The sequence below is a fragment of the Prunus mume genome, linkage group LG3 (genome assembly GCF_029339155.1).
Source record: "Prunus mume cultivar Tortuosa linkage group LG3, ASM2933915v1, whole genome shotgun sequence".
Taxonomy (NCBI): Eukaryota; Viridiplantae; Streptophyta; class Magnoliopsida; order Rosales; family Rosaceae; genus Prunus; species Prunus mume.
In genome coordinates, this window is record NC_142700.1 from 6,784,446 (window position 1) to 6,837,693 (window position 53,248).

Below are 53,248 nucleotides of genomic sequence, written 5' to 3' on the forward strand. Positions count from 1 at the left end.
TTCGTTTCAAGAACTTTTCCATATTATGTCAATCTCTGTCTCTCTCTTTCTCTCTCTCTCTCTCTCTCTGTCTCTCTCTATTTTAAGTTTTTTGGGTTTATGCAGCAAAATCATTCAAATCAGCTAGTTTAGGTTGGTGAGTTATTGGTGTGAAACTCTCCAGTCCCAGTACACAAAGCAAGATAACTTCAGGGCACACGGAATCAAAAGGCACTCTTATGTTGTTTTCATGACAAAGCCTTCTTGAAGAGCCAACTCCCAACTTTAGTGGTCAAGCAGGCAGGTAACAAGCTGATGAAATTCCAAATGAACAAAAGCCAAAGTTTGGTACCTTATTCATCTTTTATTTGCTCTTCCCTCTAAATTTAGCATGGATTTTCTTGAAGATAATATACTCAAGACTGTAATTTTAAGAAAGTTCATTTCATTTAATTTCAAGAGCAAACACACACTCACACAGCACAAGCAATACATTAAAAAAAGAGAGCTATGGCATCAACATTGTCTATTTTGTTTTAAGTAGTTTGACAATGGACAACACTGTAATAACCAGCAGGAGGAGGAGCCCCACGTAGGAAGCAATGAGGGCACCGCCGCCTTGGTCGCAGAACTTGTGGAACTTGTCACATATTTTGTTCCACCTCGCATGCGAATTACCGTTCTTCCCTAGCTGTGCCATGAAGGTTGCTGCACCATCACCTGAAGATGCCAGGGAGACAGTCATCTGCATAATACAAATTAGTTTAGTATTCGGATTAAGCTCTTAATGTTGCTTTACATAAAAGTTTTAAGTGAAGAAAAGAAGTTCGGCTACTATTGAGATCATGAATGGAAATGAGGAGGTGCGAGTTTTATATAACACCATGTCTAAAATGGCCACCATCACAAGGCGAAGGGCTCTGTCCTTGAACTTGTCTCCAAAAAAGTGCACTAAGATCATGGAGAGGTTATGAAGGCTGGCCATCCCATTAGCTATCACAAAGAACCTGTATCATCGAATCAAATTTTTTTTACATTTCGGTTTGTTTTTAGTCAGATAAAATACAAACTCTCTCATAAACAATGACCAACATAGTTATAATTCATGAGGAGAAAGAAAATGAGAGAGTACTGCTGAGGCTTACACATTTGCTGGATTGTGTTGAAACTTGGCTGTGAGGGTGGCTCTAACTGGGGATGTCCCAATGGTGGCAACCACCAAGGACTTGGTCTCTTTGTTGAGTGCCATTACAACAGTTGCAGACGCTGTGGCCAAAAATGCCACCACCCTCAGTATGACAATGGTCCAATCCGTCGGCTTTGTCACCGCCACAAAAGCCAACCCATCCTCTGGCTTCTGTCCATTTTCTATAGCCATGGTCGAATGAGTGGCAGAGAGAAGTGAATATTTTGTTGCTGCTAGATAGAGGGTCTTCTTATAGTATTTAGAGGAAGGTGGATAGACCAACAAAATCAGTTGTTAAGTTTAAGAAGCCAAGTGAAGCATATATCTAGTTTCTTTGAGTTGTCTAACTATCCACTAACTTTTGGTATGTTGGTGTAGGTAGTTTGGAAACTCTTTTTTTTTTTTTTTTTTTTTGGGAAAACTTTTTAACCCCAAATGCCTTTTGGTAACATATGTGATTGTCTGAGGAAGATGCTTATGGTCTAAACTACAATAAGAAGCAAAGGCCCCTCTGCTCGTGAGATCGTGCTAAACTGCAGATCCATTGGGCCAACAAATTTACCAACCTTAGAATTATTATTGGTAGGGTGTTGTTAACTCTAAAATGAACTAAGTACATTGTATTATGAAATTATTTATTGAATTATTAATTTATTATCTTAATATAAAATGATCCAAAAAATATATTGAATTGTGAAACAAATGTAATTTTAATAAATACACCATACTCACTATATTTAATCCTAATTAAATCAATCCATCGGATCAATTAGCAATTCATAGGGTAAGAAAATTCATCTCAAGGACAATAGATGGGACGTTAATATTAACCTTAATTAAGCTCCTGGCTTTTGGTACTCCTCCTCAACGAATGAGGAAATACATCAACTAAATCGGCAGCTGTTAGATTGACACCATCTTCCGGACAACTACTGTAATGCATCAAGGCAACCATCAATGGACGAATCATGTTCTCCAGACCACATTAATGCCGGGAAGTTTGCAAAACCTATCTATATATGATATCTAGTACAGCACATCATGCCCATTACCAGGAGTTACACATCTAACTTTATTTCTCTTATGTTTCATGCATGATCATGAACTTGAAGCCCTTTTGAATACTACAGCCTGCACACTCTCCATCTATCAAAATTGTTATAAACTCAATTCTCGAATGAGTTTGGTGTTGTGTGAGTGTATTAGGGGTATACCAACGGTATTTTTCGTAGTAAAATGGGATGTACTTAGTTAATTTAAATAATAAGCGTACTTTAAATCATAAAGTGTACTCATTCAATTTTAGAGTTCATTTAACAACACCCTTATTGTTTTTATCGTTATAGTTTATAAATTGTTACTACTACTTGAGATTTAATACTTTAATCAATGCAAGATCAAAGCGTTCATCAACGCTCCAGTTCAGTAGTTTTGTAGTACGAAAAAATATATATAGGTCAGCTCATGAGCAACCAACCACCATGCGAACTCAATTTACTGCCGATCAACCGACTAGGTTTAAAATCAAATAGAAGAGATAGTCCGAGCACTGTAAACAACAACAATTAAACAAAATAAATTGTTTAAATACAAAACAAATGTTTGACAATTGGATTTGTAGTTTGAAAATATATATACTTTATGTGCAGTCACTCGACTCAACTTGAACACGCGGGTGATATGGCAATTACAAGAATGATATAGGAATGTCCTCTCCAATTCAAGTCTCTTTAATAGTACATGATACATTTATCTGACGCCTCATATTTGAAATCGTTTCTCGCACAGGTGTTTATGAACAACTCCAATAAAATATACACCAATTTTGATGTCTATCTTCCAAGTAATGTGTAATAAGGATTTGATTCGCTCCCTGCGAAATAAACCTAGCTGCAATCGATTGCAGAATCCTGCTGTATTATTTTTTCCCGGTTGTGACACCAACGACAACATTGCTCACCTGTGAGATTAAGAGTTTTATCATCAGCAGATGTTTGTTTGGTCAATAAGAGAAAAAGAGAAAGGAATTTACAGGGAAAATAAAGACATGTGAAAGGATGCATAATTGAACAAACTTACCAATTTGCCACTTTCATCAACAGACATAGGGTTCTCAACCACAACGGTCTGGCTCTGAGAATGGGGCATTGCCTGGAGAAAATAACGAGAGATATTCAACAGATTCACTAAGCATCAAATGTCACTACCACAAACGTGCTCTCATCTGGGAAATATAAATGGTATGCTTTTAAGAACTTACTGCGGAAGTAGAGGGCGCCATTCCTGAATTGGCTGTCCCATTAGGTCTGTGCACTGGAATTGGAACCCTCATATTGGTCATCTGTAAAATGTTCAAAAATCCAGAGAGAGATCAAGAGAGAGAGAGACACACACAGAGACAACGTCTATTAACATCGGTTATATTGCAACCAAAGTTATATTGACATAAATCATTGAGTAACAGTGATATGCCAAAGGTTCAAAAAAATCATCTATACTTACACCAACATTAGTTACATAGTGACAGACTGCACATTTGACTGAAGGAGCTCCATATGGATACATAAGTGTTGTCCGGCAGTTTCCACAGTTGACGTGTGCAACCTGACTGGATGCTTTTTCACAATAATAAAACCCACAGGAGAGGAGAAGTCAATAACAGGTTGATGAAGTAAAACAGTAATCCAACAAAGAAGAAACTTAAAGCTCTACATTTGCAATCATAAAATATTCTAATTACTATCAATTTCTAAGATCTTACTGAATAAAACCAAAGACAAGTTCAGTAATTGGTTTACAAAACAACAGAAATCTCAAGCTCTGTTGTTGACGGAAAAAGTTGCTGCCAAGTGTGCTTCTAAACCAAAAATGAAAGCAAAATTAACAGCAATGCTGTAGAAAGGGAATTCTCCCTCATGATCTTTCATTTAATAAAAAAGTTTATATGAAACCAATTATTCTTCACAAATGACTAGTCAGACAGTAGGTGGGATTTCCTTTCTTCAAAATTACGATCTTTAAATTTTTCTCTATCCATTGTGTTAAACTGTAAAGTTTCTAAAAGAGAGCTAGATATAATCCAGAACCTTCCAAACAGAAGTATACAACATTGCAGAAACGGATCCACAATCACACATGCATGGGCATGCAGAGACACAATGCTCAACTCCTCTGCAGTATCTATCATGTGAATGCCAGTCACTACCCTAAGATTGTTTACTATAGAAAACATTAAGGCTGCACGATCACCTTCTACTATGTTGCAGATTACAAGAGTGAACAATTTACCTTTTTTTTTTCTTTCCCTTTTTCATTTTGACTTGAGGGGGAGGGGGATCACAATGACCTGACTTAACAACTAAAAATTCATATTATATGCAAGAGAGCTTATGTAGTACCTGGAGCGAGATTTACAGTATGACAGCAGGAGCACCTCACACTTGTTGCCCCACGTGTATGCATTAACAACGTCCTACAACCCCCACAAATAAGTTGAGCCATTTCTGTACCTGCAAGGTCATTGCACAAATTTTTTGTAACCAAGCCTTATGACTTTCCAAATAAATACGTCTTAGGTTAAATAAGAGTCTAATGGTGATAAAACACAGCACAATTATCTTAGCCCTGACATGTATATTGACAGCCAAATGGAGGGTGCTCTCACAATTAATTTATATTGCTTACAACATCCACTCTGAAAACCACCATGCATGGTAGCTTCCTTTAATATAAAATGTTCAAAACAAATCCCAGTTCAGTAAGAGTTTTCAATGATATGACGGTTCCCTATTCATAGCAGTTATCCACGCATCAACCATTGTAGAATTTACACTGTTTAACGTACATAGAACATCAAATCTTGACAAATGCTGAAGGCAAAAATTAGCCACAATGCTGGATGCACTATGCATGAAAAGTGGCATGTACCAGTTAGGCTACTACCAGGACAAATGCAACTCCTAATCCAGATTAAAGTTTATCTTGAGCTTTTATGTTTACATAGTGTTTTTTATATTGACTTTATAAGCAAAGAACTACTACTTGGATGCATAAGTTTACTAGCCCTCTGACAATTCCAGTAAAAAAATTGCCCACATGTTAGGTACCCACCACACAGAATGACCATTGAAAGCACTTAAAATGATAACAGCAACTCAACAAGATTGCCCTCAGGATACTCCACAACTGAGGACCTGCTGCCTGAGGGCAAATTGATGAGACTGATTCTTATCTTAAAGTCTTCACTCCTTCACCCGTTTAATTCTTATTTCAACCCTTCATCTTCTAATTAAGAATCCTGATAACTTTCTCTTCAACTTCTACATTATTTCCACATAATTTCTATCTTCAGGCTGCATCTGGTTTGGCCATGCATCAACACTTTAACAACCCAACTGATCAAAGTTATTACGTAAAAAAAAAAAAAAAAAAAAAAAAATGATCATGTTTATTCTCCATTTTGGTTTACCTTGGATACAAAAACCAGGTGATTGACACCATTCACAAGCCAATTCGTTTTAATGTAACAAATGTCATGAATAATGAACATGAACAAGAAAGTATTCACTTAACCAGTACCCACTAAGAAAAAAGATAAGGAAAGAGATATTACCAGGAGGAGGGACTGGGGTAATTATATTGCATAATGCACAGCAAACATTTGTAGCTCCTCTAGGATATAGAAGAATGCTCCTACACCCACTACACACAAGCTGGCTCTGCATACCTGCAACATGTAGAAACACACGTACAAAATGAGGCTTTACCAACACAATCAGACATCAATATAGAAAACTATAGCACTCCACAACTTAAATGGCCAATATGCTAGGCAGTGACAGATTGCAGTCCATTAGAAATTCTGAAGAACTGAAATGAACTTTGGAAAAAAAGAACCTGAATACTTGAAAATATTTATTCCCAAGTAGAATAAAATAACAAAAGCAAAAGAAGTAATAAAGCTTATGGCAAAAATTCCTAAGCTTATCCAAACTACGTATTCTTTACTTCCAAAAAAGAAAATACATATTAATAGAGAAAATCACAGCAACAAGACAAAACTAACTGTCTTCATGAAACTCAGAAGACTAAACTAACTTTCTTTATGAAACACTAGACCTTATTTTCTGAACACACATCAACAATACTACTACTACGAGCCCAAACTAACTTTCTTCATGAAACTCTGGCTCCCTGAAGTCTTCCCACAATCCAACCAAACTTGATATCCTCATGTCTTCGCAAATCCTAACATTCACAATATCAACACTCATAGATATGCTAACACTTCTACTGGTGGAAAGGGCATGAACCCTTATACACAGAATAAGGCCCCCTTCCTCAATGCAAGACAATAACTTTAAAAAGTCAGGCCAAGGGGCTGAAGTAAGCCATTGTATCATTCATGGGAACAAGATATAGGTATAAAGAGAAAAAGCTAATAAGTCAAACAAGCCTAACCATAGGTGGGTAGATATATCAAGGAGAAAATACTTTGTGTTTCTGGACTACAATATACTGCTTCCAGAATTTCCTGATTTAAAACACAAGATTGTATTTCTTGAAGCACGTCATATATTGTGCTTCATTATGAAATTAAAGGAGACTACATACATTTAAATTTAAAAGTACAAAGCCAACACCATCTTTAGAAATAAGCTAAGACACTCACCGCCTCCGACAAGCATTAAGTTTAAAAGGTAAGTGCATTATATTTTTTTGGAAAAACAAATTCTGTAAGTTAAGGTAAAATTTAATTAAAGGTGAAAACAGGAAGCATAAAATAGAAACACCAAGAATCATGTCCAAATAAAAGCAAAATTTCTTCAAGGCCACACACTAATACAATGAATCGCATCATCTCTTCAGCCAAATAAAAGTCCACACTATAAGAAGATCAAAACTGAAAAAGTTCTGACAAGTAAAGTCTTAAAATTTATCAGGTTCACAGGAAGGGAAAAATGTACTAATTAATCAGAGATACAGGTTTCTCCATCATACTGTCCCAGTGACTCAGCCTCCTTGTTACTAGCAATGGACCTCAGCTCATCAGTTAACAAGCCATGACGTCCCAAAACTACAAGATCCAGAAGCTTTCTCCTTGCATGATAAACCGGATTTGGGTGAATCAAACAACCCCTCTCATAAGCTTCTCTCAGAAACACGGTGTGTCTCTTTCCCTTGGTCGACAAATAAAATATCCCAGGGTGATCCAAGAACAAATCCCTTATATTCAAATCAAAGCCAAACCATTTCCTGAAATGGCTGATTTTTTCCACTTCAACTGTCTTCTCTACTGTCAAATTCAAGAATTCATGAACAGTTGCAACTGCCCGTTTCTCCACAGCCATCATTCCTGCCTTAGATGACCTCTTCTTCTCAGACACCTCATCATATGGTCCCACATATGGCAACCTCTGCCATTCCTTAACCTTGGCCCTAAAATTCTTTCTTAACCTCATCCCTGGAGGATACCCATGTTTAAAACTAAACTGAATTTCAGCCCTATCAACATTGCAACCCTCCTTGCAATATTCCTCTACCCTCCAGTTCTCAACCGCTGCAGTAAACTTGTCAGGAATTACATCAAACAGTTTCAAGTTGTGAGTATTGGGCTCATGAGCATCACAAAGTTGAAAAAGATGGGAGTTTCTGGATATTACAGAATCCTCAAAATCATCAGGAAGCCCAAGTTCCCTGCCAACTTTCAAAATGGCACGGAGTGGCAACATCCTGGAACGAGACATTGATAGAAGTCGAACCAATCGATCAACAACAAGCGGCAACGAGGCATTGATGACCTCTGCTTCTTCTTTAGAAATTTGAATAGCAGCGTCGGTTAATCTGCAGAAGGTCTGGGACTTCATGGGATCATGGTAAATGTGGAAAATGTGAGGGTATTTGCGGAGGAAGGAGACTGCACCACGGTTGAGATGGAGCTTTTGAGAGAGCCTGGAGAGAAAATCAATGGACACTGCAGGGTTGGTGGGGTTTGCTAGGATGAGATCTTGGACAGCAATGACTTTGAGAAGGTTCTTGTACTTATCCATTAGTTTCTCAAACGTGGGATCTCTGGCTCTTGATGCTACATACTGGGATGAGGTTGTTTTCAACCGGACAGCCAAGAAATGTTGATGGGGGTGTTTCATTATCCATCTGGTAAATTGGGTTCCCATCTAAACTCAAACAGATATTTTCTATGTTTCAGACACAATCAGCCTCCTAGAATATAGGCATTAACTGAAGCAGAAGCATGTCAAGTCTTCAGCCAAACAAACGCAAACATCGATGAACAAGGCCGTTCTATAGAAGAAGATTAAAACCTGAATAAGTTCTGGCAGGTAAAACCTCAAAACCTAATACCGAGTCCCAATACAAAACATTGAGGAACTACAACCATAATGATACATTGAAAACACGCAAAATATGCAGCAAATCCCTACTAACCATTACAAGCAATCAGGTAGCAACAATTACATTAACAAACCAAATTCAAATTAACAATCTTTTTCATGAAAGAGGTTAAATTATTTTCCTACGATACCTGATTTTGTTCAAAAAATTCAAACTTCACGACCCCTCGCGCAACTGGAGCTGTATTCGACGCAATCGGATTGCTGTGTCCAACCAAGAGCTTCAATCAGACCAAGTCAACGACATATAGATTATGCAGCGAACAGGAAAGAAAATTCATAGAAATGAATACCTGAAGGCGCCCTAAGAACAGAAGCGAAGGCCGTGCAAAGGACCAAAAATCACAACTTTTGGGGGGTTTTTTGGAATTAGATCGAAAACGAGGAATTGGGTCTCAGAGCAAGAAACGGGGTTTGTCTGGTTTTTGAGGAAGATGATAAGGAAGCGTCGAAGGTTTTGGTCGTTGTTGTTGAAATTCCTTTCTTGGTTTGAGATTGTGTTGTAATGGGTTGGGAATATGGGAGATATCGAAATAATTTTCAACGGACAACCTTATTTTTTTAATTTGTAAACTCGACAGCTCGTTTCTTTCTTGCTAATCCTCTAGAGTGTGAAATAGGATCCGAAAACTCATACACCAGAGCCTCCTATGGCTAAAATAAAACCATCCGGCGATTTTTTTTATTTGTTTTATTTTGTCCCATAAATATTCCTACGTGTGCTTGACGATTTTATTTATTTAACAAAATTAAATGTGCAATGGGATCATGAGATGGGACATTGCCTAATCTAATGGATAGATAAAGTTTTTAATACAAATACAACTGATAGGGTAAATTACGAGACGGGAATTTATCACATACACTATTAGGATTGAAGTTTTTTTTAAAAAGCCAATTTCTTTTATTAAGTAGTTTTAATTGCATTGAATTTATTCTCTATAATTTACAAACTGTTTCAATCCCAGGGCAGCCATTTGTAAATTTTGGTTAATTTCTTCACACAACACATGGATTTGACTTAATGCAACGATAAAAATGTCATTTCCCTCCGTACCACACACCTAACCCTCATCATTTTCACAAACATGTTCGGTTTATTTGGTTGAACCTAATAAACAACTCCAACTAAAAAGGGAAAAAACTCCTAAGAGCATTCATAATAGGCTCTCTAAACCACATCCTTAGACAAATTTTAGAAAGGAATTAGAAAATACAACTCAACAATGCTCCCTATTCCCCTCCTAAAATAGGGAGATTTCTATGAGCTCCTAAATCTGAGGAGAGAGAAATGACTATTAATGACTCTTTATAAATTAATGCTGCTTTATTTCGTAAGGAGTAATGTTACACTTACCACATTTTTATCCCACATTTCTATACCACATGATGTGGCATGTCCATATTATATGCCACTTCAATTAAATCAACGAAGTGTATTTTAATTAAGACAATTAGAAAACAAATACTGGAATAAATCATAAAATAAAAGAAAATATTAAATAATTTTAATTGATGTGGCTGTCCACCTCAGTTGCCACATAAGATGATATAGAGATGTAGTATACAAATGTGGTAAGAGTAGCATTATTCTTTTGTAAGTATTTTAAATCTTTAATTAATGCTAGCTATTTTTTATATTATTTTTTAATAGAGATGGATCAATTAAAAAAATTATTTATGACTTCTTAAACTAGAGAGTACAATTAGAGTTAAAAGTTTTGAGTAATGCTACATTACCACATTTTTACCCCACATTTCTATACCACATGATGTGACATGTCCATATTATATGATCAATTAAAAAAGAGAAGTGTATAATTATGAAAACATTAAATAATTTTAATTCTTAAACTAGTATAGATGTGGTATACAAATTAAGAGTAGCATTATTCAAATTTTATATAGAGCTCTTAAAATAGCTTTTATACGTTTTTTTAATTAAATTTTTAACTACAAAAATAGTGAGCATGATTGTAGATGACACAATTGGGCCTCGTTGGGTTGGCTTCTTCAATGGCTAAGAGTTCTCGTGTAGTCCAAATCAACCAACAATTGGGCCATAATTCAACATTTCCATAAAACTCAATTAGAGCCAAATGGACATTTCACTCAACTCATTTTATGTGATAAATAGAATAATATAAATTTAGTTTTTTCTTTTTTCTTTTTATGTTACAGAAATTTAGTTAAATTGAATCAAATAATTACAAGCAAAGCAATTTTTTCTTTTTCTGTTATAGAAATTTAGTTATATTGAATTAAAGAATTACAAGCAAAGAAAATGTGACAGATTGCAGTGTGGTCATGCGTTTTTAGTCACAAGATATTTGATTCATTATTTAGGTAAATGTTGTTTGATTCATACCTTGTAGTTTTGCATGATTGTTAAAATAAAATTAATGTGACTTTGTCGGTCTCTAATTATATGTGATAGTGGATTATATAGACATAAACACAGACATGCAAAGACATGCAAAAACACATATAAGATGTTGGAGGAAATTAAAAAAATTGGAAAATTTTCTCCGTGACTGCAATGTAAGCTACCAATACAGTATGTGCCTAATTAACTTCCAATGGAGAGGGCTACCCACCAATTGTAGTGTGAAAGCCACTGTACAAAGTTTGAATAAGATCAAATAGGAGATGAATGTAATTGATTTGTTGAGAATGTGTCACATGGCACAATTTTTATTCACTGAAACTAGCCTATACCATACTAGTGACAATTATAACTCTTATTAGCTTGTTGATTTCATGAGTTATATATTACTTATGTTAGTTTTATTTTTTGTTGTCATTGATCCATTCATATTTAAGTATGGTTCATGGTCAAAATTGGAATCAATGAGCTTAAGCTATATTCAGTATAACTAGTTTGGTCATAGGCTTGTGAATACAAACATCAAGTATGAGAGGTGTATTTTAGGATATTGAATGAAAGAGAGCTTGCGTTTTATTTATTCATGAGAAAGTGAGTTTGTTTTGTAACCATGTAAATCAACAATTGCTGAATTAAACATATCTTAATTAGTGTAAGTGTTTACCTTTTATATTCATGATGTGAAAGAAGCATAAAAATGGTACAACAATTGCTCCCCAATAAGTAGAAGTTTTCTCACAGAAAGTTCTTGTGCATTACATAGAAATTTTTCTCATTAGCGGATTTGACTAGAATCGTGTGTAGTGCAAAACATCTCAACTGACCTAGACAGTCGGTCTCAGATTCGAGTTTGTTTTCAAGTCAAAACTCAAATTGTGGGCCTAGAAGAAAAAGATGAGAGAGTGTGCTAAACCCAAATTCAAGTTTCAACCCAACCATCTCCAAGGGGAATTTAGACTCAAACCCCAAAAATGTGCATTGGGAGAATTTGGGCCACCATTTTTGGACCCAAATATGTGAATTGGTGTCTTTGTATTGAAAACAAATCATCTTGATTTTTTGACCAAAAAAGAAGGATTAACTACACTTTAGTCCCTAGAGGTTTGTGGTCAGTATTGAAATGGGCCCCGATATTTCAGTTTCATCAATTTCATACCCAACGTATCCAAATATGACTAATTCACCCCGTCCATTAGATTGACCATCTGGTCAAACGGTAAATGTTGATGTGTCAACTGTGGGACCCACCACAGACCTAACAACCCTATTCGAACTAGTCCACGTGAATGGCATTTCAGAAATAAAATTAAAGAATAATTTTTATTTATTTTATAAATATATATTTTTTCAAAACCAAAAAACAAAAAACAAAAAATCCCGGCATGTCTCCTTCCCCAAAACACCCTTCGTTGACCTCCACAGGCCCTCCCTTCTCTCCAACTGGCTCCCCAACTAAAACCCAGAAACTCCTAGCTACACTCGTGAATCATATCTTGGCTGTTAAAACCCGCCTTTCCATTTCATTCAAATAGCTTCCCAAAATGACAACGACACAACAAAAAAAAGCTAACGCACCATTGGATTCGACGAAGAGGCATCGATCGTCGACATTGAGGGTGAGGTTGAAGACCTCATCCTACCAAAAAGTTTCAGAAAAACTCAAGAACACAATTACCATTATTCTCAAGAATTTTAGATCAAAACAGGAAACTTTCCCAGTAAATTAGAGAGAAAAAAAAAAGAAAAAAACATCAAATAAATCACACAGTCCACCACTTCACTTACTACAAATCCCAAACCCACCTCCAAAAAACTCAGAATTACCCAAAAAAAAAAAAACCAAAAGAAAAAAACAAACAAGCAATCAAAAACAATAACCCTCACCTATAAATTTTAGGTAAATTTCGGAGGGACTGTGAGGAGATTAGGGTTTTTCTTCTCTCTGCAAGAGCAAAACAAAAAGAAGAAGAAAGAAGCATAAGCAACAATGGAAGGTGTCACAGAGGGGGTCAACAACTTGCAAATCACGGACTCATCATACAACTAGAAGAAGAGTCACGTCCAGGTCTCAAATACCAAAAAGCCCTTCTTCTTCTATGTCAATCTTGCCAAGAGGTACATGGAGCAGAACAATGAGGTGGAGCTTTTTGCCCTTGGAATGGTTATTGCTATTGTTGTTACCATTGCTGAGATTCTGAAGAACAATGGATTGACTTTCGAGAAGAAGATCAGGACTTCTACAATTGACATGAGGGAGGACTAAATGAATTTCAATTTCCTGGACTTTCAATTTCTCATCCTCATCCCCCTAATCCACTAGGGCCATACCCGACTCACTCTCTATTTCTCCATTTCTTTTCCTCCCTCTCCCCCTGTCTTCATCATCCTCATCCTCCTCCCTCTATTTCTCTCATTTTGTGGCTCAGTTTGATTGGATTGGACAAATTAGATTTTTTAGGTTCGGGTAATTATAGATTTGGAGCAACAACTTATAGGGCTAGTGAGTTATTTGGTTCTGATTGTGAGGTTGATCTTGTTTGGATGTTTGATCATGTTTTGGGTTGGGAAGGGCCTGGGATTGATTGGGGAGGGGGGGGTCTGTGAAGGGTCGACCAAGGATGGATGAGAGATGGAGAGAGAGGGTTGCTAGAGTTGGGTTTTTTTTGGATAAACATCAAAAGAGCCCCTCAAGGTTTGGGGTCATTCTTAATATGGGTCACCGAGTTTTAATCTCATCATTTTACACCCCCATAGTTTTCAAATTCGACCAATTTACACCATTTCCGTCAAGTTCATCGTTAGATTTTCTGTTAAATTGGTGACATAACAATTGTGGTACCCACTTTGATGCTGATGTGTAAATAAAAGTAATAAAAAATTCTTTAAAAATATTATTAAATTAGATTTTTAAAAACAGAAAAGAAAAAAGAATTCCTTACTTTCTCTCTCTTGCTCTCTCTCCCCTCCTATCTCCAACCCATCCCTACCACCTCCCCACCCAACCACCATTGAAGCCATACAAACCTCACCCACATATCTGTCCCTCCCCGACTATCTTATTCTCTCCTTTTCTCCTCATGTTATTTTCAGAAATCCCCAAATTAGCCAAGCTCCCTTCTCTAATTCTCCATCTGTGCCCCATTCTTTGCCTCTCCAATTTAAGGTTTCTGATCCGATCCTCCCCCGGTGCACCGACCTATCTCAGAAACCCTAATCCTCTCGAAAACAAAATTATCCCTGATCGTATTCTATTCTCATGCTATGGTTTTATTCATCATTATAATTATCATTTCCGATTCTCTTGGTTACGTCAAACCCTAGCTATATATGCAGTAATGAAGCACACGAAGAGGAGAAGAAAGAAGAAGAGCTCGGTAGATCCGGCCGCCAAAGAAGATGAAGGCCGAAGATGATCTAAGCGCTTACAGAGGTCTTCTTCTCGGTTTCACTTGACGACGCTTGCATATCACGAAGTCAATGGTGACCCGAACAAAGCCGCAGAGATTTTCGTTCAAGAGTTCCACAACAATTGGCATTTCGGATCGGATGGGTTTGAGTTGGGGCTCGAGCTCGGTTTAGATTCGTCAAATGGGTTCGAGTCAGTCAGTATTCGAATTTGATGAGAGAGAAGGGTTTTAGGAGTAAGTCAAGAGGGTTGTGGCCTGGAATATGATATGTTGTATGCTGTTGCATGACCTGAAAGTTTGTTTTTGCAGGTCAATGTGGGTATGATGTTGAAAAGTTACTAAGAGCATTGGGAGTCGAGCTTATCATTTTTTCTCTCTCTTCTAAGGGCTTGCATATGTCGGTATGAAGATGAGTTAGTTGTGGCTAGCGTGTATAGAGTTTGTATCATGTTTCACTGAGTGCTTAAGAAGGGGAGAGAATGAGATAGTGAGTCGGAGAGGGGTGGATATGTGGGTGGGGTTTGTATGGCTTCAATGGTGGTTGGGTGGGGATGTGGGCAGAGAGAGAGAGAGAGAGAGAGAGAGAGAATGGGGATATATATATATATTCTGTTTTTAAATATGTAATTTAATAATATTTTTAAAGAGTTTTTTATTATTTTTATTCACACATCAACATCAAAGTGGGTACCACAATTGCCACGCCACCAATTTAACAGAAAATCTAACGATGAACTTGATGGACGGTGTAAATTGGCCGAATTTGAAAACTATGAGGTGTAAAATGATGAAATTAAAACTTGGTGACCCATATTAAGAATGACCTCAAACCTTGAGGGGCTCTTTTGATGTTTATCCTTTATTTTTATTTTTTGTTTTGTTTTAATTTTTTTTTTCAAGAAATGCCCCTCACGTGGACTAGTTGGAATGGGTTGTCAGGGTCTATGACGGGTCTCACAGTTGACACATCAACATTTAACGTTTGACCAGACGGTCAATTTAACGACGTGGTGAATTGGTCATATTTGGATACGTTGGGTATGAAATTGATGAAATTGAAATATCGAGGCCCATTTTGATACTGACCATAAACTTCTAGAGACTAAAGTGTAGTTAATCCAAAAAAGAAAAAAGAAAAAAGAAGAACGGACACAAATGTGCAAAAAGAGCATCTTGATTCTATCATAAAATTCATATATCTTATCCCTCACTCACTTATATAAGAATGCCAAAACTTTCATAAATCCAATCTTTCATCCTAAAAAATTTACAAAAAAAAGAATTTGGCTCTCTTATTTTTATGAGCGACCGAGAGACTTATGTCACAAATATTGCGTACAATTGTATTTCCATAAATAAAAATTACAAATGTTAAAAGGTTTTTTATGAGAGATCATATGAAACGTAAACAAGATATGAAATAACAAAAAAGTCATTGTCATACCTAAAGAGTGTGTCAAGAGACTAATTATTATTATTTTCTTCAAAGACATACTTAAAAGTTATAAAAAAAAAAACTTAGAAAGAAGCAAAAGGGAAGAGAATTGTGAGATGGGCCCACTTAGCTTGTATAACTTACAAACAAGTTATTGTGCGGTTGGTTGAGCTATGGAGTGTTGGACTCACCGCTTTCCGTTAAAACTGCGTGCGTTTGAGCGGGTTGACCCTCTCTCTCTTCCCCTCCTTCTAAATATTTATTTCATAAATTACATAAGAAAAATAAGAAATTTCCTTGTTCTTTTCCTTTTCCATTTCCTAGAAGCATTAGATCCAATTTCCTCGTTCAAGCAGGAAAACTTAATTCCACCTCATTTCCTTGTTCGCTTATATTATATATATATATATATATATATATTTCTTCCTATTATTACCCATAATAAATAGGCCAAATAAATATCTAAAATACCAAGATTTTATTGTGAATATTAGTAATTAGAGGAGAGGAGAGGGTTGCATATATTTAAGTTCACCTATTGCCTACACATCAAGTCATCACCCTACCTGGAATCTTAGGCGTGTTCTTAAGGTACCCTTCTGAATTTTCAATCCACTTTTTGCCATATTTTAATATTCAATATTTAATTCCTGCAAAACTTCGTCTTGTGTTTTTGTTTGCTTTCATCCTCATTGTTGTTAGACTCTGCAATTCTTTTTCACTTTGATTGAATTTCCAAATATTTTTCTGTTTACCAAGTCAATTCTTTGGCTTTAATAGGAAACAAAACTGAATGGGTTGAATTTTTTAGCGTGTGGAAAATAATTTACCAAAATTGTAAGAATTTAGGCCTGGTTAGATACATGCAATTGGGTTTTCGTTTTTGGTTAAGTGCAATTGGGTTTGGTTTGATCAGAAAGTAGAAAGAAAATGTTTCTGGGGAAAGCCGTTGCTGCTTTGGTGAATTAGGTATACATAATTTGCATTCTTTGGTTGAGTTTGTTTGGTTATGCAGAAGTGGGAAATTTGCCCGTGCTGATTGGCTTTGTATTGATTTTGATAGGTTAGTAAAAGGGTTTTCTTTTGCAGATATCGTTGGTTAGACAGGCTTTCACAACAATTTCAGTCAATGGAACAGTTCAAATTAGCAGCAGAATCTCAGCAAAAAGAGGTTGGATTTCTAATCCCTTCTGTTGTATTTGTTCCATTATGTCATCTATCTGTGGTGGTGGCTATCAATCTCAGGCCAAAAAGAAAAGATTTTATAGTTTTTGTTCATATTTTCTAAACCATATGTTTTGTTGACTCGCAAGAAATTGCAGATCTGTGTTATCCGTTTCTTATCTATTGTAAAAGAATATGTTTAGCCATACATACTCTGTTTTTCCTTTTTCTTCCAACTATTGTCTATCGTCGATTGCTTTGTGAACGTTGTCAATCAACCTTCTGTTATAACCTCGCCTTCTGCGTAATATCCTGCTTCCACCCCTTTGGTTTCTGCATGATGGGAAATTTAGAGAATTCTACTCTAGGTAGAGAAATTTAGAGTAGAAAAGATTTTAAATAGATATTTTGACTCTTAAAGGATCATTCATATTACAATGTTATTTTTCTTAACTGAATGCCTTGGTCTTTTAAGGAATTTAAATTTAAGCCTTCAAGTATTTTTATTCTTACGGATAATGCTTTGCAGGATCATTCTTTTAAGAGCAACCAGAGAAGTGATGACGCACATGAGTGCTCAGGCAGTCCTCGAAGTCGAAAGGTACTGAACGTTTTTATTATTAGTTTGTTATGTTGGGTAATTGATAGACTATGAATAACTTACTAAAAGTCAGTTAGGGTAGTCTTTTCATAGCTTTATGAATAAGTACATCCAATTTGTTTTATCAAATTAAAAAGGAATACACCACTTCATACCGTGGACCCTATATGCATATATGAATAAAATTTTCCCTCTGGTTGGAAAATAAAATTGGAAGAAACAGTTGTGTCATCAAATCCTAGATTTTCTGCATTTTGAGTGTTAAGAATGACCAACATCAAATTAGGATATTAATTTTCTTTGTTCACTCATTTGAATTGCTTTTGTAAGAAATGGATTCATTTGCTTAAATGGAACATATGGTCCTTTGTGTTACAGATATCAGCTAGATGGGATCCGGATGAACCATGCAGGCCTGCCATTGATGAAGCACCTGTATTTTATCCAACTATTGAGGTATTCATTCATTTTTCTATTGTGGATAATAGGATTTTTTTTTAATAAATGGACTCTTTGTATTTATTTATTCAATTTCATGCGTTGCCCTCGTCTATTAGGAGTTTGAAGATACACTTGGTTACATAGCAAAGATACGCCTAGTGGCTGAATCTTATGGTATATGTCGGATTGTCCCGCCACCTTCCTGGACCCCTCCCTGCCCTCTTAAGGATAAAGAGATGTGGGAGCATGCTAAATTTTCCACACGTATTCAGCAAGTTGACTTGCTTCAAAACAGAGAAGCCATGAAAAAGAAAAGTAGAGGTCGGAAGCGAAAACGAAGGAGGCACTCAAGAATGGGAACCAAAAGACGTTCAGAAGCTAATGTTGCGTCCGAGACTGATGAGAAGTTTGGGTTCCATTCAGGATCAGACTTTACATTTGAAGAGTTTCAGAGATATGCCTATACTTTCAAGGAGAGTTACTTCAGATCAAAGGATGCTAAGGAGGGTTCAAATTCTGGTGAAACTAGAAGCAAAATATGGAAACCCTCTGTGGAAGATATTGAAGGTGAATACTGGCGAATAGTTGAGCAACCAACAGACGAGGTTGAGGTATGTAACTATGGTTTTTCAGTGCCTTTAATTGACTTTATGATTATGGAATGCACTCTTATCTTTATAAATGGTGGATGCCTTTTTCTTTCATATTTCAGGTTTACTATGGAGCTGACTTGGAAACAGGAGTATTTGGAAGTGGGTTTCCTAAGGCATTGTCTATGGTAACCGAAAGTGATTCGGATCAGTATGCAATGTCTGGTTGGAATCTAAATAATTTCCCACGCCTTCCTGGTTCTGTACTGTCTTTTGAAGCAAGCGACATCTCAGGAGTTCTAGTCCCATGGCTCTATGTTGGGATGTGCTTTTCTTCATTTTGTTGGGTATGTCATGCTATCACCATGGTCAAAACACGACCCTCCAATTTTTGTCATTGCTTAGACAAAAAGAAAGCATTATCTTTGGGCTTACTGTTATGCTTAATTGGTCTTCTTTTTTGTGGTTTGTAACAGCATGTTGAGGACCACCACCTCTATTCCCTAAATTATCTGCACTGGGGTGACCCAAAAGTATGGTATGGAGTGTCTGGAAGTCGTGCTCAATCTTTGGAATGTGCAATGAGAAAGCATTTGCCGGATTTATTCGAGGAACAACCTGATTTACTCAATGAACTGGTAAGAAGAAAGATTCTATCCACAAAATTTTTTGTCAACCTATGCAATAATTTATTGTGATTGTTGTTGTTTTTTTTTTTTAATCACACACCAGGTGATGAAATAAATTTTTCACGTTGTTATATTTTTCTGGCTTCACTCTGATTTTCAATTTAACTTTTGGTAATAAATGGTTGTTAAAATTATCCAAGGCATTAGAATAAAGTAATGTGAAGTCCTTTCTAAGCTGTAGAAGAAGTGTCATAAGGAAATCTGCGAATATATTTGTTTGACCAACAGGTTGTAGCACACTAATTGGTATATAGGTGCAAGAGTCAAACCTATCGGTGAATATATAGGTACTGACCAACGGTTTTCTGGCACCACTAGACACACACACACACACACACACACACACAAATGTCTCGTTTACTACAGCCTATCATTTTTGTAAAGGTAGTGGACATTTAGTGTAGAGTTGCTTTTGTAAAGCACCCTAATGTTAAATTTAATTATTGTCCGAGTCAGATAAGACTCTGAATTATTTTCTCATGTATTGATATATATGATCTCATTCCTTCCCTATTTTTGTTCTGTCTTTATCCTGGTGATATCATTTATCAGTTTCAATCACTTCCCTGCGCATGTCTGCCCACGTCACTGGGCCTCTGACATCCTTTGTTTCAACTTTGCTTTTAAATTTTTTGTGAGTATCTCAGACACTAAGATTACAGCTTTCATCCTTGGTCAGGTCACTCAGCTATCTCCTTCAGTTTTAAAGTCTGAAGGTGTACCTGTGTATCGAGCTGTCCAACATTCTGGGGAGTTTATTCTTACCTTTCCGAGGGCATACCATTCTGGATTTAATTGTGGCTTTAACTGTGCCGAGGCAGTGAACGTGGCCCCTGTCGATTGGTTAGAACATGGGCAAAATGCAGTTGAGCTATACAGTGAGCAGTGTCGCAAGACATCAATCTCACACGACAAATTGTTACTGGGATCAGCACAGGAAGCTGTACAGGCTCTTTGGGAGCTATCAGTTCTTGGAAAGAAAACTACAAGAAATTTGAGCTGGCAAAATGTTTGTGGCAAAGGTGGTGTCCTCACCAGAGCAGTTAAGGTAAATCTCTCTCTCCCTTTCTAAATATATATGTGTATGTATATAATATCTATCTGTTTATCTCTATCTCTTTTACCTCTCCCTTTCTACCACATAGCCTAGAAATAGCTACATGAACTCTGGCATGCTTGTGCCCTTATGAGTAGATAAACTAAACCATATTTTGTATGACTATGACTGTTCACAGACACGAGTGCAAATGGAGGAGGAAAGACTAGATCGTCTTCCAATTTGTTTGAAGTTGCAAAAGATGGAAAGAGACTTTGATTTGAATGAGAGAGAATGTTTTTCTTGCTTCTATGACTTACACTTATCTGCTGCCAGCTGCAAATGCTCTCCTGATCGATTTTCATGTCTCAAACATGCAAAGCATTTTTGTTCATGTGACATCAGTCATAAATATGTCCTTCAACGCCACACTATCAGTGAATTAAATATGCTGGTTGAAGCATTGGAAGGGAGAGTAGAAGCCATGAAAGTATGGGCATCCAAGGACCCTGTAGTAGTTTCTATAGACGGTACTGGTTGGCGTACCACTAAGTTGGATCAAGAAAGTAGCATGTCTCATAAGAGAGTCAAGTCTTGTAATCCAAGGGAAACTTCATCTTGTTGTCCTGTTTCAGAAGAGAAGGTCAACATAAATGCATCTTGCAGTTCGTCTAGTCAAGTTTCTTCTGCGGTTGTCCAGTCAGGGTCACAGCATGGAGCTTTTAGTTTAAGTGCATCTCGCATCACTATGGATAGGCAAAATGACGATGAAACTCTGGCCATGAATGATGAGGAAAAGATGGGGAATGAGTGCTGTTTTGATTTAAATCTTAATTATATGTCTGATGAACGTGAAAGCAGGACGATGCACATATCTGATGACTTTGATAACAAGGCTGTCACAATTGAGGAGGATGCATCTACTTCCGTGTCTAATCAAGAGAAAGTTTGTAGTTCAGATGTAGCCAGAGACCCAGACATGATGAAAGTTGATAATGGCTACCCTGCCTGTTCAAGGGACATCAGGAATAGTTGTGCGAGTGATGGCAATAAGCTGTTCGGTGTTGAACTTTGCTTACCCCATCCTTCTTCAAACAAACAGTCAATAAACTTCACAAAAACTGAAACTGTCGAGGACTCGGGTGTAAACATATCCTTGACTGACCAAAGCTGTCAATTACAGAACTTGAGTCCTTCGGTTGAGCCTATAGATTTTGGAGCTGTTGTGTCTGGAAAGTTGTGGTGCAGTAAGCAGGCCATGTATCCAAAAGGTATACTGGCTGTAGTGCAATGGTTTCTTGGATTCTAAATTTTTTCTTTTGGTTTAATTTTTTCCTCTCCTTTCTTGTGTGGAATCTTTTAACTTTTTTTCTCTACATAATGGTTGCCTTACCTTTTGCAGGGTATAGAAGCCGAGTTAAATTCTATAGTGTGCTTGACCCAACAAAAGTTTGTAGCTATATTTCAGAAGTTCTCGCTGCTGGGCTTATTGGGCCTCTATTTAAGGTTTGTCTCTCTCAACCTCCAAAATATAATAAAATCAAAGATTAGGGGAATCTAAATTTCAGAGCTACAGCTGGTTATTATTTCTTTGAATATTTTTCATATCATTTCTATACGATTTGGGTCCAGTAAAACCATCTTTTCTTTTTAAAACTATTCTCTATTGCAAAACATGTTTAGCCATTTCTTCTTTGCAATTGCATTGAATTCCATAGTTTATTACTGTACTAAACTAGTGAGCATAAAATACAATTATACTTCTAAAGAAAGGCTCTATAAAATCATTCATTTTATTTAGCTTGTGCATTTTTCAATGGTTTCCTTTCATGAATTTCAGGTTACTTTGGAAGAATGCCCCGGTGAGGCTTTTGCTAATGTATCGGCAGAGAAGTGCTGGGATATGGTACTGCAGAGACTAAACCAAGAAATAAAGAGACGGAGTAGTCTAGGGGAAAGTGGACTGCCCCCTTTGCAGCCTAGCATTAATGGCCTTGAAATGTTTGGATTTCTCTCCCAACCCATTATTGAGGTACAGTAACTTCTATTATTTTCTCTTCTCTCCCTGTAGCAAGCAGAAAGCTATGCTGTTTATGTCATTATTTTTTGTGTGTGCCTAAGAAAATAAATTATACAACTTAAAAGTATTGTATGATCATGAGATAAGACAGTGAGAAATATGCATAGGAAAAACCTAAATGCTGAGCTTTTACTGGGCATACTAATTGCCTTGGCACAAAACTATATTTTCTGTTTTGGTGTGTGATTGATGATGAGCAAAAAAGAATTTGTGCTCCATTCTCAAAAATAAAAATTCAATCCAGTATCTAATTCGGATTTTATTCCTCCCAGGCTATTGAGGCCCTCGATCCCGACCATCAATGTGTGGAGTACTGGAATTACAGGCATATTGTCCCATTGGCGTTTGGCAATGTTAGTGAAATCAAGCAGCATTCGTTTGAATCAAGTAGAAGTCTAGGAGAAACAGATACGAAAATTTTTGGTATTACTTTGACACGGCTGGACCGGGATAATCCATTGGTGGAAGGAGATCATCCAACCGAAGAGATGCAGTTAGTGTTGCGAAGACTATTAAAGAAGGCAGATTCCGAAGAGTTGAGGACATTACAGAGAGTATTGTGCAGTGAGTCACAAAGTTCAAAATGGAGAGTGGCATTCACATCATTGATTGAAGAGATCCAGAGAAATGTAGATAGTTAAGGAAAAGTAATGATAGGTCCCCTCATTCTCTCTCATTCAAGGTAGCTTCTTTTCCTATTTAGTCATTCTTTAGGCCCATTCTTTGCTAAAAAAAAATCCATAACAAGGAAAGAGAGGGATTCTGGGTCTTGAGTTGGGCACAAAATTTTGTAATATCGCTACTCGTGACTGAATCTAGAGTTTTGATTTGGTGAGGCCAATGCCTTCATTCAGTCACAGAAAGTCTTTCGGTTCATCAGAAATTTTGATTGGTGATAGGATCTGGTCTTAATCAGCTAATTTTTCTGATCTTATTTCATTAATCATTGAAAAATAAGTGTATACAATGAAAGTGCTGTTTCATATCTTTATCTTTCAATTGAATGCTTGAATCAACTGATAACATGCAACTCTTTTTTTCTTCCTATGTTTTGTTTTGCAGCATATGCAATAACCCATTCAAAAAAAAACAAGGGTGATTGAAAAGGATTGCCAATAGAAGCATTAAAAAAGAACTACATTTCTCACCACATAACCCTCTGATTTTCTTTCTATTAAAAAAAAAACCCTTCTGATCTGAAAAAACAAAATTCCATAATCATAATCCTAATTTTCTCTGAAGAAAAGAGAGGGATGAAATCGCACTTGATTTAATTGGAGGAGGAAACAACAACAATGTATGTATCATTGAGGACATAGCTAAGTTGCATTCATGAGCAAAGAATACAATAAGAACACCATTGCATGGTGAGATCAGAATTTCAGCAAAATGCACAATTTTGGAACAAGAAATTGATGAACATCAACACAAAACTCACACAATCAACAAACTGTAGTAGCCGCAAAAGAATCCTAAATCCCAATTAATCTTGATCAAGAATTCAAGATCATCCTCATCAAGATGATGTGCCAAATGCGCGAGAATCGCTTCGGATAATGAGAATTAGCAGAGACGATCTTCAACTACCAAGCCTAGTAGTTCCTCTGAATCTTGAACCCCAAAACCGCACAAGCAACCAAGAACCAACCAACCGGAAACTCAACACAATGGCACGGCGGCGCTGCATCAGACCTCCACCCGCCGCCCACGATTTCTCCCGCGGGGGAAAACACCCCTGGAGATGGCGGCGGTGGCGGAGGTAGCGGCTGCTGCTGTCCCTGCTGCGAATTGGGCTTGGGCAAAAGGTTAAGCCCATCGCCGTAAACAGAGTACTCAAGAATGGCTCCGACGCCGTGGACAGCCACGGTGGCGCTGACGTAGAGGTCGGGCTGGGTGAGCGGAGCGCCATCGAGGGAGAAGTTGGAGGGGAGGCGTTGGTGATGAGAATGGACTTGCCAGGGAGCAGAGTGGGAAGGCGAGACTTAGGCTCGAAGAGCTGGAGCTCGGAGAAGATGAGGCGCTGAGGGACCACGTGGTAAGGGAACATGAAGGGGTCGGTGGTCGGCATGCGGTTCAAGGCGTCGTCTTGAGGGATGAAGAGGGTCGCGCTCAGAGGAAGGACCAGTGGGTTCACGCCGGTGATGATGTTGACCCAGTTCCCGAAGTCGCCGGCTCCGATTAGGGCGTCGATTATGTTGTTGAGTTGTTGGGGTGTGGAGGTTGGGGATGGCGGAGATGGAGGTCGAGGTGATGCTGGCGGCGGTGGCGGTGGTGATGATGATGGTGATGGCGATGGGGGTTGTGGAGGTGATGGTGGTGAGGGAGAGGCTGCAATGGTGGCTGTGAAGAGAGTGGTGAGAAGGATGAAGAGCATAGAAGAATGGTGGCTGGACGCCATGGGAGAAAAAGAGAGAAGCTTTGAGATCTTGGTAGAATGTTTTCTTCGTTTATTGTGTTTTGCACTTTGAGAATCTTTCTGGGTTTGATGGGTTTGTTATGTTGTTAGACTAGTGAAGAAAGTAACGAACTTTAGCGCCAAAATCCCTTTGGAGGAAGACAGAAAGATAATGCTTGTAATTAAATGATCAAGACGAGGGTATTTTGGGGATGTTTATTGATTGGGTTGGGCCACTTCAGTAATCAATCCCAAGCCCAGTAAACCAGATAATTGGGCCGAAGCCCCAAAACCTTCATCGTCTTCAGATAAATACCCCCAAATTCGAGCGACTGAAACCCTAGGCCAAAAATGACGACCAGTTTGAAGAAGAATCGGAAGAAGAGAGGCCACGTCAGCGCCGGCCACGGCCGAATCGGGAAGCACAGGAAGCATCCCGGTGGTCGTGGAAATGCCGGAGGCATGCACCACCACCGGATCTTGTTCGACAAGTACCACCCGGGGTATTTTGGTAAAGTCGGCATGCGCTACTTCCACAAGCTCCGCAACAAGTTCTACTGCCCCATCGTCAACGTCGACGAGCTCTGGTCTTTGGTGCCGCAGGAGGCGAAGGACAAGGCGGCGGCGAACAAAGGAAACGACGTGCCGTTGATCGACGTGACGCAGTTTGGGTACTTTAAGGTGTTGGGGAAGGGGGCGTTGCCTCAGAACCAGCCTGTTGTGGTGAAGGCCAAGCTCATTTCTAAGACCGCTGAGAAGAAGATTAAGGAAGCTGGTGGCGCCGTTGTTCTCACCGCCTAGGATTTTAGGGTTTAGATTTGAGGGGTTTTTGCTTATTGTCTGAGAATTGGGGTTTTGGTAGATTTTTTCTTCGCCTTTGCTGAATACAAACATCATGTTATTTTGTGTCATTGAGCTTCTTGAATGCTAAAGGTTGAAACTTTTGTTGCAATGCGTTGCTTTATTATCAACATTAATATGAGAAGTTGATTGCTTTCAAAACTTAATTGAAAAGTTTTTGGTTGTGCATTTTTGATTCATGGATACCCTACAAAGCATTTTTGCATAGTGTTTTTAAGGCCACAGGTGTATTATTATATGATTCTATCATTATCAAAATCTAGAAGATTTCTGCCACCTTTTTGGATGCAGAGAAAACAATCCTAAGCAATTGCCTTTTTCATAATAATTTGAACTATATTTGGGACATAGGGATTCAATCTCTGGATCAATTGGAAGATCCTATAAGATTCTGGTTCTGTTTTTTTATCATCCAAAAGATTTTGGAGCATGAAATGCAAAGATCAAGAACTGAGATTACAGAGTGTTCCGAAGAGTGATGAATGTTGTTTCTACATGTTTACAAAACAAGCTCTATTTCATTGTATATTAATGTACCAAAATCAACACATTATAAGGTATATGGGGCAATCTATGTAAGGTCATCTTCGTCCAGTGGTTCTTGCTCGTCGGAAGCAGGGGTCTTCAGTGCACTCACATCACCTGTGGGCAGTTTCCTGGCAAGCCTGATGACCTGCACCCATTTCAGTTTATGATATGGCAAAGTCAAACAGGGCAGAATTAAAAAATCCAAGATATTTATATTTCAGTCCAATATTTTAGTGTTAATCAAGCAACAGGGTCAACTTGTCTCCTGAGTTTTTCAATATGTTATGTCATGCTAAATTCATGAGACAAAGCCAGATAATAATTTCAGTATCTTAAGATTTAAATCTATTTAAGCATTCAATAATCAGAAAAGCAAAATCATGCCCAAGCTCCATTGTATATAAAAGACAGATTTAACTGACAACATGCCTATATCTTTTAATCATACCTAGGTTAATACAAATTCAAATAAACAAAGGAGGCAAACAAAATATATATTACCATGTGATCAAGATTATTAACCGTGCTTGACTGAGAAAGCCGTTTAATTTCTTCAACGTCACCTTCTGTGTAAGCAGAAAAAAGTTTACTAGCAAAACGGCATTGATCACTTCTTGAAAAGGTGTCAACCCTATACAGAACCAAAAGCAAAAGGCCAATATTACGTGAGTTACAAACAGAGTTGCAGTAGCCCCCTCCAAATTTGGAAAATCAAAAGAATTCAATAGTTTTACTTACTGAGAGCAATCATTGTAGCATTTTTCTGCTTGTTTGATGTCATGAACATAGAGGTAAACAATTATTGCACTAAGATATGCCTGTATCAACAATGGTTGTAAAATTACTTCTCTTAAACATGAAACATAAAGTGATTAAAAAGAGTGAGTAATGCACAAAAGCAAGATGGACACCAAAAGATGTTTCCAAATGCAGATGCTAGTTAAGAACTTAAGATTAGTTGCACACAAACAAAAGCACAGATTCATTACAAGAGTAATCAAACAAACAAAGTTTTAAATGTACTTGCATACTAAAATGAAAGAGTGACAAAATTACTTTTCACAGTGGAATAGTATGGACTCGGGGAATATGTAAAAGGGCCACAAGGATGAAAGTTTCTGTAAAACAAGGATACAAGAATACAAGATGACTAATTATAAGCTTTCATGAGAGGAGAAATGCTAATTACTACAGATGCAACCAAAACTAGGCCTCTTTATCTAATGCAGCCACAGGGAAATGAAAGGGGAAGGGATAGAAAATACATATTACTAGTTGTAAGTTCTTTGTTTGAAGATGCTATTGCTCAAAATGAGAAAAAAATATCGAGTGAATTTTCATGCTTAGTACCTCATGTAGCACAGGCACTTCAACAAGGAAACCATTTCAATGTTGTCTTCATATCAAATACCAACACCTCTACACTAGTCCTGGATAATATATCTCATTAAATACATCCAACAAGAAATCCTTTCACACCTTGCATTGGCTATTGGTAGCATTGCACTTATCAGCAGCTAAGCCCCATCTCAACAGAAAAGCAGCAGCATCTGTGTACCTGTAAGAACCGCTCAAAGTGTATGATTAAACATATAGCGAAAAGCCACTCAAAGGCACACGATTTAGTACTTACTGGGAAAAAAAAAGACCATTTTCAAACCGCAAATCACTACTCTTTTCTAATAGATTTTAAACCTCGAACCAGAGTCTTCCAAAACCTTAGCCTCAATTAAGCCATAAGGAATAACAGTTAATTGCCTGATTATAAATGCTGTCAGAAAACAGCTACAACTGGATTCTACACAATCGGATCTGTTTGCCTAAATAATGTATTTCATCCTCTCAATCCACTAAAATGATAATAATCATAATTTGCATCATCCTCCCAATAACTAAAATGACAAATTGCCATAATTTAAATAACAAATGGGATGTATTTTGGGATCTTACTTCTCAAGTTTTATATAAACACTAGTGGCAGCACGATATAGATCAAAGGCCATTTGATCCTTGTCATCATCTTCAAGAAGAACACAAGCATCAGTGTAAAGTTGAATAGCTTCATCAGGAACAGAATCTTCCAGAGCTCTGTAATAAGGTTATCATTTCAAATAGTTAGCATTTCAAATATTCTCTAAAGCTGTAATCCCACCTCAAGCATATACAGACTAAAAGAGCAACTAAAAAAAACAACATATGGAAAAGAGGAAAAGAAAAGAAGAGAAACAGTTTCATTTCACACTGAAAACTCTCAACCAATAAAAACTTTTACTAGCGAAGAAAAGTTCAGGTAACGTCCTCTACATGTGTGTGTAGTTTCATAAAACAAAATTGTAAACTCTTTTATGAGAAAAATAAGATAACAAAGCTAATTATTAAACTGTTAACCATAAGAATACCTAAAGAAGTCAAGAGCCATGCATGTGGATGACCAATTCAATTAATTGCAGGTAAATTAATACTTTTGAATATTTCATATGAAGATTAAAAACCATCATTTAGATTGAGCCGTTGAAAATAATGGGATGATGGTTATGGGTAGAATTTTATGAAATTCTTCACATGTAACACTTTATATTGGTTACTGCAAATATGGGTGAATTTATTAACCCGAACAGGAAAGTATTTTTCATGGGAGCTCTGGGAACTGACAAGAATTTTGATCATGTGAATGTCAAGAGAATTTCTCCAAACATTGCAACTTTTAAGAAGAAAAAAAGAAGATTTGTAGCTGCAAAAAGCAAGAGTGAACCATGTGCTTACCGGGCCCCTTTCGCAAGAGCATCTGATGCAGGTTGTGATCTCCCACACACAACGTACAATTCAGATGCCCTTCTATAAAAATCAGCAACTTCATTCCATTTGCCCAACTCCTTTGCTAAAGCAGCAGCTGACTCCATATGCTTTGCAGCATCCCAGGGTCTGAGTTGGTTGTAAAGGATATAGCAAGAGTGCAGTTATTGAGATCATCAGACAAAATTAGACAACACCCGAAGGACAGAACATACTAATAAAAGAGAATGAGGATACGAAGAGATCAATTCTTGTCCTTTTGATGCTTTTTCCAATGCTTCCTTCGCTTTCTCATAATCCTTGGCAATCCTAAACCCATTAGCTACAACAAAACCAGATTTTAAGCTGAAATCCGCATCAACCATTGTAATTAAGGCTTACAGTTGCACAGAACATACATACCAGCTTGTTCATACAGAAGGGTAGCGCTTTTCCAATCTGCACTCCACCTTGTAAGACTGAGCCTCGTTCTAAGATAACAGAAATTAAAGGCATTCAGTAATTCAGAAGAGGAAAGTAATCAAATTTACTTTTCAAAAAGAAAAGACAAAGCTTGACTTCTTCTTCTTCTCTTCCCCATGAACAAACAAACAAAGCTTAAGCAATATCAAAATGCCGGCTGCAGAATTCCAGAATTTATTCATCACTCAATTCTTAGTATGCTCTTCTAGAGTTAGTATACCAACTTCATATGCAGATTACTGAAAGATTCAAAATTTATACAACTTCATCCAATTTCACACCGACCCAGAAAACAAAAATTGAAGTAAATGAATGCTCTTTTTCATTCTACCAATCAATTACTACCATAACTAATCGAAATCACTGGAAAATGTTTCTATGTGTTAAGAATTAACAGACAAACTTTGGGTCTTCTAAAGTGAATCAAATGCATAGACCTTCAGAATAATACCATATACGTTTATAAATAAATGATTGGATGTGAAAATAGATACTGACAGTTTATCGGCTTTGGCCATCAACTTGTTTGGATCGGAACCCGCCATGGCTGAACTTTGGGTGTAAGCTTTCTTCTCTTCTAGTTTTACAGCGCAGTTTGATTGCCCTTTTGGGCTGTTTTAGGCCTTCGTTTCCTTTAAGCTCGCTGCAATAGCCAATCTGCCTCCGTTTATATTTTTACTTTACTTTTTTACTTTTTTTTATTTTATCTTTTTACCTTTTCAAGCTTAAAAAACATGCAAAGAAACTTTTTTTATTTTTAAATATTTAAATTTAAAGAAAGATCCTATTAAAAAAAAATTATGAATAAGAATTTGTGAGTATTTTGTAATGTATAGGATAGAGATTAATTATTTGAAATGTATTTTGCCTTTTATCAACGATTCTTTTTTTAGTAGAGCTTATCTAACTTCAAATTCACCCCTAATTTAAACTGCAAACATGTTGAGATTTTTAGGCTGCATGCTATTGTCTTCAATTTTTGTTTATGATATTGGGTTATTTATGTTTTCAAACAATTAGCTTTTAGTGGGTTTTTAGGACATTCATCATGATCAATATGACAATGCCTACGCTACTCCTGCTTTGCAACTGATATGGTTGATGTTTTTTTTCTTCTAATTTGCTTTATTATTAAAAGGCTAATAGTCTAGTAAGGTTATAAACTTCAAAGTGGAGCACTTTTTTTGCTTGTTGAAAGGTTCTAAATTTGGAACCAACTCGTCGCGACTTGGTTGAAGAAGAACTCAAGTTTGATTTACATGAATTGTGGCGGTGTAGCTTTGTTGTTGGTTCATTACCGGCTGTAAAAGTATGTTTTAAAACCACAATTGACTCCGCAATCTACGTAGCCCCCTCCAGTAAAACTCAATGTAAGAGTGCCAGTTCCTATTAATTCTGGTGTGAAAGTCAAAAACAAAACTCTGTGCATGACTCAACTTTCAAGTATTAGGTTAAAGGTAGAAGTTGCATGAAGCCATGAACACACCAAACTACAACTCACTCTCTCTGTTCTGCCCTTATATTAAAAGCCCCAGCCTCCAATTACCATCATTCCACCATCGGTCACATTTTTCTCCGTTGATCTTAATATGGCCTTCTCTAATCTCACTACTTTCTTGTACTTGCTCTTCCTTGGTCCACTACTTTTCAGCTTTCATTTATGCTTGGCGTCTCGCCTCATGATGGATCTAAAGAAGCCATCAACGACCATGCAATTGGTATCTGACCCTTCATCACCCTTCAGCAACCCAATGAAGTCAACATTGCCATTTTTTCAAGATCTTCCAAACCCAGTTGAAAACATGAACACATTGCTCCCATTTCCTGGCTTTCCAACCATTCCCAAGATTCCTCCAATACCCAAATTCCCATTTATCCCAACCATGCCTTCAGTTAATCCTTTTCTTCCTCAACCACCAGTTCCTAAGAATTCAGAGTCTGTGATTTCAAGAAATGAGGCCAAAGCCTCCCCATGAAGTGGCCTTTTGTTAGCTTAGCTCATGCTGTTGTCTCAAATAGCTAGCAGTCTGCTTTTATTGATGATGTTTAGCTTTCATCATCTTGCTGGTAGCCATTGTAACAATAACAAATACAGTCATGATCTTTTTAGCTGTTTTCATTCAGTCATTGTTCCTCAACCACTCATATGAATTACTACAAGTTGACATCAGAAAAAGTTATCTTTTAATCTTTTTAGCTGTTTTCGTTCAGTCATTGTTCCTCAACCACTCATATGAATTAATACAAGTTGACATAAGAAAAAGTTATCTTTTAACTACTTGGCTACAACTGATCTGAAAGGTATAATTGTGTACTTGGAAGGAATAATGCAAAAGTTGCAAGGCTAATTGGATGGGGGAAATACTTTTCAATATTAATTCATTGCAAATTTAACATAGTCAAATAGCAGCACTCTAGCTAGCCCCAACTCAAGTGCAAATATGAAATGGTTGAATTGAAATTCTAGTTTGGACAAAAGTAACATTGGATTTAACTTTACTAGCAAATTATCGTCATATTAAGTTCCCTTAACAAGGAAATACATACTGAACTTTTAACATACTTATTGCTGAAACTTCCAAAGTACATAATAAAGCGTCTATAGTTTAACTTAGAAACTTATGCAGGAGGAGGTGAAAGGAAAGGGATATTGGGAATGTTGATAGGAGGGACTGGAATGTTAGGAAGTGGTGGGACTGAAGGTATTTTAGGAATTCCAAATGGAGGTGCAAATGGTAACTGTGGAATTGGAACACCAGGAATTTTGGGTGTAAATGGTATCTGTGGAATTGGAACACCAGGAGTTTGAGGCGCAAATGATATCTGTGGAATTGGAACGCCAGGAATATTAGGAAAAGGTGACAAAGTCTTCATCTGACCAAACTCCATTTTGGCCTTGCTTAACTGCTCCATCATCTCCCCTTTATTCAGATAATTTCCACTTTCTGTGGCTCTTCCAGTTTGCTCTTGAGCCTGTTTTGATATCCCTGCAGGGTGTTGGCGTGCCTCAACAAAAAGCACCCCAAGATTGGCTGCCATTATCAACACACTCAACAACATGCAAAACTGAACCAAACCCATTTTGAAAGTCACCTTTGGAGAAGAAATGAAGTTTGGTAAATGACAAACAGATTGATAGATGGGTTTTGAAGTTCAAAGCTTTAGTATTTATAAGCGCCAGAACCATTAGAAATTGCGAAATGAGTGCCATAACTCTGCCTAATCTCGTATGACCACTTATTGATAATTAAATGTGTGACATGACTTTACATCTCTCAATACACAAACGAACCAATTGAAAATGAACACATTTCTGCTCTGGAAAAAGAAAGAAAGCCATTATGGTGTTTGACTACGTAGATCCCGCGTGCCAAGAAGACAATGGTTTTCTTCATGTATGCTTCATTGCATGTGTCTAGAGTAGCATGCCAAAAAGGCTATGGTATTTGAGCAAAGCCATTAATCTTACCAGAGTTATTAGCTTTTGTTATATTCGAAACATTTCATTTATGTCACGATATGTCCAAGAATCCACATCCGTCTTCCGCATAGGTCCAACAAAAAGAATTGAGAGGAAATTTACCTTCGTTATTAAGTTTAACTGATATGCTGCATATTTTTCACTCATACAAAATCATGAGAGAGAGAGAGAGAGAGAGAGAGAGAGAGAGATCTTTAATGCTTCTGTAAAATTACCACTGTATCTACACAAAAGATGCTACAGGAGTTAACATGACCAAACATTTACAATACAATGAATGAAAAAATTGGTTAATCACATCTTGCAAGCAAAAAACGAAAACCAACCTAAGATAAATAAAGCAAACCAGCCTCAAGTTTTAGGTTTTAGTAGTATTATATGTGATTTTGACAATGACTGACAAAGGAATGTTGACAACATGACCTTGATTTCCAAATAGTCCAATCCTTCCATAGCTAGCAGTGGTGCTGTTTGCCGTAGAATTGAAGAATACACTTAAGACCTGTTTCTCCCCACTGGCAATGTAAAAATGAGCTGGAGACACCTTTACTGAAACTCCAAAAGGAGCACTCCAGCCAACACTATAAGTTTCATTTCCACCAACGTTCGTCACTGATCTGAGCACCGTTCTAGACTGTTTCAGTTTTGCTATTGTTATTGATGGCAAGTTCAGGTCAGCACCGGCAATGGTAGAATTATAAACCCAACAGCTCTCACCAGTGTAATTCAAAACCACAGGAGCTGATCCATTGATGCCACAAAGAAATGACATATAATTGTCATAACCTGCAAGAAGACAGCATGGTTTTCAGTCAAAATATACTATCAAACACAAAAATAATCACTTAAAATAAGAAACAGCTAGGAGTCTTTGTTTATGTTAACAAATAGAAAACAGAAAATATGCACATATACATATATAGAGTCCCCTTCAATTGAGGTTAATAGAAATTACACCTAGCAGTCTTTGTTTTAATCATAATCACACTAACAGAGAAGGCATCACAATTCCATATTTGATAAGATGATTGTTACAATCAGTAAAAGATTTCCACAAAAATAAGCGAAGTTCCAAGCATATGGGTCAGGTAGAGTAACTTACTGGAATAAAAAATCAATCCCGGATTCAGTGCCGCTGTAGCATTCACAAAACCACTGCCCATGTCAAAGGGTGTTGCTGGAGATTGGTTTTGATCTGGAAACGCATAAGCACGTTGAGCCATTATGGGCCCACCATTCTTGTCATATAGAGAAGCTGTTGTGGAAAGTGCAGATGCAATGGCTGAAGGACTGAAATTGGGGAACTTCTGCCTAACCAGTGCAGCAAGCCCAGCAATATGAGGAGCAGCCATGCTTGTCCCAGACATCATTGCAAAGTTCTCACCTGAAAGATAAATACGACATAGGGTTATATAATAATGCATGAAGAGGAAACAAAACTGTCATTTATGAACAAAAATACCAAAAAGTTATACTTGGAACTAAATCACTATTACCAAGTATGTGTATTTCTACCTTGAAATTCAACTGAGTCTGCACCAACCGAACTCCAAGCAGCCCATATAGAATTTCCAGGAGCTACCAAATTGGGTTTCATTATTTCTGCATCATCAAGAAAATTGTCTTCCGGATCTGGTCCTCGAGCAGAGTAATACATGATCTTTGGTGCAGAACTACTGTAGTTTGCTTTGAAACCTCCACAAATGGTTGCAAGTGCCCCAAATTTGACAATTCTCTTTGTCATGATATCTCTCTCCAAGGAATAATTGTAGTATTTGAGTAAAACCTGCCAAATATATCATAAAGCTTTATTAACTGCTGAGAAAGGGAGGGAGGGATAAGCCCTAATATGTGTCAGGGCATCAACTTCCCCTTAAACGATTAAACACTTTCAAACGATTAAAAGTTTTGAATGGTTGGGTAATGCTCTCTTGCCATACTAAATCCAGACCACACATTCAGGGAATAATCAACCTAATCAAAGTTCATACTCACAGTCTAGCAACACGTATGTATCTATATAGGTATACGTTCAGGCAATAATCAACCCAACACTTATGTATCTATATAGGTATATATGTATATATCAAATCGTCATCATATGGGATGATATTTATAATTTTGAAGAAGAAAACAATATACAACAAATTAATGAATGTGCATCCATAAACAGAAATTTGCATACCTTGGAATCCTCTGGGGATGGGATTATGATGCCAGGTATTTTCATTGGAGTTGGGTTAAGCTGAAAACCAATTACAAAAGCATCCATGTAGAAGACGACACCAACTGCACTTAGGTTTTTGGCTGTTTCCAGGGCGTGATTGACTGTGGAGATCCCAAGCACAAACCGGATTGAGTAGCTACAGATCAAGAGGTTCCCCTGGATCAAATCCTGATTGAACTTGCTTGAGTCTTGGCATTCACCCACATACATATCATCTGCCACTGTTGTGCCGTTGTTCAAAGCATGTACGGCAGAAATCAGCGTGTACATTGTATCATTCTCTGTTCCCGCTGTAGCAGAAACAGAAGTAATCAGAATTACTACCTAATCTAATTGGGTGCGTTCATGGTTCACATATAAGTGCAACGGCATGCACCAAGATATTGGCCATAGAAGATTGTCTACAAGGTAACAGATTTAGTAATGTCATACTTTGGAAGTGAACCAGCATGTCCATAAAAAATCAACTCTATCTAAAAGATCAGGAGTACAGTCATCCCATACAAGTTGCAATGACATACACCGAGATGCTAACCACGAAAAATGGATATGTAAGGATCAGACCAATCGGTGACATTTCTTGTGAGAAAGGAACCAGCATGTTCTTGAAAACTCAAGTCTACCTCAAAATTCATCTAGACATTCAATAGACATAACAAGCCAACGGAAAAAGGAACTCTCACATTAGAAAATCAGGAAAGAGGAAACAGTCAAGGTTAGGCAATGTGGAATTCTGTGAACATAGTCTCTTTTGACAATTCTCTAGCAAAAGTTATTGGACTGGAGTCATTGGATCTTTAATAATGATACGAAGACCCACATAACTTTCAGATCCAAATGTATCACCAGAAAAGATTCAATTGTAGATAAGGCAGCTTATAAACTATAATGGCCCTTGTTTCACTAAGAGTGATGATCCAGTTCGTATCACTTCAAAAGTTAATTCTGAGTCCAAAGTGTAAAGAGTCAGGACAGCAATTGTTGTTAAGACGATGCTGTATGAAAAATTTAAAGAGAAGTAGAGCAATCAATTCAGGAGACAAACTTACGTGCAAGTCCAACTCCTGGAATGGTGACATTGTTGCCAAGGATTATGGAGTTGCTGTAGACTCTGTCATGGGAGGCAGAGCCAACAGTGAATATCCATGGACTGAAGGAAGACATGCTCTTTGGTGATGGTCCGGTATTGCCCGCTGCTTGGACAACAAATATACCAGCCTTTACAGCTGATAGTAATGCCATGTCTATGGGATTGAAAAATGTTGCAACGCCGGGAGGACGCCTGTTGGGAGTGATTGATAAGCTTATTATGTCAACCCCATCCTGAGCAGCCTGGGAATGCATAATAAATCACCAAAATTAAATAAAGTGGCAAAGAATCTATATGGAACAAAAGGTATGGAAAAAACAGATTTTCTTATTGGTTTGAAACCCCAATAGAGACTCAGCTGTTTGGCAGAATATAGTTTGCAGAAATAGAACAAAAGGCATGTACCTGGTCTATGGCAGCAACAACATCAGCAGCAAAGCCTCCAAAGCCTTTGTACAGTGCCTTGTAAACAGCGATGCTGGAATAGATAGAGATGTAGTTAAAACATAAATACTCCCAATTGTTTATGTACTGGAGAAAGGTGGATTCAAAGAGGAAAGGGTTGTCACAGGTTCAAGGACTGAGTGAATTACTGATTAAAAGAATTTCAGACTTAGGTTAATTTTGTTTCTTACAAGTTGAAAGAAACTTATGTTAGGGAATTGCTCCTTTTTTATGCATCACATTCTACCAGAAACAACAAACACCACATCAATAGACAAAGTGACACTCAGATCTAGATTAATTACTGTGAACGAGGAGCCATCCCACTTGCATTTCCAAAATGATGCCCAGCAACAACCACTGGAATTCCATGGTTTCCTGCAGCAATGGAAGCAGTGTGCCTGTAAATTAAAATGAGATCCATCAAACGGTGTTAACAACATAAAGCAGACATAACTACATTGTCTTTCATAGCATTTTAAAAGGTACTAGACTGTCTTTCAAGTATCATAAAAGCAGCTAAACTAGCTTCTCTCAGATTGTAACTTGAGAGTCATATGAACATATCAAGTTTCCATCAATTTATTGGGTTATCACTTTTATTAAAATACTTTTTATTTTGCACGTTGAAGTAAATTGCATAATTTAAGTTCATTTGTGAAAGATGATTAACAATTAAGATATATTTCATTAAAATGAAAACATAGAAATCTATAACAGTTCCACAGAGACACATGATGCCTCTAACATGAATATCAGCGTCAAGCATGCAGGACCTCAAATAAAAGAAAAAGAAAAAGAAAAAAATATCATATGTCTCAGTGCTCTAATAATATCAGTTCTCTACCTGGCCAGGTAGAAAACAGAGATGGGCAAACTTGAGATGAGAAGGTCCTTAGGCGAATCTCAAGGTCAAAAATCCCCATATAAGACAGATTTTCATATTTAGTGTTTTTCATGTGTCTTTCTATAAAAGCACTAATGCTGCAAACTTGAAATTGAGATAAAATAACACAGATACAAAAGGCTTAGGGTACTTTCTCTCAGGGAAAGCAAGACAACTCACGTGCCATGGCCATCACCATCAAATGGAGAAGCAAAGTCCTGTGATGAATTGAAAACACCTCTGGTTATAGCAGATGCTGCAAAATGGCGGGCTCCAATAAGCTTCCTATTGCATGAACCAGATGGGAAATCCCGGGTAACCTCACAGATGCCAGAAAAATGTGCCGGAACTGGATATGGATGTTCAGATGTATTGTCAGCAAAACTACTGTGAGTTGGATCAATGCCAGTATCAATAAACCCAATGACCATCCCTTCTCCAGCTGATTCATATCCGCCTCCTTGGACCCACGCTCCTTGTGGCAAACCCAAAAACTGAGGAGTATGGGTGGTTGCAGTTCTAACAGAAAAGTCCAAAACCACATTTGCTACTTCTCTCCTCCTGGAAAGCTTATCAACCTACAAAATTCAACAATATCACCAAATTAGGAACTTATGATCAATTACACCTTTTCACATAGGCATAGGAAGATACTACAACACGCGGAAATGCCATGTTCCAAATTACTCAGAAATACAAGCAAATGTAAACATTCAAAAGTAATAATTGGATTATCACAATTCTATATAGCACCATAATTGTGGAATTTGACATAATAATGATTACTATATAATACCAGAATTTCACTGATGTTATACCTGATCTGGGGTAACAAGCACAGCAAATCCGTTAATCAAGTAATGGTAGCTGTACAGCTTCAGATATTTCTCCCCTCTCAACACCCTCCTCAATAGCGAATCATGAACTCGAGCAATATAAGAGCTATACCTCTTATCCGTTCTTGAAATATTTCTAAATCTAAAAAGAAAACATTAAAATCAATTAAGTTTAAGGTCCTAATAATGCAATGAGGAATGATTAAGGGAGGGGAAAGAAAAAGAAAACCAATCAACATCATGAATAAATAACTTTTAGCACGCTGGAGACTTTACCACCCATACCTGAAGAGTTTACCCAATTGTTGGGTATGATGAAGGCGGAAAAGGGACAATATGATAACCACAAGTTTCCACATGTTCATAAGAGACAAATTGTACAGACAGTGTATGAAAAATGGGCAACAGGGGACCCCATGAGCGAGAGATCCATGCAAGGAGTGTAAAAGGAAATTACCACTAATATTTACTCTAGAATTCAAGTTATTCTATGGTAAAGGGAAAGTAAGACCCAAACTATCCCACAATGCAAGTATCCAAATTGATTTCTCCACATGAGGAAACGAAACTTCAATACTACTGCTCGGATCATAATTGAAAACCAGCTTCAAGGGATCAAATAAAACATAGAAAATTAAAAGCAAAGTAATTTCAGAGAGTAAGAAAATCTTTGAAAATGAAGAGTAAAATAGTACCTGTGTTTGTGAATGTTCAACCTCTCAGAAGCGCCGCCATGTCTGATACCATTACTGTTCATTCTCAACTCAGCTTCGTAATGAGCAGCAGGAACTTCTCTAAGAGTGACAATATACACAGCCGTGAAGTTATCAGAATCATCATCTTGACAGAACGAGCTCATAAACATCCCCAAAAAAAGTAACACCATTAAGTGCACCCCATAAATTCTGCCCATTTTAGACCTAAAGCACAAGAAGATCAAAATCCCAAGAAAGAACACTCCCCAGATGAACAAAAAGACCTTTGGGCACAAGTCTTTAACAACCCATGTCCTCCATTTTCCAAAGCAAACTTCTTTCTTGGAACAATTTGCAGAATGTGGAGTGCAGCTGAGTGAAGAACCACAAAACCAGAGAACCTTTTCTGGATGTGATAATTGGTGTGAATGGAAACTGCACAATACACATGAAGCCTCCCCAGATAAGAAGTGATCTGACCGAGAAAGCAGAGCTCTTTTCGGTGAAAAAAGGAACCCTTTTGTATACTTTTGTTTGTGCGTACACAAGAAACTGGAGTACACTAAAGACGAGAGAGAGAGAGAGGGAGAGGGAGTAGTAGTAGCTGGAGCATAGAGAATCTGTGGACACTTTATTGGATGCTGTGTATTTAAACGTATATTTATGCAAAGGGTCTTCCACGGCCACGGCATTCGAACGTTTTATTTTGTTTGTATTATATCATCCACTGTTGGACTTGGATGGTTTTCTTAACACATTATATTTCATGTATCATTTTCCAGCCAAATCCAAAAATCCGTCTGCAACCCAACTTCAAATCATCCCTTTTTTGTTTTCTTATTTGCACACATAGATAATCATTTCTTAACATTTATACAACAACATGATTTTTGCTATTGTTATTGATTGGCATGTAATACATGTATTTGTAGGAAACTGCAAATACCAGTTTCCAGTTATCTGCTTGTAAAAATATGTATATATCTCCACATACTTTTCGATTTATCTAATTGGAAATGATGGTAGCTTGATGGTGTTTTGACGGGGCAGGTCAACATTAATCTTTTGTCTTGGCCCTTTTTCTCTGCAGTTGTCTACTTGCTCCAACGTTCTAATTTTTTAAGACCACCCGTGACACAGCACAAGTAGAGAGAGAAGATGCGAGGAGAGAGAGGGTTTAAGTTTTGGACCTTCTGGTCTGATGGGTGGGGGTGTTGTGGGACGGTGGTGTATTGAGTACACTATATATGAGTGCGCATGTGAAAAAGGCCAGATTTTGAGTGCAGGTTCTATTTCTATTGGATTCTAATACCGTTTCTGCAATTGGGTGATCTCATGATTTTCCTAAGCTTTTCTGGTCAATATATTTCTATGTGCCTTCCTCATATGGTAGGCCATACACATGATGCATCCATTTTCCGGTGTACACTTTTAAGAACATGATTTTATTTAATAGTCGTTGGGAGTTCTTGGTATGCTCTGCTGTGCCAAAAGAACCTGATTCTTCAATCATTAGGATCACTCTTTTTGAGTCCAATTGATGGCCTTCTCCATGTGACAATACCAAAAGGAAAAGGGGAAGAAGAAAAAAAAACCTGTTTACCACCGTTGGTCCTTGACTGATTCCATCTATTTGGAAGAAAAAGGTGATGATAATGTTTGAGCGCAAAGACTGGTGTCCATCTCTAAGCTTGGTCTGTCTTTTTCATTCTATGTATACACATTCAGTGAAAAGTTGAGCAGAAACACTTGAGATTTGCTTTGATGCAATTCAATTGGGTTTACAGATAGGTACATTACAACATTTTGATGAATGTGCCTTTAATTTGAATTTTGTTATGAACGTTGAGGTGTTTAACTGTACATTTTCTCTTTTGCATGTTATATCAATGTTATAGCCCAAAAGGACGAGTAAATCTCTCATTCATTTAGCTGAACCATGAACTTGTAATTAAATAAGACACATAATTAGTTGTATGAATGAAGTCTAATCTAACCAAGTGGGTGTGGATTTTGGTCTATGTTCAGTTGATTGAAACATAGTTTCAGTTCTCGTAATTTAGTGAAAGTCACTTTAGTAGTAGAGCATTTGTCTCATATTTTGGTAGAGCTCGATGTTGTCTTATTCCTTTCCGGACAAAAATTTAAAAGAAAAGCACTTAACTGCACACTTAAGAGCAGCTACCCCTGCACTCTTGTGTTCGAATCCCATCCCTCTCTCCCAGTATCACTTGTATCAAAAACTGAAAAAGAGAGAAAAGTAGACATGGGCCTAGGCTTGGCCATTGACTAACAGTTGATCTTGGACTCTTGGTTCAGGCCCAAAGGCTTGGTGGAAATCAGCTTGGGTTTTGATTCATGAGGGTGTCCCCATATTCATTTGCCCAAAGCCCACCAATCCCTTATGGGCTGCGGTCCCATAGATCCAGTGGTGCTGATTGCTGAAGATGAAGTGGCGGTTTGAGGTTGAAGGTGACATATCCCAACTGCTTCAGAGTTTTAGAGCACAAATTGAGAGTTGGTTTATCCGTTATCCGTTATAGTGAGACTGTCAGAGGAAGAGTGAGGATGGCACTGGCATCCATAGCCATAGCATCATCAAATCCCCTGTACTCTTCTCTAACTTTACCAACTTCCAGAGGAAGAGGAGGAGGCGGCAGCACAAGGAGAAGAAGGACCCATTGTCTAAAGATTACTGGGTCCAGTCTCGCTGGTGGCTCCGCTCTTTTCCAAGCAGCGCACCACACTGTGTGTGTTTATAATTTGATGTTTTTTTTAATTATGTTTATTTTCCTTGCATGTTTACAGATATTATGAGCGTAAATGTTGATGCGTTCTGCACTTTCTCATCATTTGCACATTGCAATATGTGAAGGACTTCAGCTTAAAAAATCTGTTTTGATTGGTTTTCATCATGATTCTTTCTTCTTATTCTTACCTTTTTTAGTATTCTAGAGCATAACATAGAGAAGTCAGTTTCTTTTACTTAATTTTCTCAACAACTTGATGGAGGGCAAATTGATGTTAGAAACAAATTTCTTGAAATTAGTAAAAGGAGAAAGAGCCATATAAGATGAAAATGGAAGAAACAAAGGTGAATTATTAAATGAGTGAGTGTGTGAGCTATTATATTCACTTTCTTTGCTAAAATGGTGAATAATTAAAGGCAATTGTAGCATATATGTTGATTTTAGGGTATGTCTCTTCTAGGATTTCGTTGCTCTGTATTTCATCATATGTGCATTTGAGTGGAAAAAGGAGGCATCTTTCGTCAGTTTGGGTCACTAAGGTTAAGTATGGTTTGGTAGTTTAGTAAGAAAGAAACATGAAAATCAAAATTGAAGGGAATATGAAAGGCTGACATAGCAGTATAAAGGTACATAAAAAATTTGACAATAATAATAATGGTATATTACTTTCTTGCTTTTATAAGTTGTATGATTGTTATATGTAGGAACTAATTCAAGGAATATTCATACTTGACTTTCTAGGTGGATACATACATTAAAAGTGGTATGGTTATTGGGTTGGGGTCTGGCCAAGCTTCTGATATGGCCATACAGTATATAGGTCTGCAACTTGGTGCAGGTGCTCTAAAAGATATAGTGGGGATACCAATGTAAGTAACCTGATTAAGAATTCATAGTTCTTTTAAAATAAAAATAAAAATGCTTCTGATTTCTTGGCTCCTTCCAAAGTTCTTAAGATCCCTAAAGTAAGTATGGAAAGAAGTGATGTCTTCGAATCATGTAACTGAATCTTTCTCCTCAGCTCCATCAACTGGTGAAACTGAGGCAAATTGGAAAAACTTGTGTTTGTAGAGTCGGGCTTCATGTCCAATGAAGGGTTGTGAGCCAAAGCATTACACTTTCTTTTCCTTTCCTCTTTGTTTTTTCATAAAGGAATTTACTTTGGATTTATGCAGGTCCATAGCATGTGCAAGTGAGGCGGCAAAGGCAGGAATTCCATTGGGTCACTATGAGTATTGTTCTCAAGTGTGCACACATTCTAAACATAAGAAAGTTTCCTTTTCATTTGGGGTTTTCGAGTATTATATATTTGGAGAAAGCACACCACTAATTGATGTCCATGCATTTGGTTTTGACTGGAATCAAAGAATTCTGATATATATCAGGATATGAGAACTAAAAAGATATGTCAGCTAGTTGTAAAGATATTCTTAGACACTTTCTTGACAATGCACAATGCATCACTCTCAATGTGATCACGGAAGATTAAAAAATTTAACCTTAGTAGAATATCATTTTAACTTGCTCCTTTGTAGATTGATTTTGCATTTGATGATGCTGATATTATAGAAGAAGGAACACTTATATCTGTCATTGGGCGAACAAGAAATCAGGGAGAGGAGTCCATAATCCAAGAGAAGGTCAGTCACGATACTGTTGCCTGTCCTGTTTATATGAACTGTTAGAACTCAAGCAATAGCATGGCAAATTTCTCAACCCATGAAAAAATGAGTCTGCAATATTGTAATTTTTTTTTCACGACCATCCAAGTTGCATAATTTGATATGTTAAACCTATGTTTATTAATATGAAGCACTTACTGGAAAATTTTCTTTTTCTTTTCTCCTGCAGTCTATACTAAACGCAGCCAATAAGCTTGTGTTCATGATCACAGAAAACCAGTACAAAAGTGGTCCGGATGGTTCTATTCCAGTTTTAGTGAATTCTGTAAGAAGCGATATTCATTGCTTGTTTTAATTAAGTTAACCATCAAGTTCCATAGTAAGAGAAAGGTTGTCTGAACATCCAAATTAAATTTCAGCTCAACTGGATGCAAGCTGCTGAAGAGATTGATGACCTTTTTTTAGGTGATGCAGAGGTCTGCTTTCTCGTCATACCATTAAGTAGTTCTTTTGTTTGCATTCCTCATCAATTATATGTTAGTTTATCATACGAAAGCAAGAACATCTCATTGTTTTCTCTCAGTGAAAAAGTGATTGCATCTTTTTGTTTGTTTAATATGAAAGAAGCAAACAAAACTTAACAATTAAAAATTGTTAATAAGAAAGAAGGAGCTAGTACATAAATTAACCTGTATTACTGATTCAGTCGTCTTTCCTAATGATATTTTCCCTTTGTCACTTCTGAAGGTATGGAGGAGACCATCAATTGGGATCGCGGGTCCTAAGGGGGGTGACTTCCCACTAGTCACCAAAGAAGGCCATAATGTTCTTGATGTCATATTTACATCTCCAATACTAAGCCTCAGTAGGTCTTACAGTCTCCATCATTTCTTGTTTTAATATATGCTTCCACACTTGAAAATAAGTTTTCATGTCTTCGTGAACTTAAATTGTAGATGAAGTATCGAAGAGCCTTGATGAAGTTGATGGGGTCATAGACCATGGAATCATTTCCAAGTTCCCGTTAAGTTTTTTGTTCCCTTGTAAACTCTTTCATGCTTTTACAGATATGCTACTACATATTGCTTTATATATAAAGTTTATAAACCAGGGAGTATCTTTTACAAGAAGAAGCACAGTGCTTGTAATTGGTTAGGTCTTGGTGATGGTTTTGATAATAGATGATTTAGGCAATTCTAATTAACTGTTTCTGGAGATTGAGAGTTTTGGGAGAAGGTATATGAATGGATTCAACTGTATTAACTTCCACAGTTACTCCTTGTGAGTCCATTTGGGCGTCTCAACATTCTTATTCAGTTGTTCCATTGTTTTTGTTCACAAACAGAGATTCCATATCTACCTTACAAAAATAATTTCTTGGTTCTTCCTTAAGTTTCATTTCTTAAAATGTTTACCAGGTAGGATAAACCACTAATTTTGTTGTCTTACTTGTGGTGAACTACAGATGCACAGCAGTAATTGCTTCAGAAAGTGGGCTGTCTGTTGTTGATAATCTGCCAAAGAATGCTGTAAAGGAACCCTAATAGCAAGAGCCTGCATTGCACTCTTACATGATCATTCGGTATTGTTTCTGCACATAAGCCCGCATTGCATACAGAACACATTTTTATATTTTTGCATTGCCATACGATGGTGTAGTACGCATATTACTTGTATCCATTCTACTTACGTATATAGCACATGCAAGGCAGTGCTGGTGGCAGTCCATGTAGCATACCACATTATAGAGATTTGTTTTATTTGATGAAAAGTTTGGCACTTGAGTTGGACAAACATGACCACCCTGAATTTTAGGCAACTGGGGGAAGTAGTAGTTGATAAGTTGAGCAGATGCAAACAAAGGAAAGTCCTGCCGAAAAATTACAATATAAATGTATCTGATATATACTCATGTAAGTTAATTTTTCGGCTTATATAATGGAATTTGTTTCACTAGGCAATACTGTTTTTTGTGCTTGAGTAGATTAAGACATTATGTTTGAACCAAGAAACAAGTTAAGAATTCTTCAGTCCATTCCATTTATATGGTTTAAAAGTTTGACTGTTCACAGAGAGAGAGAGAGAGAGAGTGAGAGAGAGGATTGACAGTCACCCAACTTATGTTTCTATAGAATGGTTCCCTTCCCTAACACTGTAAATTGGTGGAAGTGGGTACCTGTGTTAAACGCATGATTCTCTTTCTGGGTCAACATATGTAAGCTTGGACAGGTCATAGTTGTACCAAACTCAAAGTAAAGCCAAAATCATTAAAAGACAACATGTTACATAGACGTGGGTGGTTGGTTGTCGCTTAGGCCGTGCTTTTCGTACGTAATTTCCAGGACAGGGAGCTAGACTAGTGTAGCAGCTATCTTTCACCAGCTATCTTTCACCAGTCTAATAGAATAGTTTATTAAATTAGACACATATTTTTCCTCTCAAACAAAACCATCATTTTCATCAATTATATGGCAGTCGTTGACAACTGTTAATGTTAACGAAAAACACTCGAAGAATCAAAATATAAGAAAAAGAAACTATTCGTGTTAAGACGAAGTGCAATAATAAATGAATGTTTCTTTATAACTATATGTTTTTTTAATTTTTACAAGTGATATTAAGGGAGAAAGGTTTTATCACACACAATGTCAAAGCGTCAGGAGGGTTCGAACTTGAAACTGCTAATCTGCAAGTTAAGACAATTTTTCACCGAAGTAGACTTTTAAGTGTAGTTTATTAACCGCAGTATGGGTTTTCGATGAACTTGAAAAATAGTTTGGGTCACATCTTCTCAATTAATATTTAATGTTGGATGTGAGCGAATGGCACACCAAGGTTGAAAATTCCAAGTCTCGTCTGGTGCGGCCAAATTCTTTCAAACCAGGCACACCAGTTGGACCAAATTAATCGCCTCACATGCGCCCAAATTTCAATAGTCTCTCAACCCCAGCTTTGCCGGTCTGGTCCGGTTGTGTGTGACTGTAGACTTTATAAAAATAATTTAAAGTGAACAAATTGAAATTTGGTGCTAAATTTTATGAAGTCAACCCTATTTAGTGAAAATTCACTCCATCTCATGAAAAGTTTGGCCACTCCAACCCAAAAAAAGCCAATCAATATTTTTTTAACTATTTTATTAAGAATGGTGATTCCCTCACTCCAATTTTATCCACTTACACTCTATTTTTAGCTTCATTTATAAAAAGTCTAGTAGTTGATCAATCTAAGTGGTTGGTTCGGGCGTTTAAAGCTACAAAATTTTGAATACAACTGATGAATGATCACATGCAATTATAGATATTAGATATATGACCAGTCTTGGTTTAGACTTATATGATTTTCTTTACATTACAATACTTACTAGATTGAATTATTGGTATGATTGCATATCAAATGAATCTCTCTCGTTCAATGAATAAAACTTTATAAGTTGGAAGTTGTATATTTGCCACATTATATCAACAGTTAACAACCGTACATAACGTATATGACTGTAACTAGCAATGCATGGTGAAAATCTAAAAAAACTACTGCTATGATATGAGTATAAGACTAAATTATCCAGTGAAATATTTTTAATTCATCTTATGATGACTAAAATATTTGTATAAAGTTGGTGATTGTGATTGGAAACATGAATCTTGGTGGTAGGTAGCTAGCTAGGCAGTGATCTGAGATCGAAGCAAAATTACTTTGGTCCTTGCCTGCCTTCCTGCATGACAAGATAACATGCTACTTAAGATCTCCATGTATTAAATAGGTGGTCTTAATTATGATTTAGCCAATATTAAATTAATTATTGTTCTTAGTTGCTTGCTGCCTCCCTGCTGGTGCGAACGAGGATTGAGATGCATGATGCATGTGACATTACACATGGAAATGATTTATCATGATTCGTGAATCTTCTTTCAAGGTTAGAAAGACAACTAAATTTAATAAACATCGGCAGCTCAAGTTTAATTAACATTTATTTTAATCTTTTTTTGGGTTAATTATTCAAGTCCGGATCTACTATATTAATTAAGTGCATAGTAGTTTTAATTTTTCTACAAGGATTATTTCTTTAGGCTATGTGTTGATGTCACATGTCAATGTTCTTTTATGATAAATATAATATTATGTTGTCAAATTATCAATCTAGATTTTTGGACCGTGAATTTAAATAAGAATACACTATGATACAAACTTATGATTCCAACAATACAATATGTGTCACCCATTGCTCTTATGATCCATTTATAATTCATAATTTAATTTAAAAATTAGTGGGGGAATTAATGTTATTTTACTTAGTAATTTCCTCTTGGTCCTTAATTGTTAAATAAAATATTATGAGACAAAAACTTATAAGAAGTTGGTCTACTCTATTTATTGTCAATTAATTTTAGAGTGGAACCTCAGCTTCCTTCGATCAGTTCCAGTTGGATTAGTTGATGACTTGAAGGTAGCTCAACAATATCAAACACAATGCTTCTTCTTTCTCTCTCTCTTTCTTTCTCAAAGAATTAAATTTTTCGCATTCGGTTCTTATAGTCAAATTATTGCCACATTCGATGCCACAGATTTTTATTTTTATTTTTATTTGAGTGGATTGAGACAGCCCTAGTGATAATTATTTGATAACAAAAATAATTGACCTAATCAACAAATTGAATATCCTTAAACTAATGTCACTAGATTTTTTATTATTATTTTATAAAATTGTTTTAATCACATCTTTCTAGTTCATATTTTTCTCATCTATGCAACTATATATATACTCTATTTTTGTTTATCAAGTTGTACTGGTAATAAATGTCAACTTGTCCGCAGACAGATAATTGGCCGGTGTGGTACCTGGAAAATGATAGAACACAACACAACCCCTAACGTCTGCTTACTTTTAACCCCTCAAATGCCATCTTTCAAGTTTGTTCACCTTACATTATTTTTCATGACTCAATCAATGCATCTATACATGTTTTTTTTTGATACACGTGATATTTTGAGAGACTCGAACTTGTATACTTGGATTGAGTATGCTTGGGTAAATAATGTTAACCACTTGAACTACAAATCACTTGTTCAATGCATATACTTCGATCTGACATTTTTTAAGGGTGCCAACGCCTTCCAATTCGGTTCATCGTATTTTCTACGAAAGTCAACTATAATATGCTAATATTCCAGTGGCTGCTTGACCAAAATTATCTTATGTAATTATTTCGCGTATTTGGTCAATTAAAGACCTCTGAAATGGTACGTACTTTTGCATCCTTTAAAAAAAAAATAAAAAAAATAAAACTATGTCATCTTTAGTGGCCAGTCCAAGACGTTATTTATATTTATTCACAGGCTGCATACTTTGACTATATAAATATTGTCAAGCTCACTGTCACTGACTCTAATCTGGTTTTACGAAGTTGGAATATTTCGCCGCGCACATGTCATCTGAAAACAAAAGTTCAAAATAAATTAAACGTTCCATCATAAAACAAAAAAAAAGAAAAAAAAAAAGAATGAGGTGGTTGTTGAGACCTGGGCATCAAATTGTGTTCAACATGGAGTATACATATGCTGCATTACATGGCTCAAACCAATTGACATTTCATACATCGAGTGGATAGATGTAGAACAAAAATTAAACCGATGATGTTTTAGTTTTGATTTTAACATGTTCGTTAGTAGGCTGAGTGACCAATAATTGAATAATATTCCTAGTATAGTTCGGCAAAAGACAGCCACTACAAATACCAAAGACCCTGATGTTTTAATCTTAATTAATTTTATGGTGTTCCGTCGCTTTTCATTGAGAAAAATGAGCTCTTTAAAATAGGTGAATCAAACTTGGCTGCAGCCTGCACGGCACTCAAACTTTGAGGATTTGTGGTTTTGTTTATTATTATTTATAGACCGTTTAACACCCCAAAAAATTTATAAAGTATACAGTAAATCAACCAGATTAATTAAAATCAAACGTGTGAATCCAAATCCTTTGAATTGTGAATGGAGCCAAGAATCTTGCAATATGGACCATGTCATAGCTAATGTCTTTCCTGTGAGTTTCTCAAAATTGCATAATTTCATGCCGATTTGATGTACAGTGAATGTAATAATCAAGATTTGAAATCAGAAATGACATTGCATTATGTGATTTTAAAGTAACCACTCAAATCTTTTGACTGGATCTCGAACCTATTTGGCAACGTTCAAATTATACTCATAATCAAGTGGTTAAAATTCTAGCCCGTTTGGTAAGCTAGACTGGACTAGATAGTTTCAATTCAAAGTATGTCTCGGACTAGATATGTTCCTTGGATCCAAGTCGAAGCCAGTCGTCCGTCCTAAGAATATAAGAATCTTAAAAAACATATAAACATCTTTAAAAAGTTTCAATCTGAACTAACCTTAGACTTCCAAATATAATTTAAAGATTTATATTGTACATGAAAAAATGTCCCTACCATAGATTTTCATAGATTTTTAGGAAACCCTCCTTTAGAAGTAATGTACATATTTATTGAGAATATTAGTTTTCAATTTTATAGTGCTAACCAGATTCTAATATTTGTCACAATTCATCATGATGTGCACAATTAGCCAATTTAAAAAAAGCTAGTAAACTTGGCACGATGTGTTTGGAGAAAGTCCAGACTTTTTCTCTGAAATGATGGCGACTTGGTTGGTGAGAAGTCCGCACATAAGTGGCGCATAAGACGAAGACTTGGCATCTAGGAGCAGGTCATGCGTTGGTAAATATTATTGAATTCTTTTAACAATTCTAAAACTCAGTATTTAGCTAAACAACCCAACAGATTGTATTAAAAATCAGAATATCTTGCGGAATTTGTAGTTGAATGTTCAAAGTTGACGACTTTTAGGCGTGCCAATAATATTGCAGCATATTGGACTTAGGCTCTGGCCCTTTATAAACCCAACATTCCAAGCTTTCTGAACATCACTACTTCGCTAACTCCAACCCATCATCATATCAAACAGTTTGAGGGTTGAGATTGAGAGCACAAAACCATGGAGACCCTTTACCTTGCCTTGTCTTTGGGTGCTGCTTTTTTAGCCTTTATCATCTTTGCATTCAAAGGCAAATCAGATGATGGCAAGAACCTTCCACCAGGGAGCATGGGGTGGCCTATTGTGGGTGAAACTCTGGAGTTTCTGTTTGGGAAGCCAGAAATCTTTGTGTCCAAGAGGATGAGGAGGTACTCCCCTGAAATCTTCAAGACCAAGATTCTTGGAGAGAAAACTGCCGTTATTTGTGGTCCTAATGGACACAAATTTCTGTTTTCTAATGAGCAGAAGTACTTCACAGCTTTTCGACCACATTCCATGCAAAAGATGTTTCGTTCGTATAAGGCTCCTGCAGCAGCTGCTGCTGCTGCTGCTCCTCCAGCAGTAGCACAACCTGCTCGTGACGAAGAAGCCAAAGTGTTGAGGTCACCGGGGTTTTTGAAGCCGGAAGCATTGGTAAGGTACTTGGGGGTAATGGATTCTATCACCCAAGCACAGATGAAGGCCTATTGGGAAGGCAAAGATGAGGTAGAGGTGTACCCTCTGGCCAAGACCCTCACTCTAGGCCTTGCCTGCAGATTCTTCTTGGGCATAGATGAGCCAGACAGAATTGCAAGGTTTGTGAGCAATTTCGATGATGTGACTGTTGGGATGCATTCACTTATTCTGAATTTCCCGGGAACGACATTCTACAAAGCAACCAAAGCAGCCGATGAACTTCGAAGGGAGTTGAAGATTGTGATTCAGGAGAAGAAGGCTGCAATGGCATCAGGAGCTCCCATGCATGACATATTGTCACATATGATTGTGGCAAGTGACCCAACTGGCAAACACATGCCAGAGGCTGAGGTTGCTGATAAGATCATGGGTTTGCTGACAGCAGGATACAGCACTGTGGCTACTGCCATGACTTTCTTCATGAAATATGTTGGAGAGAGGCCAGACATTTATGCCAAAGTCCTAGCTGGTAATAATCACCTCAACTTTACCTTACTAATTGATTTTCAATAATTGAAATTGGAGCTTTGGTTATTTTTTGGTGCTTAATTTGATTTGTCATGTAAAAACCAGAACACAAGGAGATTGCAGACTCAAAGAAGCCTGGACAATTTTTGGAGTGGGATGACATCAACAAGATGAAGTACTCATGGAATGTATTGTATGAAGTGATGAGATTCACACCACCACTTCAGGGGACATTCAGAGAAGCCTTGACTGATTTCACCTATGCTGGTTACACCATCCCAAAGGGCTGGAAGGTAAATATGTCACCTATGCTGTTAAAAAATTTACTGCTGTGAAAAACTTGTTCACTTTTTGTCTGCCTTATTAGCTTTTGGATTGAAACTAAAATCTTAAATATTATTTCTTATGCAGGTGTATTGGACTGTAAGTACAACAAACATGGACCCAAAGTACTTTCCCAACCCAGAAAAGTTTGACCCCTCAAGATATGATGACTTGAATGCATTCCCAGCTTTCACATTTGTTCCATTTGGAGGAGGACCAAGAATGTGTCCTGGCAAAGAGTATGCAAGGCTTGCAATTCTCACTTTTGTTCACAATGTGGTGATGAGGTTCAAATGGGAAGTATTGTTCCCTAAGGAAAAGATCACTGGCGACATGATGCCTACCCCAGAGAAAGGACTTCCAGTTCGCCTTGTACGTCACTAGACATCCATCTGTTATGAAATTTTCTGTGTATTGAAATACTGTTCTTATTTGTTTCCCTTCAGGTAATGATGCAATGATTTGATCATTACCTCATAACTAAATGAGTAACCCTTTTTTTATTTGTATATTTGGAAGTTCATTAGAAGAGATAATAATAAATATACATTTTGGGAGACATTGGTGTTTTATTAATTTGTTGATTTGGCTGGCCATCACTTTCTTCTGCAACCACTCTGCAGAACTGGAAGAAGTATAAATAAACCATAAGTTATAACTTTAATCTTGAAATCTGAATGAGTGGTTTGGTTTGCCATGGATGGCGTTCTAAAGTTGGTTTTCAGTTTACTGTAGACTAATTGATAAATTATTGTTCAAGTTGGTTGTTTAAAAAAGAAAAAGATAAACCACTAGTTCTGAGAACCTTTCATATTGTGAGGGGCGATAGTATTACTAAACTCACACACACTAGACGGATGCTATGACTTAAACCCAAAATCTTTCCTGGGGAAAGCAATTGTTCCAAACCACTACACTAGTTCTTAGTTAATCTAAAGACAATTGGCCATTTTTAACATTTCAGCTATGATGCTAGAGCATGATCAATGGAGTCGTTCTGAATTTTTTAGAGCATGACCCTTCGGGCTTGGTTCTACTTTGGACCACCACATTTTAAAAACATACTTTCAAAGAACTCAGTCCAGCAATAAACTTCTAAATATTGGATCATCATGCCACAAATTACAGAAGTTAAACAAGGAAAAACAATTTGGTATTGCTTCTTTAGTATTGGACACCATCAGGAGACAGATTTGAGCTGTAACCATAAAAATTTTCATGCAGCACATAACTGGTAATAACATTTGCAAGTTGCAATATTTCTGGTACCACATTTTTTTCATTTCTTGATGCAGTTCTGCCTTTTGGGGTTGAATCTGTTAGGGACAGGAACCAGAATCAGAGTAGCTAACAATAAATTTTAGAATGGCCTCCTTCCTTAGTTTTATTTATTTATTTATTCCCCCCAGATTCTAATATTTGGCAGAATTCATCTTGGTGCTGAGTTAACATATGTTTGGACTTTGGAGAAGCCCAC

The 53,248-nt window shown here is 37.0% G+C and overlaps 9 protein-coding genes and 2 pseudogenes across 14 annotated transcripts; 4 read left to right on the forward strand and 7 right to left on the reverse strand.

The window, feature by feature from the left end:
* Positions 1 to 404: 404 nt before the first annotated feature.
* Positions 405 to 1,388, reverse strand: LOC103325315 (CASP-like protein 1B1). The gene is made up of 3 exons (XM_008227473.2): positions 1,125 to 1,388; positions 863 to 986; positions 405 to 724 (listed from the first exon to the last, which is right to left on the reverse strand). Exons 1-3 carry the CDS (start codon positions 1,355 to 1,357, stop codon positions 506 to 508), a joined length of 576 nt encoding a protein of 191 aa, XP_008225695.2. The 5' UTR covers positions 1,358 to 1,388; the 3' UTR covers positions 405 to 505.
* A 1,342-nt stretch (positions 1,389 to 2,730) lies between these two features.
* LSD1 (LSD1 zinc finger family protein) lies at positions 2,731 to 8,941 on the reverse strand. Its single transcript, XM_008227475.3, has 8 exons — positions 8,871 to 8,941; positions 8,709 to 8,781; positions 5,778 to 5,891; positions 4,564 to 4,674; positions 3,668 to 3,780; positions 3,426 to 3,506; positions 3,245 to 3,316; positions 2,731 to 3,125 (listed from the first exon to the last, which is right to left on the reverse strand). Exons 3-8 carry the CDS (start codon positions 5,887 to 5,889, stop codon positions 3,084 to 3,086), a joined length of 531 nt encoding a protein of 176 aa, XP_008225697.1. The 5' UTR covers positions 5,890 to 5,891; positions 8,709 to 8,781; positions 8,871 to 8,941; the 3' UTR covers positions 2,731 to 3,083.
* Positions 6,967 to 8,942, reverse strand: LOC103325316 (Ubiquitin carboxyl-terminal hydrolase family protein). The gene is made up of 3 exons (XM_089048424.1): positions 8,871 to 8,942; positions 8,709 to 8,781; positions 6,967 to 8,467 (listed from the first exon to the last, which is right to left on the reverse strand). Exon 3 carries the CDS (start codon positions 8,338 to 8,340, stop codon positions 7,135 to 7,137), a length of 1,206 nt encoding a protein of 401 aa, XP_088904550.1. The 5' UTR covers positions 8,341 to 8,467; positions 8,709 to 8,781; positions 8,871 to 8,942; the 3' UTR covers positions 6,967 to 7,134.
* Positions 8,943 to 15,998: 7,056 nt separating this feature from the next.
* On the forward strand, positions 15,999 to 23,429 carry LOC103325318 (lysine-specific demethylase JMJ18). Of its 2 annotated transcripts, none has more exons than XM_008227476.3 (12): positions 15,999 to 16,396; positions 16,895 to 16,976; positions 17,499 to 17,570; positions 17,949 to 18,026; positions 18,128 to 18,622; positions 18,724 to 18,948; positions 19,078 to 19,239; positions 19,970 to 20,338; positions 20,526 to 21,597; positions 21,729 to 21,832; positions 22,167 to 22,358; positions 22,679 to 23,429. In XM_008227476.3, the coding sequence occupies exons 2-12, from the start codon at positions 16,935 to 16,937 to the stop codon at positions 23,045 to 23,047; spliced, it is 3,180 nt and encodes a 1,059-aa protein (XP_008225698.2). In that variant the 5' UTR covers positions 15,999 to 16,396; positions 16,895 to 16,934; the 3' UTR covers positions 23,048 to 23,429. The 2 variants fall into 2 exon arrangements, with proteins under 2 accessions (XP_008225698.2, XP_088904546.1); XM_089048420.1 differs by lacking the exon at positions 15,999 to 16,396 and adding an exon at positions 16,473 to 16,774.
* Positions 23,430 to 23,603: 174 nt separating this feature from the next.
* On the reverse strand, positions 23,604 to 24,902 carry LOC103325385 (uncharacterized; annotated as a pseudogene).
* Positions 24,903 to 25,129: 227 nt separating this feature from the next.
* Positions 25,130 to 25,753, forward strand: LOC103325319 (large ribosomal subunit protein uL15y pseudogene; annotated as a pseudogene). Its single transcript, XR_016125211.1, has one exon. The product of XR_016125211.1 is annotated as a large ribosomal subunit protein uL15y pseudogene (transcript).
* Positions 25,754 to 26,092: 339 nt separating this feature from the next.
* On the reverse strand, positions 26,093 to 30,102 carry GSNAP (gamma-soluble NSF attachment protein). Its single transcript, XM_008227478.3, has 9 exons — positions 29,944 to 30,102; positions 29,386 to 29,453; positions 29,221 to 29,305; positions 28,954 to 29,112; positions 28,141 to 28,278; positions 27,670 to 27,748; positions 26,929 to 27,008; positions 26,692 to 26,821; positions 26,093 to 26,335 (listed from the first exon to the last, which is right to left on the reverse strand). Exons 1-9 carry the CDS (start codon positions 29,988 to 29,990, stop codon positions 26,234 to 26,236), a joined length of 888 nt encoding a protein of 295 aa, XP_008225700.2. The 5' UTR covers positions 29,991 to 30,102; the 3' UTR covers positions 26,093 to 26,233.
* Positions 30,103 to 31,912: 1,810 nt separating this feature from the next.
* On the reverse strand, positions 31,913 to 32,579 carry LOC103325322 (uncharacterized). The gene has a single exon (XM_008227479.2). The coding sequence runs from the start codon at positions 32,524 to 32,526 to the stop codon at positions 32,065 to 32,067; it is 462 nt and encodes a 153-aa protein (XP_008225701.2). The 5' UTR covers positions 32,527 to 32,579; the 3' UTR covers positions 31,913 to 32,064.
* Positions 32,580 to 33,115: 536 nt separating this feature from the next.
* LOC103325323 (Subtilase family protein) lies at positions 33,116 to 39,732 on the reverse strand. Of its 2 annotated transcripts, none has more exons than XM_008227480.2 (10): positions 39,105 to 39,732; positions 38,392 to 38,551; positions 37,754 to 38,151; positions 36,993 to 37,088; positions 36,649 to 36,721; positions 36,203 to 36,485; positions 35,112 to 35,443; positions 34,442 to 34,712; positions 34,029 to 34,310; positions 33,116 to 33,712 (listed from the first exon to the last, which is right to left on the reverse strand). In XM_008227480.2, the coding sequence occupies exons 1-10, from the start codon at positions 39,320 to 39,322 to the stop codon at positions 33,285 to 33,287; spliced, it is 2,541 nt and encodes an 846-aa protein (XP_008225702.2). In that variant the 5' UTR covers positions 39,323 to 39,732; the 3' UTR covers positions 33,116 to 33,284. The 2 variants fall into 2 exon arrangements, with proteins under 2 accessions (XP_008225702.2, XP_088904253.1); XM_089048127.1 differs by lacking the exon at positions 39,105 to 39,732 and adding an exon at positions 38,695 to 38,852.
* Positions 39,733 to 41,582: 1,850 nt separating this feature from the next.
* Positions 41,583 to 45,437, forward strand: LOC103325324 (NagB/RpiA/CoA transferase-like superfamily protein). 2 transcript variants are annotated; one of them, XM_008227481.2, is made up of 9 exons: positions 41,585 to 41,852; positions 42,596 to 42,723; positions 43,030 to 43,099; positions 43,390 to 43,494; positions 43,706 to 43,801; positions 43,896 to 43,952; positions 44,224 to 44,341; positions 44,433 to 44,499; positions 44,942 to 45,437. In XM_008227481.2, exons 1-9 carry the CDS (start codon positions 41,673 to 41,675, stop codon positions 45,018 to 45,020), a joined length of 900 nt encoding a protein of 299 aa, XP_008225703.2. In that variant the 5' UTR covers positions 41,585 to 41,672; the 3' UTR covers positions 45,021 to 45,437. The 2 variants fall into 2 exon arrangements, with proteins under 2 accessions (XP_016648616.2, XP_008225703.2); XM_016793130.2 differs by lacking the exon at positions 42,596 to 42,723 and having other exon boundaries at positions 41,583 to 41,854.
* A 4,962-nt stretch (positions 45,438 to 50,399) lies between these two features.
* LOC103325325 (beta-amyrin 28-monooxygenase-like) lies at positions 50,400 to 52,330 on the forward strand. Of its 2 annotated transcripts, none has more exons than XM_089048526.1 (3): positions 50,400 to 51,445; positions 51,550 to 51,740; positions 51,859 to 52,330. In XM_089048526.1, exons 1-3 carry the CDS (start codon positions 50,485 to 50,487, stop codon positions 52,153 to 52,155), a joined length of 1,449 nt encoding a protein of 482 aa, XP_088904652.1. In that variant the 5' UTR covers positions 50,400 to 50,484; the 3' UTR covers positions 52,156 to 52,330. The 2 variants fall into 2 exon arrangements, with proteins under 2 accessions (XP_088904652.1, XP_008225705.2); XM_008227483.3 differs by having other exon boundaries at positions 50,402 to 51,448; positions 51,553 to 51,740.
* Positions 52,331 to 53,248: the final 918 nt, after the last annotated feature.

Bases quoted from the DNA above. Each gene is read 5' to 3' on its own strand.
- LOC103325315 (XM_008227473.2), bottom strand. From the start codon at position 1,357: ATGGCTATAGAAAATGGACAGAAGCCAGAGGATGGGTTGGCTTTTGTG. The intron at 987-1,124 runs GTAAGCCTCAGC...TCGATGATACAG, and splicing joins CAACACAATCCAGCAAATGT to GTTCTTTGTGATAGCTAATG. The intron at 725-862 runs GTGTTATATAAA...TGTATTATGCAG, and splicing joins TGGTGGCCATTTTAGACATG to ATGACTGTCTCCCTGGCATC.
- LSD1 (XM_008227475.3), bottom strand. From the start codon at position 5,889: ATGCAGAGCCAGCTTGTGTGTAGTGGGTGTAGGAGCATTCTTCTATAT. The intron at 3,507-3,667 runs GTAAGTATAGAT...AACATTTTACAG, and splicing joins ACTATGTAACTAATGTTGGT to ATGACCAATATGAGGGTTCC. The intron at 3,126-3,244 runs GTAAGTTTGTTC...TTAATCTCACAG, and splicing joins TTGATGAAAGTGGCAAATTG to GTGAGCAATGTTGTCGTTGG.
- LOC103325316 (XM_089048424.1), bottom strand. From the start codon at position 8,340: ATGGGAACCCAATTTACCAGATGGATAATGAAACACCCCCATCAACAT.
- LOC103325318 (XM_008227476.3), top strand. From the start codon at position 16,935: ATGGAACAGTTCAAATTAGCAGCAGAATCTCAGCAAAAAGAG. The intron at 17,571-17,948 runs GTACTGAACGTT...TTTGTGTTACAG, and splicing joins GCAGTCCTCGAAGTCGAAAG to ATATCAGCTAGATGGGATCC. The intron at 22,359-22,678 runs GTACAGTAACTT...TATTCCTCCCAG, and splicing joins TCTCCCAACCCATTATTGAG to GCTATTGAGGCCCTCGATCC.
- GSNAP (XM_008227478.3), bottom strand. From the start codon at position 29,990: ATGGCGGGTTCCGATCCAAACAAGTTGATGGCCAAAGCCGATAAACT. The intron at 29,454-29,943 runs GTCAGTATCTAT...CTGTTATCTTAG, and splicing joins ATGGCCAAAGCCGATAAACT to AACGAGGCTCAGTCTTACAA. The intron at 27,749-28,140 runs GTAAGATCCCAA...CGGTTCTTACAG, and splicing joins GTTTATATAAAACTTGAGAA to GTACACAGATGCTGCTGCTT.
- LOC103325322 (XM_008227479.2), bottom strand. From the start codon at position 32,526: ATGGGTTTGGTTCAGTTTTGCATGTTGTTGAGTGTGTTGATAATGGCA.
- LOC103325323 (XM_008227480.2), bottom strand. From the start codon at position 39,322: ATGGGCAGAATTTATGGGGTGCACTTAATGGTGTTACTTTTTTTGGGG. The intron at 38,552-39,104 runs GTACTATTTTAC...TTTTCTTTTTAG, and splicing joins TTGAACATTCACAAACACAG to ATTTAGAAATATTTCAAGAA. The intron at 37,089-37,753 runs GTGAGTTGTCTT...TTTAATTTACAG, and splicing joins GATGGTGATGGCCATGGCAC to GCACACTGCTTCCATTGCTG.
- LOC103325324 (XM_008227481.2), top strand. From the start codon at position 41,673: ATGGCACTGGCATCCATAGCCATAGCATCATCAAATCCCCTGTACTCT. The intron at 43,802-43,895 runs GTAAGAAGCGAT...ATTAAATTTCAG, and splicing joins TTCCAGTTTTAGTGAATTCT to CTCAACTGGATGCAAGCTGC. The intron at 44,342-44,432 runs GTAGGTCTTACA...CTTAAATTGTAG, and splicing joins ATCTCCAATACTAAGCCTCA to ATGAAGTATCGAAGAGCCTT.
- LOC103325325 (XM_089048526.1), top strand. From the start codon at position 50,485: ATGGAGACCCTTTACCTTGCCTTGTCTTTGGGTGCTGCTTTTTTAGCC. The intron at 51,446-51,549 runs CTGGTAATAATC...TCATGTAAAAAC, and splicing joins CATTTATGCCAAAGTCCTAG to CAGAACACAAGGAGATTGCA. The intron at 51,741-51,858 runs GTAAATATGTCA...TTTCTTATGCAG, and splicing joins CCATCCCAAAGGGCTGGAAG to GTGTATTGGACTGTAAGTAC.